Source organism: Muntiacus reevesi, chromosome 1 (genome assembly GCF_963930625.1).
Source record: "Muntiacus reevesi chromosome 1, mMunRee1.1, whole genome shotgun sequence".
Lineage (NCBI taxonomy): Eukaryota > Metazoa > Chordata > Mammalia > Artiodactyla > Cervidae > Muntiacus > Muntiacus reevesi.
The window spans coordinates 182204347-182276435 of NC_089249.1; the positions used below are offsets into that span (position 1 = coordinate 182204347).

General features: G+C 41.3%; 3 pseudogenes; all 3 read left to right on the forward strand.

The window, feature by feature from the left end:
• Positions 1-869: 869 nt before the first annotated feature.
• Positions 870-32463, forward strand: LOC136153714 (RNA-binding motif, single-stranded-interacting protein 2 pseudogene; annotated as a pseudogene).
• A 12678-nt stretch (positions 32464-45141) lies between these two features.
• LOC136165235 (tropomyosin alpha-3 chain pseudogene) lies at positions 45142-46685 on the forward strand (annotated as a pseudogene).
• Positions 46686-62836: 16151 nt separating this feature from the next.
• Positions 62837-63224, forward strand: LOC136165242 (small ribosomal subunit protein eS12-like; annotated as a pseudogene).
• Positions 63225-72089: the final 8865 nt, after the last annotated feature.

The following is a 72089-nucleotide window of genomic DNA, read 5'->3' on the forward strand; positions in this document are numbered from 1 at the left end:
AGGGCTTTAAAAGAAATAAGAGAAAAAGAAAAAGAGAAAATAGAAAAGAAGAAAAAAGAAAAGAAAAGAAGAAAAAGAGAAAAAAGAAAGAGGAAAAAATTGTTTTGCCTAATTAAAAAAATCGTAAAAATCTATGAAAATGAAAGTTAAGGAGTAATGGGGGAGTAATAGGGAATTTTTAAAGGAAAATAAAAGAGAACCAAGATAAAAGAGAAAAAAAAAATTTTTTTTTCCTTACTTAAAAAAAAAAGAAAAGAAAAGAAAAAGAAAAAATATATCTAGGAATTTCTCTGGAGCTGTTGTGGTCAGTGTGGGTTCGGCTCAGCTTCAGATAGCTCCTCGTTCCAGCTTACACTTCTCGATATCTACAGGCCCTTCCGGTGTAGTCAGTCGGTGGTTTCTTCAGGGATTTTAATCTGTTGCACCGGTCCCTTCTGAAGCGGTTCCCTTTGTTTATTTGGGTTCTGTTGCCGGTCTCTTCCGCGCCTAATTTTCACCCTGACACAGGGGGCGGAAGTGGATTCTTATTCAGGTAGCTAGTTCCGTCGCACTGCGGGGAGGGGCCGGCGCTGCAGGGAGGGGCTGTGCGGGGAGGGGCCGGCGCTCCAGGGAGAGGCTTGCGCTCTTTTCTCGGTCTGCGCTGCTCAGGCTCCGGGCTGCTCTGTATGAAGCGCGCGCCACGGTGCGCGCGGCTCCAGCCCTCGGGCAATTCACAAAAGCGCGGCACACAAAGCTGGGCCCGCGCTCCGTCCCCTCGCCGCCCGAGCGGCCCAGGCAGCCAGGAGCTTGACGGGCGCTCTCTCCCCGGGTGCGGCGCGTCTTCTGCCCTGCGCAGTCCCAGTCTCAGTTTCTGCCGGCGCTAGTCGGGCATGCGCGCCCTCTGCCCTCTGCCCTCCACGTCCCCGGCCCCAGTTCCCGCCCGCGCTGGTCGGGCGCCCGCGCCCTCCGTCTCGCCACGACCCTCCCGGCGGACTTCGGCCGCCCAGAATCTTGGTCCCTTTGTTCTGCGAACGGCCGGCAGTGTGTTCGGGCCGGTTAATTTTCTCTCTCTTTTGCTCTCCCACAGTTCAAGTTGGCAACTCACAAAAGCTCCCTCCGATTGTCCTCAGGGCACTCAGGCCCGGATCCAGCCCCAAGTAATGCCGCCTGCTCCTCTCCATTCCGCCCCCACTTGCTGGTGGCGGATGCGGGCGTCTGGGGTACTTTTCTGCTGGGAGTTGCTTTTAGGCTCGTAATCTGTGGGTTTTATTTATTGTAGCCCTCCCAGTCAGATTCAAACTCTGAGATTCAAACACTTCCCCCAGGCCCGCCAGTGCGAGGGTTTCCCGGTGTCTGGGAACGTCCTCTATTAAGTCCCTTCCCGGGACGGATCTCCGTCCTTAGCTCTTTTGTCTTGCTTTTTATCTTTTATATTTTGTCCTACCTCCTTTCGAAGACAATGGGCTGCTTTTCTGGGCGCCTGATGACCTCAGCTAGCGATCAGAAGTTGTTTTGTGAAGTTTGCTCTGTGTTCAGTTATTCTTTTGATGAATTTCTAGGAGAGAAAGTGGTCTCTCCGTCCTACTCCTCCGCCATCTTGGCTCCTCTCCTGTGGTTCCTTTTTATTGTGGAGTTTTTACCCGGTGGGTGGGGTTGGACGGTTGGCTTGTCAAGGTTTCCTGGTTAGGGAAGCTTGTGTCAGTGTTCTGGAGCGTGGAACATGATTTCTTCTCTTTGAAGAGCAATGGAGTGCCCAGTAATGAGTTTTGAGATGGGTCTATGTGTTAGGTGTGACTTTGGGCAGTCTGTATATTGACTTTCAGGGCTATGTTCCTGCGTTGCTGGGGAATTTGCGTGGTATGTCTTGCTCTAAAACTTGTTGGCTCTTGGGTGGTGGTTGGTTTCAGTGTAGGTATGGAGGCTTTTGGACGGTCTCTTATTACTTAAAGTTCCCTGTAGTCAGGAGTTTTCTGGTGTTCTCAGGTTTTGGGCTTAAATCTCCTGCCTCTGGATTTCAGTTTTATTCTTCCTGTAGTCTCAGGACTTCTCCAACTATACAGCACAGATAATAAAACTTCTAGGTTAATGGTGAAAAGATTCTTCCCTGTTAGGGACTCCCAGAGATGTTCACAGAGTTACATGAAGAAGAGGACAGGGAGCAGGGAAATAGAGATGAGCAGGAGGAGAAAAAGGGGGACTCAAGAGGAGAGAGACAGATCTACGCAGTCGTCTGTTCCTAGAGTGTTCTCCGTAGCCCAGCCACCCACAAAGATTCACAGAATTGGATTGGGAAGAGAAGGGGAAAGGAGGAAATAGAGGTGTTCTGAGGTAGAAAACAGAGAGTCAAGATTGGGGGAGAATAATCAACACACTCCTGAATAAAAATGGAAACTGAATATTGGATTCTTAAATGTTCACAGTTTATATCATATACTGAAGAACAAAAATTAAAAATCTAGAGTAGAGGTTAGATTCTTAAAAATACTATATTAAAAACAAAAACAAAAACACCCCCCCAAAAATTTTTAGAAATATATATGAGGTTCGGTTTAAAAATAGGGCTTCTCTTCTTTTTTTTCCTTTCCTCTTTGTAAGGTTATAGTGTATTGAAAATGAATAATTAAGGAGTAGTAGAGGAGTACTAGAGGACTTTAAAAGAAATAAGAGAAAAAGAAAAATAGAAAATAGAAGAGAAGAAGGGGGAAAAAAAAGAAAAACAAACAAAAAAAAAAAAAAAGAAGAGGAAAAAAAGAGGAAAAAAAAAATTTTCCCTAACTAAAAAAATTGTAAGAATTTATGAAAATGAAAGTTAAGGAGTAATGGGGGAGTAATAGGGAATTTTAAAGGAAAATAAAAGAGAAAAAAAAATAAAAAAGAAAAAATAAAATAAAAATTTTTTTTTTATTTTTTTTTTCTTACTTAAAAAAAAAAAAAAGAAAAATATATCTAGGAATTTCTCTGGAGCTGTTGCGGTCAGTGTGGGCTCGGCTCGGTTTCAGATAGCTCCTCTTCCACCTTACACTTCTCGATATCTACAGGCCCCTTGCGGTGTGGTCATGTGGTCAGTGTTTCCTACAGGGATTTTAATCTGTTGCACCAGTTCCTTCTGAAGCGGTTCCCTTTGTTTAATTGGCTTCTGTTTGCCGGTCTCTTCAGGGCCTCATTTCTGCCCTGACATAGGCGGGCGGAGGTGGACTCTTATTCAGGTAACTAGTTCCGTCGCGCTGCAGGGCGGGGCTGGAGCTGCAGGGCGTGGCGCTGCTCAGGTTCCGGCTGCTGTTTATGGAGTGCACCCGGCGCTGCACACGGTTCCAGCCCTCGGGTGTTCCGCCAAAGGTCGGGACAGAAAGCTGCGCCTGCTCTTTGTGCCTTCCCCGTCAGAACGGTCCAGGCAGCCAGGGACTTGGCGGTCGCACTCACCCCGGGTGCGGCGCGCCCACTCCCTTCCGCGGTCCCAGTCTCAGTTTCCGCAGGCGCCAGTCCTGTGCGTGCGCCTTCTGCCCTCCGCGTCCCCAGCCCCAGTCCCCGCCCGCGCCGGTCGGGTGCCTGCGCCCTGTGTCTCGCTGCGATCCTCCCGGCGGATGTCGACCATCCAGAATGTCGGTCCCTTTGTTCTGCGAACAGCCGGCACTGTGTTTGGGCCGGTTAATTTTCTCTCTCTTTTGCTCTCCCACAGTTCAAGCTGGGAACTCACAAAAGCTCCCTCCGATTGTCCTCAGGGCACTCAGGTTCAGACCCTACCCCAAGTAATGCCGCCTGCTCCTCTCCGTTCCGCCCCCACTTGCTGGTGGCGGATGCGGGCGTCTGGGGTACTTTTCTGCTGGGAGTTGCTTTTAGGCTCGTAATCTGTGGGTTTTATTTATTGTTTCTCTCCCAGTCAGGTTGCCCTCTGAGATTCAAACACTTCCCCCAGGCCCGCCAGTGTGAGGGTTTCCCGGTGTCTGGGAACGTCCTCTATTAAGACCCTTCCCGGGACGGATCTCCGTCCTTAGCTCTTTTGTCTCACTTTTTATCCTTTATATTTTGTCCTACCTCCTTTCGAAGACAATGGACTGCTTTTCTGGGTGCCTGGTGACCTCAGCTAGCGATCAGAAGTTGTTTTGTGAAGTTTGCTCTGTGTTCAATTATTCTTTTGATGAATGTCTAGGGGAGAAAGTGGTCTCCCCGTCCTACTCCTCCGCCATCTTGGCTCCTCCCTCTCCTTGCTTTAGTTTTGTTTTCCAGTTTGTGCTTTAGTTAGTTTTGTTCTGGTAGATATAATTTTTGGTTTCCTTTGTTCACTGGGTCAATCTATCATATTTTATTGTTGTTGGACTGTTTCAATTTTGTTTATGGGTGTGTATGCACATGTGTATATTCAGTCACACTTTTTATTGTTATAAACCTCTGCCTCTACATTGGGCTTTTGCACTTCGGTGGAGTTTCCCCCCACCCCCCTACCCCCACCCCGCCTTCTTCAGTTTTTTTTCTTTTCTCTTTTTTATAATTTTAATTTTTTTTTAACATATTATATTTTTCATGTATTCATTTGTTTGTCTTTCTTATTGCTATTTTCCCCTTGTAGTTAACCTTTAATGTATATAAATCTTCGTCTACCTCTATTTAACTTTGTATATCTATTCTTTCTTTTCTTTTTTTCCTCTCCTCTCAAAATATTTGTTAGTTTTGTTTTCATTGCTTTATTCCCCATTTGGCATCTTGCTTTAGTTTTGTTTTCCAGTTTGTGCTTTAGTTAGTTTTGTTCTTAACTGGTAAATATGATTTTTTTATTTCCTTTCTTTACCAGGTCAATCTCTTGTACTTTATTTTTTTTTAACTATTTTGACTTTGGGTGTATATGAATATGTGTGTATTCCATTATTTTAATTATTATTTGCCTTATTTGGTAACTGCCATTTGTCTGGGGTTCATCTTTGGTTTCTCGTTTTTGCATATTTGTTTTAATCTCACTTAACGCTTTAACAAACCACTTGTGGAATCTTCATTCATGACCAGAGATCAAGACCTGAACCTTTGGAGTGGAAGCACTGACTCCAAGCCCTAGACTACCAGAGAACTACCTCAGTTCAGTTCAGTTGCTCAGTCGTGTCTGACTCGTTGCGACCCCATGAATCGCAGGACGCCAGGCCTCCCTGTCCATCACCAACTCCTGGAGTTTACTCAAACTCATGCCCATCGAGTCGGTGATGCCATCCAGCCATCTCATCCTCTGTCATCCCCTTCTCCTCCTGCCCCCAATCTTTCCCAGCATCAGGGTCTTTTCCAATGAGTCAGCTCTTCGCATAAGGTGGCCAGGTACTGGAGTTTCAGATTCAGCATCAGTATCAGTCCTTCCAATGAACACCCAGGACTGATCTCCTTTAGGATGGACTGGTTGGATCTCCTCACTGTCCAAGGGACTCTCAAGAGTCTTCTCCAACACCACAGTTCAAAAGCATCAATTCTTCGGCGCTCAACTTTCTTTATAGTTCAACTCTCACATCCATACATGACCACTGGAAAAACCATAGCCTTGACTAGATGGACATTTGTTGACAAAGTAATGTCTCTGCTTTTTAATATGCTATCTAGGTTGGTCATAACTTTCCTTCCAAGGGGTAAGCATCTTTTAATTGTATGACTGCAATCACCATCTGCAGTGATTTTGGAGCCCAGAAAAATAAAGTCTTTCACTGTTTCCACTGTTTCCCTATCTATTTGCCATGAAGTGATGGGACTGGATGCCATAATCTTAGTTTTCTGATGTTTAACTTTAAGCCAACTTTTTCACTCTCTTCTTTCACTTTCATCAAGAGGCTCTTTAGTTCTTCTTCACTTTCTGCCATAAGGATGGTGTCATCTGCATATCCGAGGTTATTGATATTTCTCCCAGCAATCTTGTTTCCAGCTTGTGCTTCTTCCAACCTAGTGTTTCTCATGATGTCCTCTGCATATTAAGTTAAATAAGCAGGGTGACAATATACAGCCTTGATGTACTCCTTTTCCTAGTTGGAACCAGTCTGTTGTTTCATGTCCAGTTCTAACTGTTGCTTCCTGACCTGCATACAAGTTTCTCAAGAGGCAGGTCAGATGGTCTGGTATTCTCATCTCTTTCAGAATTTTCCACAGTTTATTGTGATCCACACAGTCAAAGGCTTTGGCATAGTCAATAAAGCAGAAATAGATGTTTTTCTGGAACTCTCTTCCTTTTTTGATGATACCGCGGATGTTGGCAATTTGATCTCTGGTTCCTCTGCCTTTTCTAAATCCAGCTTGAACATCTGGAAGTTCATGGTTCATGCATTGCTGAAGCCTGGCTTGGAGAATTTTGAGCATTACTTTACTAGCATGTGAGATGAGTGCAATTGTGCAGTAGTTTGAGAATTCTTTCATATTGCTTTTCTTTGGGATTGGAATGAAAACTGACCTTTTCCAGTACTGTGGCCACTGCTGAGTTTTCCAAATTTGCTGACATGTTGAGTCAGCCCTTTCACAGCATCATCTTTTAGGATTTGAAATAGCTCAACTGGAATTCCATCACTTCCACTAGCTTTGTTCCTAGTGATGCTTCCTAAGGCCCACTTGACTTCACACTCCAGGATGTCTGGCTCTAGGTGAGTGATCACACCATCATGATTATCTGGGTCTTGGAGATTTTTTGCACAGTTTTTCTGTGTATTCTTGCCAACTCTTCTTAATATCTTCTGCTTCTGTTAGGTCCATACCATTTCTGTCCTTTACTGAGCCCATCTTTGCATGAAATGTTCCCTTGTTATCTCTAGTTTTCTTGAAGAATCTATAATCTTTCCCATTCTATTGCTTTCCTCTATTTCTTTGCATTGATTGCTGAGGAAACCTTTCTTATCTCTCCTTACTATTCTTTGGAACTCTGCATTCAGATGGGTATATCTTTCCTTTTCTCCTTTGCTTTTCACTTCTCTTCTTTTCTCAGCTATTTGTAAGTCCTCCTCAGACAGCCATTTTGCCCCTTTGCATTTCTTTTTCTTGGGGATGGTCTTTTTTTTTTTTTTTTTAGTTGGAGGCTAATTACGTCACAACATTTCAGTGGGTTTTGTCATACATTGACATGAATCAGTCATAGAGTTACACGTATTCCCCATCCCAATCCCCCCTCCCACCTCCCTCTCCACCCGACTTCTCTGGGTCCTCCCAGTGCACCAGACCCAAGCACTTGTCTCATGCATCCCACCCGGGCTGGTGATCTGTTTCACCATAGATAATATACATGCTGTTCTCTCGAAACATCCCACCCTCACCTTCTCCCACAGAGTTCAAAAGTCTGTTTGGAACTTCTGTGTCTCTTTTTCTGTTTTGTATTTAGGGTTATTGTTACCATCTTTCTAAATTCCATATATATGTGTTAGTATGCTGTAATGTTCTTTATCTTTCTGGCTTACTTCACTCTGTATAATGGGCTCCAGTTTCGTCCATCTCATTAGAACTGATTCAAATGCATTCTTTTTAATGGCTGAGTAATATTCCATGGTGTATATGTACCACAGCTTCCTTATCCATTCATCTGCTGATGGGCATCTAGGTTGCTTCCATGTCCTGGCTATTATAAACAGTGCTGCGATGAACATTGGGGTTCACGTGTCTCTTTCAGATCTGGTTTCCTCAGTGTGTATGCCCAGAAGTGGTATTGCTGGGTCATATGGCAGTTCTATTTCCAGTTTTTTAAGAAATCTCCACACTGTTTTCCATAGTGGCTGTACTAGTTTGCATTCCCACCAAAAGTGTAAGAGGGTTCCCTTCTACACACCCTCTCCAGCATTTATTGCTTGTAGACTTTTGGATAGCAGTCATCCTGACTGGCGTGTAATGGTACCTCATTGTGGTTTTGATTTGCATTTCTCTAATAATGAGTGATGTTGAGCATCTTTTCATGTGTTTGTTAGCCATCTGTATGTCTTCTTTGGAGAAATGTCCGTTTAGTTCTTTGGTCCATTTTTTGATTGGGTCATTTATTTTTCTGGAATTGAGCTGCAGGAGCTGCTTGTATATTTTTGAGATTAATCCTTTGTCTGTTTCTTCATTTGCTATTATTTTCTCCCAATCTGAGGGCTGTCTTTTCACCTTACTTATAGTTTCCTTTGTAGTGCAGAAGCTTTTAAGTTTCATTAGGTCCCATCTGTTTAGTTTTGCTTTTATTTCCAATATTCTGGGAGGTGGGTCATAGAGGACCCTGCTGAGATTTATGTCAGAGAGTGTTTTGCCTATGTTCTCCTCTAGGAGTTTTATAGTTTCTGGTCTTACATTTAGATATTTAACCCATTTTGAGTTTATTTTTGTGTATGGTGTTAGAAAGTGTTCTAGTTTCATTCTTTTACAAGTGGTTGACCAGTTTTCCCAGCACCACTTGTTAAAGAGGTTGTCTTTTTTCCATTGTATATCCGTGCCTCCTTTGTCAAAGAAAAGGTGTCCATAGGTTCGTGGATTTATCTCTGGGCTTTCTATTCTGTTCCATTGATCTCTATTTCTGTCTTTGTGCCAGTCCCATACTGTCTTGATGACTGTGATCTTATAGTAGAGTCTGAAGTCAGGCAGGTTGATTCCTCCAGTTCCATTATTCTTTCTCAAGATTACTTCCTCAATTACAGGAAAAAAATTGTTTAAAATGCCAACATATGGAGGCTAAATAACACGCTTCTGAATAACCAACAAATCATAGAAGAAATCAAAAAAGAAATCAAAATATGTATAGAAATGAATGAAAATGAAAACACAACAACCCAAAACCTATGGGACACTGTAAAAGCAGTGCTAACGGGAAGGTTCATAGCATTACAGGCTTACATCAAGAAACAAGAAAAAAGCCAAATAAATAACCTAACTCGACACCTAAAGCAATTAGAGAAGGAAGAAATGAAGAACTCCAGGGTTAGCAGAAGGAAAGAAATCTTAAAAATTAGGGCAGAAATAAATGCAAAAGGAACTAAAGAGACCATAGCAAAAATCAACAAAGTTAAAAGCTGGTTTTTTTTGAAAAAATAAACAAAATTAACAAACCATTAGCAAGACTCATTAAGAAACAAAGAGAGAAGGACCAAATTAACAAAATTAGAAATGAAAATGGTGAGATCACAACAGACAACCCTGAAATACAAAGGATCATAAGAGACTACTACCAGCAGCTCTATGCCAATAAAATGGACAACTTGGATGAAATGGACAAATTCTTAGAAACGTATAACTTTCCAAAACTGAACCAGGAAGAAATAGAAGATCTTAACAGAACCATCACAAGCAAGGAAATCGAAACTGTAATCAAAAATCTTCCAGGAAACAAAAGCCCAGGACCAGATGGCTTCACAGCTGAATTCTACCAAAAATTTAGAGAAGAGCTAACACCTATCTTACTCAAACTCTTCCAGAAAATTGCAGAGGAAGGTAAACTTCCAAACTCATTCTATGAGGCCACCATCACCCTAATTCCAAAACCAGACAAAGATGCCACAAAAAAAGAAAACTACAGGCCAATATCACTGATGAACATAGATGCAAAAATCCTTAACACAATTCTAGCAAACAGAATCCAACAACGTATTAAAAAAATCATACACCATGACCAAGTGGGCTTTATCCCAGGAATGCAAGGATTCTTAATATCCACAAATCAATCAATGTAATACACCACATTAACAAATTGAAAGATAAAAACCATATGATTATCTCAATAGATGCAGAGAAAGCCTTTGACAACATTCAACACTCATTTATGATTTAAATTCTCCAGAAAGCAGGAATAGAAGGATCATACCTCAACATAATAAAAGCTATATATGACAAACCCACAGCAAACATCACCCTCAATGGTGAAAAATTGAAATCATTTCCCCTGAAATCAGGAACAAGACAAGGGTGCCCACTCTCACCACTACTATTCAACATAGTCTTGGAAGTGTTGGCCACAGCAATCAGAGCAGAAAAAGACGTAAAAGGAATCCAGATAGGAAAAGAAGAAGTGAAACTCTCGCTGTTTGCAGATGACATGATCCTCTACATAGAAAACCCTAAAGACTCTTCCAGAAAATTACTAGAGCTAATCAATGAAAATAGTAAAGTCGCAGGATATAAAATTAACACACAGAAATCCCTTGCATTCCTATATACTAACAATGAAAAAACAGAAAGAGAAATTAAGGAAACAATATCATTCACCATTGCAACAAAAAGAATAAAATACTTAGGAGTATATCTACCTAAAGAAACAAAAGACCTATACATAGAAAACTATAAAACACTGATGAAAGAAATGAAAGAGGACACAAACAGATGGAGAAACATACCGTGTTCATGGATTGGAAGAATCAATATTGTCAAAATGGCTATACTACCCAAAGCAATCTATAGATTCAATGCAATCCCTATCATGCTACCAACGGTATTTTTCACAGAACTAGAACAAATAATTTCACAATTTGTATGGAAAAACAAAAAACCTCGAATAGCCAAAGTAATCTTGAGTAAGAAGATTGGGGATGGTCTTGATCCCTGTCTCCTGTACAATGTCACGAATCTGCATCCATAGTTCATTGAACAACCCAATTACAAACACTGAAATTGAAGCTGTGATGAAACAAAAAAATCTCCCCCAAAACAACAGCCCAGGACCAGATGACTTTACAGGAGAATTATATCAAACATTTAGAGAAGAGCTAATGCCTATCCTTCTAAAACTGCTTCAAAAAATTGCAGAGGAACACTTCCAAATTCATTCTATGAGGCCACCATCACCCTGATACCAAAACTAGACAAAGAAAACACAAGAAAAGAAAACTACAGGCCAATATCACTGTTGAACATAGATGCAAAAATCCTCAACAAAATTTTAGCAAAGAGAGTTCAGCAACACATCAAAAAGCTCATAGACCATGATGAAGTTGGGTTTTTTCCAGGAATGCAAGGATTCTTCAATGTATGCAAATCAATCAATGTGATACACCATATTAACAAATTGAAAGATAAAAACCATATGATCATCTCCATAGAGGCAGAAAAAGGCTTTGACAAAATTCAGCACCCATTTATGATTAAAACTCTTCAAAAAATGGGCGTAGAAGGAACCTACCTCAACATAGTAAAGGCCATATATGATAAGCCTACAGCAAACATTATTATCAATGGTGAAAAACTGAAAGAATTCCCCATAAGATCAGGAATAAGACAAGGGTGTCCACTTTCACCACTATTAGTCAACATAGTTCTAGAAGTCCTAGCTACAGCAATCAGAGAAGAAAAAGAAAAAAGAAATCCAGAGTAGAAAAGAAAAAGTACAGGTCTCACTGTTTGCAGATGACATGATACTATACATAGAAAACCCTAAAGATGGTATCAGGAAATTACTAGAGCTAATCAGTGAATTTAGCAAGGTTGCAGGATACAAAATCAATACACAGAAATCACTTGCGTTTCTATGTACTAACAATGAAAAATCAGAAAGAGAAATTAAGGAATCAATCTCATTCACCATTGCAACAAAAAGAATTAAATATCTAGGAACAAACTTACCTAAGGAGAAAAAAGAACTCTACACAGAAAATTATAAGACACTGATGAAAGAAATCCAAGATGACATAAACAGATGGAGAGATAGTCCATGTTCCCGGGTAGGAAGAATCAATATTGTGAAAATGACTATACTACCAAATGCAATCTACAGATTCAATGCAATCCCTATCAAATTACCAATGGCATTTTTCACAGAACTAGAACAAAAAAATTCACAATTCATATAGAAACACAAAAGACCCCAAATAACCAAAGCAGTCTTGAAAAAGAAGAATGGAGCTGGAGGAATCAACCTTCCTGACTTCAGATTATACTACAAAGCTACAATCATCAAGACAGTATGGTACTGGCACAAAAACAGAAGTATAGACTAATGGAACAAGATTGAAAGCTCACAAATAAACCCATGCACTTATGGGTGCCTTACTTTTGACAAAGTAGGCAAGAATATACAATGGGGCAAAGACAGCCTCTTCAATAAATGGTGCTGGGAAAACTGGACAGCTTCATGTAAAAGAATGAAATTAGAACACTTCCTAACACCATATACAAAAATAAACTCAAAATGGATTAAAGACCTAAATGTAAGACCAGAACTATAAAACTCTTAGAGGAAAACATAGGCAGAACACTCAATGACATAAATCAAAGCAAGATCCTCTATGACCCACCTCCTAGAGTAATGGAAATAAAAGCAAAAGTAAACAAGTGGGACCTGATTAAACTTAAAAGCTCTTTCACAGCAAAGGAAACTATAAGCAAGGTGAAAAGACAACCCTCAGAATGGGAGAAAATAATAGCAAATGAAACAACTGACAAAGGGTTAATTTCCAAAATATATAAGCATCTCATACAATTCAATGCTAGGAAAACAAATAACCCAATCAAAAAGTGGGAAGAAGACCTAAACAGACATTTCTCCAAAGAAGACATACAGATGGCTAACAAACACATGAAAAGATGCTCAACATCGCTCATTATTCAGTTCAGTTCAGTCGCTCAGTCGTGTCTGACTCTTTGCGACCCCATGAATCACAGCACTCCAGGCCTCCCTGTCCATCACCAACTCCCGGAGCTTACTCAAACTCATGTCCATCGAGTCGGTGATGCCATTCAGCCATCTCATCCTCTGTCGTCCCCTTCTCCTCCTGCCCCCAATCCCTCCCAGCATCAGGGTCTTTTCCAATCAGTCAACACTTCGCATGAAGTGGCCAAAGTATTGGAGTTTCAGCTTCAGCATCAGTCTTTCCAATGTAGGATGGACTGGTTGGATCTCCTCGCTCGTCATTAGAGAAATGCAAATCAAAACCACAATGAGATATCACCGCACAGCAGTCAGAATGGCCATCATCAAAAAGTCTACAAACAATAAATGCTGGAGAGGGTGTGGAGAAAATGGAATGCTTTTGCACTGTTGGTGGGAATGTAAATTGGTACAGTCACTGTGGAAAGTGATATGGAGATTCCTTAAAAAACTAGAAATAAAACCACCATATGACCCAGCAATCCCACTCCTAGGAATATACTCTGAGGAAACCAAAATTGAAAAAGACACATGGATCCCATTGTTCAATGCAGCACTATTTACAATAGCTAGAACATGGAAGCAACCTAGATGTCCACTGACAGATGAATGGATAAAGAAGTTGTGGTACTTATACACAATGGAATATTACTCAGCCATAAAAAGGAACGCATTTGAGTCGGTTCTAATGAGGTGGATGAACCTAGAACCTACTATACGAATGAAGTGAGTCAGAAAGAGAAAGATAAATACCATATTCCTACACGTATATACGGAATCTAGGGAAATGGCACTGAAGAATTTATTTACAGGGCAACAAAAGAGAAACAGATATAGAGAATAGACTTATGGACATGGGGAGAGGGGAGGAGAGGATAAGATATATGAAAAGAGTAACATGGAAACTTACATTACCATATGTAAAATAGATAGCCAATGGGAATTTGCTGTATGGCTCAGGATCTCTATCAACAGGGTCTCTATCAACCTAGACGGGTGGGATGGGGAGGGAGGTGAGAGGGAATTACAAAAGGGAGGGGATATATGTATGCCTATGGCTGATTCATGTTGAGGTTGCACAGAAAACAGTAAAATTCTGTAAAGCAATTATCCTTCAATAAAAAATAAATTAATTTTGAAAAAGGAACACATTTGAGTCAGTTCTGTTGAGGTGGATGAACCTAGAACCTATTATACAGAGTGAAGTGAGTCAGAAAGAGAAAGATAAATATCATATTCTAATGCACATATACAGAATCTAGAAAAATATTACTGAAGAATTTATTTACAGGGCTGAAATGGAGAAACAGACATAGAGAATAGATTTATGGACATGGGGAGAGGGGAGGAAAGGGTGAGATGTATGGAAAGAGTAACATGGAAACTTATAATACCATATGAAAATACAGAGCCAATGGGAATTTTCTGTATGTCTCAGGAAACTCAAACAGGGGCTCTGTATCAGCCTAGAGGGGTGGGAAGGGAAAGGAGATGGGAGGGAGGTTCAAAAGGGAGGGGATATATGTATAACTATGGCTGATTCATGTTGAGGTTTTACAGAAAACCACAAAATTCTGTAAAGCAATTATCCTTCAATTTAAAAAAATAAATTAAAAAAATTGTTCAGTTCATTTACGTTATGTCATTTGTTAGTGTATTTGTTCTTCATTTCCCTTATAATACTTTTTATTTCTTTAGGGTTGCTAGTGATGACTCTGCTTTCATTCCTAAATTTAGTAATTTATGTTTTCTTCCTTTATTTTTCTTGGTCAGTCTCACTAAATCACATTGATTCTTTAGAGTTTGTTTCTATATTTAAACTATCAATAAGAATTTAAAGTCATTCTTTCCCAAGTCCTCAGGTTATTTTCTACTGTCTGATGTTGGACTAATAATTTCATAACAGATTATTCAGTGGATTAGTTGCTTTATGGGTGACTTTCCTGGTGGCTCAGATGGTAAAGTGATGAGGAATACATCTGGGATTTTCCCTTAAGAATATGATAAATATTATGCATCCATAAATTTTTAAGTGTTTTAATGAGAAATACATTGTACATTTAATGTAGTATGATCATTATCCTTATTTCTGTAGTGATGCAATTTCAGTTTTTCTTTCATCATTTCAAGAAGAGAAAATGCATCTTTGGTTCCCCCTTTTAAGTTGGGAGGTAAGTCAGTGCTGTCATTCCAACACACTTGTGGTGTCATTTAAAAGATTTGCTGCACAGAGCTCCTCTTTTCATTTCAAGATGCATTACTTAGTTCTCACAAAGTTCCAGTGGCTACATATATGGATCCCACTCGTGTATATGTAAAGGCATCATGGAGTCTTGATGGCACAAAGTCAAATGCAGAAATCCTAGGGACTATAATTTCATAAGCCTTTAAGGAATCTATCAATACCATAGGGGTAATTATCATTCAGAAAAGACTATTCTTTCTCACATCCAATCCCTGGAAATCTTGCATTCCGTCAGTGTGCTTCAAGGACCACCACCCTTCAAGGCTTGGGAAGGGCATGTTTCTCTATGCCTGACCTTCAGGGGTGTCTGAAATCCTGAACTCTCTCCTTCAGTCCCTCACCTGACCCCCAGGCTGGAGCACCCACTCCTATGGAGAGCCCTGACTCTTTGGACAGTCCATGAGGTTGACAGAAATCAAACAGCAATTTGAAGAAGAAAACCCACCCTATTCAAAAAGGCAAGGGCAGCAGAGTGATGCGGAAGCAGCTTGGGAAGGAAGGTCTTCAGAAAGGTGGATGAGCCCTTCACATCATGCTAAAGAGACAAGCATTGTCACCAGGTGCTGAATTTGCCCACAGGACCAATGCCTATATTTTGAGTGGGTTGGGTGGAACAGATGGATAGTGAAACATCTCTTGCAGGCATAGGAACCCATTCAATATGGCTGGCAGCATTAATGAAATATAAGAATATGGCATGTTTCCATTTATCCTTGAGAAATTTAGGCCAGATCTTCATTCCAATTTGTAGCTGGTTTTATTTGTTTTTTGTTGTTGTTGTTTGTTTTTTTTGTTTTTTTGTTTTTTGTTTTTTGTTTTTTTGTAAGCACAGCACCCTGGGAAAAAAGAAAGATTTTGCTTTGAGCTGGAAAAGAGTGAGCTTACCTGTCTCCCACCCCCACATCTCAGTTCCAAGGAATTCATGGCCAAGTGCCCAGTGTGGCTATGCTGGAAACCAAGCAAGGTCTGTATCTGGTCAGCTTACAAGTTGTCTCTTTCCATAATGTTCCTGCCCTAGAGACATATCTCACCTCTCCTCCTAACTGGGCTGCAGAGCCCAGGGGTTATGTTTCTCTGGGCGCAGAGTTAACCAATACCATCCTGCAGAGCTGTAAGTCCCACAGGACAAAGGAAAGCTGAGAAAGAGAGGATACTTGTCCTCAGACTAGCCGACCAGGGATGCCCATGGCTGCAGTTCCCACAACCTTGGGTCATTGTGCTCTAATAAGTTCTTGTGGCCCTAGGCTGTTGTCACTAGCTTTAGGTCTCAGGATTCTGGTCTTTTCTGCTTTTGCTTCTTTGCCCCAGGTAAACTCTTACAGAGGCTTTCCCATAATCAAGATCAGAGTGTGCAGTCATATTTCTGGGGTCAATGACTAGTGTCCCATACTTAGACACAAAGGCAAGTTTCTATTTAGTGAAAGTAGTACCTTAAAGAGCTAGAACATTTACACTATTAGCTTTCAACTCTCATTTCTCTCACAACCATCCACAACCCTTGATGGCACTCATAGAAGAAGAAACCTTTGTTCTGTCATCTTGGCACATATAATTGTTACCTTGGATTCTTCCTAGGTAAAGACTCTAAAAACTGCGAAAAAGAGCAACAGGATACAGGTGCATTTCAATTTCCTGGAGAAACTCTGAACTTATGCCTGCTGGAAGAAGGGCTAAGAGCTGCTGAACTAGAGGAACACTTTCTTTGATTTCTTCAAGCTCCAGTGGAAAACATGAAGCATAACCAGCAAACCAGAAACACTCATCACTGAGCATGAATGGACGTAAATCACACTAGAGCAACATGCGCTCATGTACCAAGTCTTATCCATGCACCTATGCTTCACGGTGGAAACAAAAGTGCTTACATTTTCACTTCTTGAAAATGAAAGTACCAGCAAGTATAGGAACAGTCATAGCTGAAATAGACAAGGGTCAGTGCTGAGGCAGAAAGTCAGGTGAGTAGATCCAAAGCAATGCAAAATAGAATGGTGATAGCACTTTTCCTTACTCCCAACTTGAGATGAAATGCCCGAAGTTTTCCCCAGTGTCAAATAGAATGACAATAGCATCTTTTCTTATTCTCAGTCTTTGAATGAATTCTTCTAACTTCTCCCCAACGTCAAACTGAATGGTGATAGCATCTTTTCCTATCCTTACTTCATAATAAATGCACAAAACTCTTTCTCAGTTATAATGATGTTTGAGGCAGGCTTTGTTGGTGGTGGTGGGGTTTCTTTTTTTTTTTTTTTTTTCATCAAGTTAGGAAATTTCCCTTCTGTTACTACTTTACTAAGATTTTTAATAATGTGTTTATAATGGTGATTATCAAATGTCTTTTCTATTGAAATAAGCTCTCTTATTCTATTAATAGAATTGTTGCTCTAATAATAATTTTATTATTTCTATCATTACATTCCTGCAACAAAGAAACTGAGAAAAGAAGTGTAAGAGAGGAAATAAGTGTGTCGTCATATATATATGATCTGGTTTTCTATATCGAGAAGTCAGAAGACTTTAAAGACAAATTATTCTTGTAGTAGAAAAATTTAGCAGGGAAAACTGGAGAAGGGGAGGGTGGGACAAACTGAGAAAATAGCATTAACATATATACAACTATCACGTGTAAAAATAGATAGCTAGTGAGAAGCAGCTACATAACACAGGGAGTACAGCCTGGTACTCTGTGACACCCTAAAGGGTGGGATGGGGAAAGGGGAAGAAGGCTTGCAAGGGAGGGAATATATATATAATTATGACTGATTCGCATTGTTGTATGGCAGAAAACAAAACATTGTAAAGCAATTTTATTTCAATTAAAACAAGAGAAAGAAAAATTTAGCAAATTGGCTAGACTGAAGATCAAATATAAACTATCATATGTGTATACATAAGCAAAAAAATCTGGGACACAAATTTTAAAAGATGACAATGTTAACCTAACAACAGAAATATTCAAGTATTTAGGATAAACCAACACGGGATGAGATAAATTAAAAATGGTGAGATACCCAATGTTCATGGGTATAAATATAATTATCTTTAAATTAATCTATATAATGAAACTCCAATCAAAATCCTGACATAATTGTAAATGTACATTAAAAACTTGTTTTAAAGTTTATAATTCATGTGGAAGGGTAAAGTCTAAGAAGAATATGGCAGATAAATTTACCCTCAAGATACAAAATCTCATTATGATGTTATAGTAATTGAAATTCAGTAGTGCATATGCTGAGACCAAAAAAAAAATGGATTGGTAATGGATAATTGATAATGGAATAGAGCTCAAGATTAAATCTTTATGTATATATGGACCTTTGATACTTACTGCAGTGGCATGGGAAATCAACAGGAAGAGGAGTTTTTCAATAAAAGATACTTGGAAAAGAGGCTATCCATAAGAAGAAAAATAAAACAAGAACTCTACCTCACACTTCATACTTTAAATTTTTAGTTTAAATATGGATATTTCCAATAATTGTAAACAAGGTAATATGGTCCTCTCAATGAAAAAATTAAAAATTTACAACAAAACATTTTTAGAAAGGCAGAGGAACCAGAGATCAAATTGCCAACATTCACTGAATCATGGAGAAAGCAAGGGAGTTCCAGAAAAACATCTACTTCTGCTTCATTGACTATGGTAAAGCCTTTGACTGTGTGGATCACAACAAACTATGAGAAATTCTTAAAGAGTTGGGAGTACCAGACCACCTTACCTGTCTCCTGAGAAACCTATATGCAGGGTCAAGAAGCAACAGCTAGAACTGGACATGGAACAACAGACTGGTTCCAAATTGGGAAAGGAGTACATCAAGGCTATATATTGTCACTCTGCTTATTTAACTTCTATGCAGAGTACATCAAGCGAAATGCTGGGGTGAATGAAACACAAGCTGGAATCAAGATTGCTGGGAGATAACCTCAGATATGCAGATGACACAACCCTTATGGCAAAAAGCAAAGAGGAACTAAACAGGCTCTCGATGAAGGTGAAAGAGGAGAGTGAAAAATCTGGCTTAAAACTCAACATTCAAAAAACAAAGATCATGGCATCTGGTCCCATCAGTTCTTGGCAAATAGATAGGGAAACAATGGAAACAGTGACAGACTTTATTTTCTTGGGCTCCAAAATCACTGCAGATGGTGACTGCAGCCCTGAAATTAAAAGATGCTTGCTCCTTGGAACGAAAGTTATAACAAACCTAGACAGTGTATGAAAAAGCAGAGACACCACTTTGTCAACAAAGGTCCATGTAGTCAAACCTATGATTTTTCAAGTAGTCATGTACAAATCTGAGAGTTGAACTATAAAGAAGACTGAGTGCTGAAGAATTGTTGCTTTCAAATTGTGGGGCTGGAGAAGACTCTTGAGAGTCCCTTGGACAGCAAGGAGATCAAACCAGTCAATCCTAAAGGAACAGTCAATCCTAAAGAAAATCAAGCCTGAGTGTTCATTGGAAAGACTGATGCTAAAGCTTCAGGGTCAATACTTTGGCCACCTGATCCAAAGAGCTGACTCATTGGAAAAGATCTCAACGTGAGAAAAGATTGAAGGCAGGAGGAGAAGAGGGTGACAGAGGATAAAATGGTTAGATAGCATCACCCAATCAATAGACATGAATTTGAGCAAACTCTGGGAGATAATGGAGGACAGAAGAGCCTGGTGTGCTGCAGTTCATGAGGTCACAAAGAGTGGGACATGACTCAGTGACTGAACACCAATGTATTGGTATAACTGAATCACTTAGCTGTACACTTGAAACTAACACGTTATAAATCAACTATATTCTAGGATAAAATAAAAATTAAATTAAAAAATAAAATGGATGTATGACAAAACCCACTGAAATGTTGTGAAGTAATTAGCCTCCAACTAATAAAAAAAAATTTCAAAAATTAAAAAATTAAAAAATAAAATAAAAAATAAAATGGAGATAAATTGTTTTCTTAAATATCTGGAAATTGGTGATATGTTACAAATTTTAAAAATGCAAAATGAAATGTGAAATAAGTCATTAATAATGGAATAATCTGTTATTTGTCATCAGAATTAATAGTAAAAGCTATTTCATGTTCCTATAAATATAAAAATCAATATTAAAATCAGTTCCTGTTCAAGATGGCACAGTAGAAGGATGTGAACTCATCTCTTCCTGTGAGAGCACCAAAATTGCAACTAGCTGTTGAACAACCATCTACAGGAGGTTGTTCAGAGGACGCCAGAACCCACCCAAAAAAGATACCCCATGTCCAAAGACAAAGAAGAAGTCACAGCAAGATGGTAGGAGGGGCACAATCACAGTAAAATCAAATCCCATACCCGCCAGGTGGATGACCCACAAACTGGAGAACAATAATACCAAAGAACTTCTTGCACTGTTGTGAAGGTTCTGAACCCCACATCAGGCTTCCCAGCCTGGTGATCTGACAAAAGGATTGGGAATCCCCAGGAAATCTGGCCTTGAGGGCCAGTGGGATTTGATTATAGGACTTCTAGAGGACTGGGGGGAAACACAGACTCCAGTCTTAGAGGGCACAAACCAAATTTTGCGCACAAAAAAACCCAGAAGAAATGATCAATGACCCTATAGGAGGCTGAACCAAAACTACCTGAGTGTTGGAGGGCCTCCTATGGAGGCATGGGTCAGCAGGGGCTCAACACAGGGATGGGGGCACTGGCAACATCAGGCCAGGAAGGTCCCCCTTGGCATAAACTCTCTTGGGGGTCACATTAACCTTACTATAGAGCCCATAGGCCCCACGGCTGGGTCACCTCAGGCCAAACAACTACCAGGGAGGGAGTGCAACCCCACCCATCAGCAGATCTGAAAGTGTTAGTCACTTAGTCATGTCCGACTCTTTGTTATCCCATGGACTGTAGCCCACCAGGCTCCTCTGTCCGTGGGATTCCCCAGGAAGAATACTAGAATGGGTTGCCATTCCTTTCTCAAAGGGGATCTTCCTGACCCAGGGGATAGAACCCAGGTCTCCCATATTGCAGGCAGATTCTTTACCACCTGAGCCACCAGGGAAGCCCTCATCAGCAGATAATTGGATTAAATCTTTACTGAGCAAGGCCCTGCCCACCAGAAAGACCCAGTTTTTCTCATCACCAGTCCCTCCCATCAACAAGCTTACACAGGCCTCTTGGCCTCATCCATCAGAGGGCAGATAGAAGAATCATAGTCTCACAATGGCTAAAACAAAAACCATATTACAGAAAGTTAATCATGATGAAAAAGCAGATAGTTATGCCCCAGATGAAGGGACAAGATTAAAACCCCAGAGGAACAACTAAATGAAGTGGATATAGGCAATCTTCCAGAAAAACAATTCAGAATAATGACAGTGAAGATGATTCAGGATCTCAGAAAAAAGAGTGGAGGCAAAGATTGAGAAGATACAAGAAATGTTTACCAAAGACCTAGAAGAACTAAAGGACAAACAAACAGACGAATAATACACTAGAAGGCATCAATAGAAAAATAACTAAAGCAGAAAAACAGATAAATGGCCTAGAGGACAGAATGGTGGAAATCACTGTCGCAGAACAGAATATAGAAAGAAAAAAAAAAAAGAATGAAAAGAAATGAAGACAGTCTAAGAGACCTCTGGGACAGCATTAAACGCACCAACATTCACATTATATAGGGGTCCCAGAAGGAGAAGAGAGAAAGGACCTGAGAGAATATCTGAAGAGATAATAGCTGAAAACTTCCCAAACATGGGAAAAGAAATAACCCAAGTCCAGGAAGCACAGAGTCACAGGCAGGATAAACCCAAGGAGGAATACACCAAGACACATAGTAATCAAACTGACAAAAATTAAGACAGAGATAAAATAGTAAAAGCAACAAGGGGAAAGCAACAAATAACATTCAAGGGAACTCCCATCAGGCTATCAGCTGATTTCTCAACAGAAACTCTACAAGCCAGAAGGGAATGGCATGATGTATTTAAAGTGATGAAAGAAAAGAAATTGCAACCACGAATACTCTACCCAGCAAGACTCTCCTTCAGATTTGATGAAGAAATCAAAAGCTTTCCAGACAAGCTAAAGTTAAGAGGATTCAGCACCACTAAACCAGCTTTACAACAAATGCTAAAGGAGCACAAGAGAAGAAAACACCTTCAGAAAATAACCGAAAACAAGAAAACAATAATAGGATCATCAGTTCAGTTCAGTCGCTCAGCCATGTCCAACTCTTTGTGACCCCATGGACTGCAGCACACCAGGCCTCCCTGTCCATCACCAACTCCCAGAGCTTACTCAGACTCATGTCCATCGACTCGGTGACACCATCCAACCATCTCATCTTCTGTCGTCCCCTTCTCCTCCCTTCAATACCAATAATTACCTTAAATGTAAATGGATTAATTGCACAAACCAAAAGACATAGACTGGCTGGGTGGATGAAAACATGTGCACTTCCACGTACCACATCTTTCTGCTTGGCCCCCCAAATTGTACGTAATTATTTTACATTGTTAAGTTAATCCTGTTCCCATTATGGATTGTAATTGGGGTTTTTTTTTGGTTTTTTTTTTTTTGTCTATTGATTGTGAAAACTGACAAACATCTTTTACTATTGTAATTATGTAACTATAACTCACTTAATAGCATGGTATCATGATTGGACAACAGAAAAATTATAGAACTCTCTATCACCAAAAGTATGATTTAGTAGAAAAACTTGTATTCACTTTTTAAAATCTATATGCATATCAGAATTATCTTGAAATTTTTTGAAAAATACAAATGCCCAGGTACTGCTTTTTTTCTCCAGAGCTCTAGATATGTTTCTAATAAGCAGTCATGTTTAAAAACAACTGGACTATATGATAATCTTTTACTTTTATCTAGTTTGTTTCACATTTTCTGTTTCATATTCAGTGTTCCCATTTCATTTAGTTTATGTTTTCCAATTTCTCCATCTCTTCTTTTTTTGATGTTCTTTCTCAAGCCTTTATGAAGTGTAATAGAAAAGCTTTTGTATACATATATATAAATATGTATAATAGATATATTTTAGAAAACATGAACTTTTGCCTAACTAAAAAATTGTGACATTTTGATTCTACTTCTTTGACTTAGGATGAAGAGAATGCTAGATTTCTTTTTATTTTTTAGATTTCTAATTAAAATAGTTATGCAACCAACAAAGGTTTACTGAATAGCACAGGGAACTCTATTCAATATCTTGTAATAACCTATGATGGAAAATGATTTCAAAAATAATATGTGTATTTGTATAACTGAATCACCTTGCTGTGCACCTGAAACATTGTAAGTCAACTATACTATATTATACAACTATATTATATATATATACAACTATATACAACTACAACTACATATATACAACTACATTATATATATAATATATATATAAATATATATATTAAGAAAAAGAAGCAAATCCAGCAATATATAAAAAAAATTGTATATCATGATCAAGTGGGATTTATTCCAGGGTTGCAAGGATGATTCAATATTCACAATGTGAATTCAATTAATATGATACATCACATTAACAAAAGGAAGGATGAAAATCACATGATTATCTCAATAGGTGCAAAAAACACACTTGACAAAATTCTACATTCATTCATGATAACAAGTCCCATCAAAGCTGGTGTAGAGGGAATGTGTCTGAATATAATAAAGGGCATTTAAGACAAATTCTTAGCTAACATCATTCTCAAATGTGAAAAAGTGAAACTCTTTCCTCTAAGTTCAGAAACAACACAAAGATGCCATGAAATTAAAAGACACTTGCTCCTTGGAAGGAAAGCTATGACGAACCTACACAGTGTATTAAAAAGCAGAGACATCACTTTGTCAACAAAGGTACATATAGTCAAAACTATGGTTTTTCCAATAGTCATGGAAAAACCATTCCAGCAGTCATGGAAAAACCATAGTGTTTTGAGTTGGAAGAATTAATATTAGTAAAATGTCCATACTACCAAAGCAATTTACATATATAATGCAATCTCTATCAAAATATCCATGACATTTTCCACAGAAGTAGCACATGTAATCCTAAAATGTATATCAAACCACAGAAATAGCCTGAATTGCCAATGCAATCTTGAGAAAAAAGAACAAAGCTGGAGGTATTACAGTGTCTGGCTTCAGTGTATATTACAAAGCAACAATAATCAAAACAGCATGGTACTGGCACAAAAACAGGCACACAGATTAATATAATAGAGAGCCTAGAAATAAACTCACACACTTATGGTCAATTTATGATAAAGAAGGCAAGAATATACAATGGAGAAAAGACTGTCTCTTCAACAAGTGGGGCTGTGAAAACTGGACAGCTACATGTAAAAAAATGAATTGGAACATTTCTTCACCTCATATACAAAAATAAATTCAAAGTGGATTAAAGACCAAAATGTAAGACCCTGAAACCATAAAACTCCTAGAAGAGAACATAGGCAGAACATTCTTTGACATAAATAGTAGCAATATTTATTTTGAAATCTGTCTCCTAAGGCAAAAGTTAAACAATAAATGGGACCTAATTAAACTTAAAATCTTTTGCAGAACAAAAGAAACCATCAGCAAAACAAAAACACAACGTACTGAATGAGAGAAAATATATGAAAATGACATAACCTTTAAGAGTTAATATCCAACATATATAAAGAGCTCATGTAACTCAATATCAAGAAAGCAAAGAATTTAATTAAAAAATTTGGCAGAAGATCTGAACAGAAAATTTTCCAAAGAAGATATACAGATGGCCAACAGGTATATGGGGTTCTCAAGGCAAGAATACTGAAGTGGTTTGCCATTCCCTTCTCCAGTGGACCACGTTTGATCAGAACTCTCCACCATGACCTGGCCATCTTGGGTGGCCCTACATGGCATGGCTCATAGTTTCATTGAGTTAGACAAGGCTGTGGTCCATGCAATCAGATTGGTTTGTTTTCTGTGATTATGGTTTTCATTCTATCTGCCCTCTGATGGATAAGGATAAGAGGCTTATTGGGAGAGACTGACTGAGGGGAAACTGGGTCTTGTTCTGATGGGCGGGGCCATGTTCAGTAAATCTTCAATCCAATTTTCTGTTGATGGGCTGGGCTGTGTTCCTTCCCTGTTGCTTGACCTGAGGCCAAAATATGGTGGGGGTAAAGAAGATAATGGGGAGCTCCTTCAAAAGGCCCCATGCGCACACTGCTGCACTCAGTGCTTCCAACCCCGCAGCAGGCCACCGCTGACCCACACCTCCACCAGAGACTCCTGGGCACCCACGGGCAAGTCTGGGTGTCTCTCGTGGCATTACTGCTCCTTTCTCCCAGGTCCTGCTGTGCACAGGGTTTTGTTTGTGCCCTCCAAGAGTCTGCTTCCCCAACCCTGTGTAAGTTCTAGTGGCTCTATGGTGGGGATAATGGCGACCTCCTCCAGGAGGGCTTATGCCATGCTGCACCCAGAGCCCCTGCCCCTGCTGACCCACACCTCTGCAGGGAACACTCACGCACAGTTCTGTCTCAGTCTCTGTGGGGTCTCTGGGTCCTGGTGCGCACAAGGTTTGTTTGAGCCCTCTGAGCATCTCTGGCCAGAATGGGGTTTGATTCTAAACACGATTTTGCCCCTCTTACTGTCTTGCTGGGGCTTCTCCTTTGCCCTTGGACATGGGATATCTTCTTGAAATCGCTCTAGCACCAGCTCAGCCACCACTCCAGTGCTGCAGAGCCACTGCTCCAGGGCCTACCTTCTCACTGGGGCATCTCTGTCCTTGGACAAGGGGTATCTCCTTAAAGTCATTACAGCACCGTGCTGGACCCAGATAACCATGATGATGTGGTCACTCACCTAGAACCAGACATCCTGGAATGCAAAGTCAAGTGGGCCCTAGGAAGCATCACTATGAACAAAGCTAGTGGAGGTGATAGAATTTCAGTTGAGCTATTTAAAATTCTAAAATATGATGCTGTGAAAGTGCTGCACTCAATATGCCAGCAAATTTGGAAAACTCAGCAGTGGCCACAGGACTGGAAAAGGTCAGTTTTCATTCCAAACCCAAAGAAAGGCAATGCCAAGGAATGCTCAAACTACCACACAATTGCACTCATCTCACATGCTAGTAAAGTAATGCTCAAAATTCTCCAAGCCAGGCTTCAACAATACATGATCTATGAACTTCCAGATGTTCAAGCTGGTTTTAGAAAAGACAGGGGAACGAGAGATCAAATTGCCAGCATCTGCTGGATCATCAAAAAAGCAAGAGAGTTCCAGAAAAACATCTACTTCTGCTTTATTGACTATGCCAATAGTCAATTGACTGTGTGGATAACAATAAACTGTGGAAAATTTTTCAAGAGATGGGAATACTAGATCACCTGACCTGCCTCTTGAGAAATCTGCATGCAGGTCAAGAAGCAACAGTTAGAACTGACATGAAATAACAGACTGGTCCCAAATCTGGAAGGGACCATCAAGGCTGTGTCTTGTCATCGTGCTCATTTAACTTATATGCAAAGTATCTCATGAGAAATGCCAGTCTGGATGAAGCACAAGCTGGAATCAAGTTGCTGGGAGAAATATCAATAACCTCAGATGTGCCGATGACACCACCCTTATGACAGAAAGAGAAGAACTAAAGAGCCTCTTGATGAAAGTGAAAGAGAAGAGTGAAAAAGTTGGCTTAAAACTCAACATTCAGAAAACCAAGATCATGGCATCCAGTCCCATCACTTCATGGCAAATAGATGGGGAAACAATGGAAACAGTGACAGACTTTATTTGGGGGGACTCCAAAATCACTGCAGATGGTGACTGTAGCCATGAAATTAAAAGACGCTTGCTCCTTGTAAGAAAAGTTATGACCAAACTAGACAGCATATTAAAAAGCAGAGAGATTACTTTGCCAACAAAAATCCACCTAGTCAAAGTTATGGTATTTTCAGTAGTCATGTATGGATATGAGAGTAGGACTATAAAGAAAGCTGAGCACTGAAGAACTGATGCTTTTGAACTGTGGTGTTGGAGAAGACTCTTGAGAGTCCCTTGGACTGCAGGGAGATCCAACTGGTCAAACCTAAAGGAAATCAGTCCTGAATATTCACTGGAAGGACTGATGCTGAAGTCGAAACTCCAATACTTTGACCACCTGATGGGAAGAACTGACTCATTGGAAAAGACCCTGATGCTGGGAAAGATTGAAGGCGGGAGAAGAAGGGGACAACAGAGGGTGAGATGGTTGGATGGCATCACCGACTCAATGGACATGAGTTTGCACAAACTCTGGGAGTTGGTGATGGACAGGGAAGCCTGGCGTGCTTCAGTCCATGGGGTCACAGAATCAGACACGATTGAGCGACTCAACTGAACTGAATAGGTATATGAAAAAAAAAAAAAAAAAAAAGCTTAACATTCCTAATCATCTTAGAAATGTAAAGCAAAACCGCAATGAGGTATCACCTCTCATCAGTCAAAATGCCTATTATCAGAAGTCTATAAATAACAAACATTAGCAAGGATGTGGAGACAAGGAAACTTCAGTACATGTGGTGGAATTGTAAATTGGTGCATCCACTATGGAAAACAATATGGAAGTTCCTCAAAAGACTAAATGTAGAACTACCTATGATCCAGTAAAAACACTGATTTGGAAAGATTCATGAACACCAGTGTTCATAGAATTATTTTCATTATCCTAGATAGGTAAGCCATCTAAGTATCCATCAACAGATGAATGGATAAAGAAAATATGTTTTATACACACACACACATACACACACACACACACGCATACATGCACACAATAGACTATTGCTCAGTCATAAAAAAGAATGAAATTCTGCTATTTGGAACAACATGGATGGACCTAGAGAATATAATGTTTAGTGAAATAAGTCAGAGAAAGACAAATACTCTATGTTATCACTTATATGTGAAATCTAAAATATAGAGAGCAAGCTAGTGATTATTAGTGGTGAGAGGGGAGGGGGACAGCGGAGACAGTTGTATGAGATAAAGTGACACAAACTACTATGTATAGAATAAATGAGTAACAAGGATATTTTGTAAAGCACAGAAAATAAAGCCATTAATCTGTAAATACCTTAATTGGGGTGTCATCTTTAAAAATATTGAATCACTATGTTGTACACCAGAAATTAATATATTGGGCTAGCCAAAAAGGTTTGTGAAGGTTTTTTAGTAACATCTTACAGGAAAACCTGAATGAAGCATTTGGCCAATCCAATAATATTGTATTTCAACCATACTTCTCTCAAAATTGAAAAATTCGGAAAAGGAAGTACTCAGACCTCCACAGTTGGTAAAGTACAGTGGCCAACAATCCTTTAAAGAAGGAGTCTCCAAACTTTTTCTGTGAAGGGTCAGATAAAAGATATTTTACAATTTGTGTGTCATGCAGTCTCTGTTACAACTACCCAATTCTGCCACTGTAGGCAAAAATAGCCTAAAGCAATATCTGAATAAAGAAATTAGCATAGCTGTGTTTCAACAAAACCTTAAAGTAGAAAGTGAAATGCTAGATGAGACCCACAGGTCATGTTATATTTGCCTCTGTTCGAAGGCAGTGAAATGGTAATAATTAGGCAAAAGTTTTTGAATTGTAAAGTTTTCAAAGATTGTAAATAAGCTACACTATACTAGATATAAACTATTTTAGAGAGATAAAGGAGAATAACATAGGAATAGAATAGACAGTATTCTTTAGTAGGTAATGAAGATATTAATGTCCTCAAAGGGTGCAGATGCTTTGGAATAGAAGATAATAATGTTATTTTCATTATATATAAACATTATTTTTTTCTAAATGTTTGGATTCTAAAGCAATGCTGATAAAATAGCAAAAGTTTCATGCAGAAAATTATAAAACATCAAAAGTATATTTGAAACAAAAGAACAGTTATTGAATATCTCGTTCTAAGGGTTTCTTTTCTTCCTTCCTCCCTCTTTCCCTTTCTTCCTCTCTCCCTTCTTTCTTTCCTTTCTTCCTTTCTCTATTTCTGTCTTTTTCCTTGTTTTAATTAATTTAGTCTGTCAGTCCTTCCAAAAAGAATTCATCTGGTATAGATAAGCTAACTTGAATCTCATTCCAGACTTTCAAAATACTTTCATGATATTAAAAGTTATAGCAGGGAAAGGTATAGAATTCCAAATAATTAGCAACCGAAAGCTATTATTCCTGCCAAAAGATTTTAAACACTAAAATTTTTTTTAATAAAAAAGAAAAACAGACCTGAAAAAATCCAAATACGTGGATCTTCAGTAAAACAAATGTAAACTGTAAAACAAATATCCTTATTATGTTCAAGAGGGTAAAACCAAGCTTGTAAATTTCTGCAACAACTGGAAACTATAAATTTGACATAGATTAAAAAAGAAACAAATAAAACTTCCAAAAATGAAAAACACAAAAATCAAAATTCAGATTTCGTTGAAAGTCTTTAACAACAGTTTAGACCCAATCTTAAAAATGAATGAAATTTTGATACATTCTGCTCCAATACTTTGGCCACCTGATGTGAAAAGCTGACTCATTGGGAAAATCTCTGAGATTGAGGGCATGAGGAGAAGGGGGTGACAGAGGATGAGATGGTTGGATGGCATCACCAAGTCAATGAGCATGAGTTTGAGCAAGCTCCGGGAGATAGTGAAGGACAGAGAAGCCTGGCATGCTGCAGTCCATGGGGTCACAGAGTCAGACATGACTGAGTGACTGAACAACAACAAAAATATTGATGAGCCTTGAAAACATTTTGCTGAGTGAAGTAAGCAAGATACAAAAGAACAAATACTGTATGATTCCACTTATATGAGATCCCTACAATAGGCAAATTCTTAGGGACAGTAAATGGAACAGTGGTTACTTAGGGCAAGGGGAGGTAGGAAATGGGGAGTTAGTTTAATGTGGACAGAGTTTCAGTATCTTTGGGAAGATAAAAAGTTCTGGAGATGGATGGTGGTGATGGTTGCACAACACTATGAGTGTATTTAATGCCACTGAACTGTACGCTTTAAATGGTTTAAAATGTTAGATTTTAAACTATGTCTATTTCATTATAATAAAAAATTTAATCTAATCTTTATGAAGGTAACAAAACTGTATTTTCACCAAATGTTTATATGTCTAATATAAAAATCTATTTTCTTTCAAAATTAAAATAATTCTATCCCCTTCTACCTTTCAAGTATAAAAAGATGGTCTGAACTTGAGGAGCACATGACTGAGGGAAAACAAGAGAGAGATACATCTCAAAACAGCTCTCAAAAGGGCTCTGTGCCTTGTTGCTGTGAGAAGCCAGCCCCCCACAAAAGTGTTGTACATGAGAGCTACATGGAAATACACTCCCTTTTCTAGAATAAGTAGGCATAAAGTATCAAAACCAGTTTCCCAATAGGTACTAGCAAGTGTACTGGTGTTGAGCATATTGATGGTGTGCTTGAGGGCAACTTGAATTCCCCAGGAGAATATCTCTGAGAAACTGAGTGGAGCCCAGAGATCAGTGGAAGTGAATGACCAGCATACAATTAAAGTAAGAATGTATCCATGCACATCTGCAAGATGAAAGATGACCAAAGATGAAACGTTCCCAAGTCAACGCCTTTGCATAACCAAAGTCATCATCCTTCCCAGCATGGGATAACTCCTGAACTAAATGAGATCTAGTTTTACAAAACAAGAGGTTTGGGCTTGCAAAGCAGAAATAAAGCTCATTTACAAACCAATAAAGAAAAGTGCTGTTATTGTAATGTTGAATTAAAATTTGTAACTGTGAACTCTGGGGAGAGAATACACATTCTTTTAAAACATAGGTAGAATATCTTTAAAATAAATCCTATAATAGGCTACGAGAAATATCTCAACAAGTTTCAAGTTTTTTATATAATACAGGTCATATCCACTGACTATAATGGCTTAAAGATCAAAATCAGTAATAAAAAGCGGGGCTTCTCCAAAACATCTTCAAAGCTAGGAAAAAACCTCACAACTTCTAGAGGATTCTTGGGTGAAAGAGAAAGTCACTTACCACTCACATCACAGTTAATACTTTCCTCTTAAGATCAGAAAGACAGGGACATCCGTTCTCACCACTCCTATTCAGTATTGTCCAGGAGTTCCTGGACAGTGTAACAAAAGAAGAAAAAGAAATAAAAAGAGTTTTCTAAAAGTAGAAAGTAAGCAGTAAATTCTTTTCTATTTATATGATTTTCTATGTAGAAAATTCTCAATAATTTTTCAAAATGCTACTAGGGGCTGAGGGCAGGAAAGCTGAGGTGGGGCAGTTGCAAAGGCCCAGGATATGGCAGCATCAGAATGATAGAATTCCTAGAGAAGGGGAGAGCAGTACTTCTCTATGGTCAGATAAGAGTGAGCCCTGTACTAGAGGCCTCTTAGTGACCTTTGACATTCTAAGGCCAGAACTAACCTTCAGTACCCCACCTCACATGCAGCTTGGTGGTTGAACAAACACAGAAGTCTGCAGCACGTGGTGTTGCTCAGAGACAGCTGAAGCAAACATCCCAACCGTGTGAACTTCAGCTTGGGCATAAATTTCAGGTTGGTCATATGTGTCATTGTCTCAGCAAATGGCACCACCAAGCAACAGTACCCCCAACAGCAGCAGTGAGTGAGAGCATTTGTTAATGACCAACAGAGTAAAATCAATCTCTGTGCCTGGCGATAACAGCCAAGAACCAAGGACCAGGACCTAGTCCATGTGTGCCATATGCAAGATTGTCTCCCCTAAGGCCATACTGGGCAAGACCACAACAAATGCAAAGGCTAAAGCTTTTTGACAGTCCTTCCACAGCACAGAAAGCTGTAACAGCACTGAGAGCCAGTAGTGTGCAGGCATAGACGGCAACGCAACAGGAGCAGGACCCCACAAATGTATACATCTCAGACTTCCCATTGTCAATGGGTGAGCAGAACCTGGAGGGAGTGCTGAAGCCTTCTGGTCAGTTTATCTCTATGTGACTCATTTGAGACACCAGTGGGACCAGCAGAGGGGTTGGCTTTGTAAGGATGGAATCCACAGAGAAGTGTAGAACCTCTTGGCCACTAGTTTTCATGCATCCATCATCACCCACTTTAATAGAAAATATATTAAGACAGCTTCTGGAGTACCAGCCCCATCTGATCCTTTGATGTACAGATTTGCTGATAGGGATCTAAAAAATGACAGAACAAAGGAAAATTGCAAAATGGATGGGCCTGGCCAAGGAATGGAAATGTGGGTGGTGTGGCTTTGACCTGTGACCCCACCACAGCTCCTCATATTGGGTCTTACATCACCCCCAACAGAAGTCTTGCTTAATCTGCACTGTCCCCATATCTTCCATCTCCTGTGTCTTCATATCAGAGAGTAACTCAGACATCTCCTCCACAAGTACCTAACCTGTCTTGAAAGCACCATCAGTCATACCTCATGTAGCCTTCAGGTTCAGTTCTGACACCAGGAATAGATCATCTCATTTCTCTACAGCCTGCCTCCATGATGGGACCTCTTACCCAGCAACTGGACTGCCTCTACCTCAGCAGCATGGCCACACATATGCCAATAGCTGTAGTTATACAAGGAACTTACATCTTCAGGTACACCCCTCTGCCTTCTAATCTTTCAATCAAGAGCAGCCAGCACAATTGAGTGACAGATGGATGCTCCCTCAGACCATAGGGTCTACTTTTTCCAGCTTAACAAGTAACAGTGGATTTCCTGCCCCATCTTTGTTGACTATAAATGAATTCTTGGAGATGTTAAGGCTCCAGACTCCAGAGAACTGACTAGGAACACAGCCACTTGGTGTGTGGGCCTTACTAAGGATGAACACTTGGCCATCAGTTTTCACAAGCCTGGGCCTGGTTAAAGAAACACTGGAGCAATTAGATATTCCAGTGGTCATGTATGGATGTGAGAGTTGGACTATAAAGAAAGCTGAGCACTGAAGATTTGATGCTTTTGAACTGTGGTGTTGGAGAAGACTCTTGAAACTCCCTTGGACTGTAAGGAGATCTAACCAATCCGTCCTAAAGGAAATCAGTCCTGAATATTCATTAGAAGGACTGATGCTGAAGCTAAAACTCCAATACTTTGGCCACCTGATGCGAAGAGCAGACTCATTGGAAAAGACCCTGATACTCGGAAAGAATGAAGGCAGGAGGAGAAGGGGGTGACAGAGGACAACATGGTTGGATGGCATCACTGACTCAATGGACATGAGTTTGAGCAAGCTCCGGGAGTTGGTGATGGACAGGGAAGCCTGGATGGCTGCAGTTCATGGGATCTCAAAGATTCAGACACGACTGAGCAACTGAACTGACTGACTGACTGAAGGTAAAAAAGGGGAAAACAGACCCTAAATTTCATTTAAAAAAATTATCTCAAAACTGACCATGGGTTTATATACAAATTTTAAAACCTATAAAAATTTTAGAAGAAAATTTAAGAGAAAAATTTCCAGGGCCTAAAGTTAGGTGAACAGTTCTTAGATGAAATGCTAGAAGTATGATCCATAAAAGGGAAAATTAGTAAATTATACACAATCATAATTAAAAGCTTTTGCTCTATGATAGACCGTGCCAAGGGAATAAGGAGACAAGATAAAGACTTGTAGAAAACATCTACAAGTCATATATCTGACATAAGACTCACATCTAGAATATATAAAGAACTCTCAAAACTCAGCGCTAAATAATCTGATTGTAATTGGGCAGAAGACATGAATATATTATCAAAGGGATGGTAAAATTGATGGTAAATAATCAAATGAAAAGATGTTCAACATAATTAACTATTAGAGGAATAAGATATCACTACACAATAATATAACAGTTAAAGTAAAAAATAGTAGCAATACCAAATATTGTTGACCATATTGAGAAACTAGGCCTCTCAGAGAGTGCTGGTGAGAATATAAAATGGCATAGCCTCTCTGGCAAATTAAACATGCACTTACCATACAAATCAGCAATTGCATCCTTGCACATATATTCCAGAGAAATGAGCATTTTTGTTCACACAAAAATCTATATGTGAATATCCATAGCATCCTTACTCAAAATAGCAAAAAAAGAATAATAATAATAATAATGGAAATAATCTAAATGTACCTCAATGAGTGAATGATTATAAAAATTCTAGTGTTGATGCATCCATACAAAAGAATACTACTCAGCAATAAAAAGAATGTGTTAAGATTTCCAGAATGGTGGTATGAGGAACTTAAGAAAACCTCTCCCCTAGACAGACATCTATTAGTGTGGCCAAAATTTGCAGTTGTCACCACTTAAAGACTAGATATTTATCAAAGAGTTTACAACAAATTGAGAAATAATTATCTTTTAAAATTATGGAAACTCAGTAAGTGGGAGACTGTGGTATTTGAACTGGGGACTGCATCCATTCCCTCACATCTCTGTCTTGTGTTTCAGTTGGGTAGGCAACCAAGCAGCATTTCCTTTCTCTCCCAGTTCCATGGTATGGAAGAGCTCTTCAGGGTGGATCTGGCAGTCAGTGGACATCAGCAGATTATCTACCATCGCTCAGTGACACAGAAGGCCTAACTTGAATGGGTGGTGGCAAGTCAGGCAACAATCCATCTTCCACCTTACCTTACCTTCCACCTTCTACACTCAACCTCAACTTCCACCACGTAGAGAAGATCTACGTGGGTGGTTAGTGAAGAGTGCACAAGCACTTTACAAAACAGCTCTATGTACTGGGGAAGCTACTTTGGTGGCCTCAGCAACAGAGTTGCAACTTCCAGCTCCACCATCTTCCTGGGGCATAAATATTCTGTGTAGATTCAATAGCCAGTGAACATATACAGATGCCATCCTTCCTGGCTCTGAGCTGTGGAAGATCCATAGTGAGCAGTGTCAGGAACTGGGAGGCAATACCTGTTCCTGCCCACCTTCCTTACACACAACTCCTATTCCATAGCACAAAAGTTCTTCCTAGAGAGGAGTGGAGCAAGCCTCAAAGCCTAGCAACACCTTGCCCCGACCAAGGAGCTTGACTTGACTTCAACTGGATCAGACTGTGAGGCAATCTATGTCACATGGCTGTTGTAAACACTGGAGTAGTCAGCTAGTAGTTAGTAGAAGCTAAAAGCTGGGTGTTATACCAATAGAAGCAGACCAGCCAAAAACTTGATGGGGACATTGGAGAAAGAGACAAAGAGAGCCAGCTAAAATCAGTCATCTTGGTGGATGGGGAGACTTCACACATTCCCAAGACTGTTAACTCTGTGGAGCAACACCAAAGGCTACACTGAAGGGAAAGTAGACCTCACTGAACCGGTCCAACCAGGTCTGTAAACAAATGAACAAGCAAACAATACAACAAGCCCATTTCTGGGGAACCGGGAAATATCCAAAGTTACTACAACATATTATCTGAAATGTCAAGTTTTAAGAAAATATATATAAATAAACAGCAAAATTGATTGATACACAAGAAAAAAGCAGGTGGTAGGAACCATCTGCAAAAGTGCACTAACATCTTGGTAAACAAAGATACAAAGTCGCTGTGTTCAAAGAACTGATGACAGTGTCTGCCCAAACAGATAATATCAATAGAGATAAAAATCACAAAAAATCAAATAACGTTACAGAGTTAAAAAGAACATAATCAAAAGGAAAATTTTACTAGAGAAATCAACAGTAGATTTAATGTAGAAGAGTAATTAGCATACTTGAAGAGAGATGTGCACTCTGAAGGAATAAATAAAAAATAATGAAGAAAAACTGACAGAGCTGCCAAGAAATGGTGTACACCGTTAAGGGCACCAACATATGCATAACAGGAATACCAGAAGGTAAGGAGAAAGGAGTAGAACAGATGTTAGCTGAAATCATTGTTGAACATTTTCCGTGTTAAATGAAAAATAGTACCTAACACATCTGTTGTAAGCTGAAGATTGGCCTCCCCAAATGCATCTTCACCCTCATTTTCAGAGAACATTACCTTGTATGGCAAAAGAGACTTTGCAGAAAAGATTAAGTTAAGGATCTTAAGAAAGGGAGATTTATACTGGATTATTTGGATGGGCCCAATGTAATCACAAGGATCTTTATTAGAGGGAGGCAGGAAGGCCAGAGTAGGAGATATGACAGTAACAAGAGATTGGATTAATGTGGCCTAAATCAGGGAATATCAGCAGTCTCTAGATATTGGAGGAGACAGGGAATAGGTTCTTCCCAGGAACCTCCAGAAGGAACTATCCTTAATAGTGTCTTGAGTTTAGTCCCCTAAGACTCATTTCAGACTTCTGACTTCCAGAACAATAAGAGAATAAATTTATGTAGATTTAAGCCTTAAATCTGTGGTAATTTGTTATAACAGTACTAGGAAGCTAACACAACATTCAAAACGCTCAAGAACTTCAAGTAGAATAAATACAAAGAGATTCACACCCAGACACATCATATCAAAGAAATATTGAAAGACAAAGAGAAAAACCTTGAACCCAGAAAAAAGAAAAATGAATCCTCAAAAGGGAACCCCAAAATATTAAGTTAACTTCTCATCAAAAACAATGGTAACCAGAAGGCAGTGGAAAACATATTCAGAGGGCTGAAAGAAAAAGAAAAAAAGCCATCAACCAAGAATCTTATACTAAGTAAAACTATCTTTAAAAAATGAAGGCATTAAAAAAATAGAAAAATCCAAGATAAGAGAATTTGCTGCTTGCAGATCTGCTTCACAACATTTTTTAAAGAAATTCCTTGGGCTAAAAGTAAATGACCACAGATGAAAATTTGAATCCACATGAAGAAATGAAACGCTCTGGCAAAGGTAGTTACAAAAGACACTACAGTGCACTACAATGCACACATCCCTTTTCTCCCTTTAACCTACTTTAAAAGCAATTTCATAAAGCTATATGTATGTATGTATGATGTATAAAGCTAATTTTATTTTGGGGTTATTAACATAGAAGCATAATACCTTTGATAATAACAGCATAAAAGTGGTGGGTGGGTAAGTAAATAACACTATATGGGAACACGAATTCATAGGAAGAGATGAACATAGAGATGGTAAATGAGAAAGTTAAGCTGCGGGGGCAGGGGCCCTGGGTGCAGCAGACCTGGGTATGGCATAAGCCCTCTTGGAGGAGGTTGCCATTAACCCCACCACAAAAACGCCAAAACATAATCAGGACTGAGGAAACAGACTCTTGGAGAGCACAAACAAAACCTTGTGTGCACCAGGATCCAGGAGAAAGGAACAGTGGCCCCACAAGAGACTGACCCAGACATGCCCATGAGTGTCCAGGAGTCTCTGGTGGAGGCACGGGTCAGCGGTGGCCCGCTCCAGAGTCAGGGGCACTGAGTGCAACAGTGGGGCCTTTTGAAGGAGGTATCCATTATCTTCTTTACCTCCGCCATAGTTCGGCCTCAGGTCAAGCAACAGGGAGGGAACACAGCCTAGCCCATCAACAGAAAATTGGATTAAAGATGGATTAAAATTGGATTAAAGCCCATCAACAGAAAATTGGATTACTGAACATGGCCCCAACCATCAGAACAAGACCCAGTTTCCCCTCAGTCAGTCTCTCCCATCAGGAAGCTTCCATGAGCCTCTTATCCTTATCCATCAGAGGGCAGATAGAATGAAAACCACAATCACAGAAAACTAACCAATGTGATCACATGGACCACAGCCTTGTCCAACTCAATGAAACTATGAGCCATGCCATGTAGGGCCACCCAAGATGGATAGGTCATGGTGGAGAGTTCTGACAAAACGTGGTCCACTGGAGAAGGGAATGACAAACCACTTCAATGATCTTGCCTTGAGAACCCCATGAAGAGTATGAAAAGGCAAAAAGGTGACACTGAAAGATGAACTCCCCAGGTTGGTAGGTGCCCAATATGCTACTGGAGAAGAGTGGAGAAATAACTCCAGAAAGAATGAAGAGATGGAGCCAAAGCAAAAACAACACCCAGTTGTGGATGTGACGGGTGATGGAAGTAAAATCTGATGCTGTAAAGAGCAATATTGCATAGGAACCTGGAATGTTAGGTCCATGAATCAAGGCAAATTGGAGTGGTCAAACAGGAGATGGCAAGAGTGAATGTCGGCATTTTAGGAATCAGTAAACTAAAATGGACTGGAATCATGAATTTAACTCAGATGACCATTATATCTACTACTGTGGGCAAGAATTCCTTAGAAGAAATGGGATAGAAATCATAGTCTACAAAAGAGCGCAAAATGCAGTACTTGGATACAATCTCAAAAATGACAGAATAATCTCTGTTTGTTTCCAAGGCAAATCATTCAATATCACAGTAATCCAAGTCTATACCCCAACCAGGAATGCTGAAGAAGCTGATGTTGAATGGTTCTATCAAGACGTACAAGACCTTCTAGAACTAACACCCAAAAAAGATGCTCTCTTCATTATATGGGACTGGAATGCAAAAGTAGGAAGTCAAGAGATACCTGGAGTAACAGGCAATTTATTCCAAATAGAAATTTGGCCTGGGAGTACAAAACAAAGCAGGTCAAAGGCTAACAGAGTTTTGCCAAGAGAATGTGCTGGTCATAGCAAACCCCCTCTTCCAACAACACAGGAGAAGACTCTACACATGGACATCAACAGATGGTCAATACCAAAATCAGACTGATTATATTCTTTGCAGCCAAAGATACAGAAGCTCTTAATATACAATCAGCTCTATACCAGGGCTTCCCTGGTGGCTCAGACAGTAAAGCGTCTGCCTGCAATGTGGGAGACCTGGGTTCAATCCCCAGGTTGGGAAGATTCCCTGGAGAAGGCAATGGCAACCCACTCCAGTACTCTTGCCTGGAAAATTCCATGGATGGAGGAGTCTGGTAGGCTACAGTCCATGGAATTGCAAAGAGTCGGACACGACTGAGCAACTTCACTGGTTCATACAATCAGCAAAAACTAGACCAGGAGCTGACTGTGGCTCAGCTCATGAACCCCTTATTGCCAAATTCAGACTTAAACTGAAGAAAGTAAGGGAAACCACTAGACTATTCAGGTATGACCTAAATCAAATCCCTAATGATTATACAGTGGAAGTGACAAATAGTTTCAAGGGATTAGATCTGATAGACAAAGTACCTGAAGAACTATGGATGGAGGTTCGTGACATTGTATAGGAGGCAGTGATCAAGACAATCCTCAAGAAAAAGAAATGCAAAAAGGCAAAATGGTTGTCTGAGGAGGCCTTACAAATTAGCTGAGAAAAGAAGGAAGCAAAAAGCAAAGGAGAAAAGGAAAGATATACCCATTTGAATGCAGAGTTCCAAAGAACAGCAAAGAGAGATAAGAAAGCCTTCCTTAGTGATCAGTGCAAAGAAATAGAGGGAAACAATAGAATGGGAAAGACTAGAGATCACTTCAAGAAAATTAGAGATACCAAGGGAACATTCTATGCAAAGATGAGCACAATAAAGGACAGAAATGGTATGGATCTAACAGAAGCAGAAGATATTAAGAAGAGGTGGCAAGAATACACAGAAGAACTATACAAAAAAGATCTTCACGACCCAAATAATCACGATGGTATGATAACTCACCTAGAGCCAGACATCCTGGAATGTGAAGTCAAGTGGGCCTTAGGAAGCATCAGTATGAACAAAGCTAGTGGAGGTGATGGAATTTCAGTTGGGCTATTTCAAATCCTAAAAGATGATGCTGTGAAAGTGCTGCACTCAATATGCCAGCAAGTTTGGAAAAGTCGGCAGTGGCCACAGGACTGGAAAAGGTCAGTTTTCATTCCAATCCCCACGAAAGGCAATGCCAAAGAATGTTCAAACTACTGCACAGCTGCACTCATCTCACATGCTAGCAAAGTAATGCTCAAAATTCTCCAAGCCAGGCTTCAACAGTACATGAAACAGTACACATGAAATTCCAAGCCAGGCTTCAACAGTACACATGAAATTCCAGGTGTTCAAGCTGGTTTTAGAAAAGGCAGAGGAACAGAGATCAAATTGCCAACATCCATTGGATCATCTTAAAAGCAAGAGAGTTCCAGAGAAACATCTATTTCTGCTTTATTGACTATGCCAAAGCCTTTGACTGTGTAGATCACAATAAACTGTGGAAAATTCTTCAAGAGATGGCAAAGCAGACCACCTGACCTGCCTCCTGAGAAATCTGTATGCAGGTCAAGAAGCCACAGTTAGAACTGGACGTGCAACAACAGACTGGTTCCAAATCGGGAAAGGAAAACGTCAAGGCTGTATATTGTCACCCTGTTTATTTAACTTATACACAGAGTACATCATGTGAAATGCTGGCCTGGATGAAGCACAAACTGGAATCAAGTTGCTGAGTGAAATATCAATAACCTCAGATAAGCAGATGACATCACCCTTATGGTAGAATATGAAGAACTAAAGAGCCTCTTGATGAAAGTCAAAGAGGAGAGTGAAAAAGTTGGCTTAAAACTCAACATTCAGAAAACTAAGATCATGGCATCTGGTCCCATCACTTCATGGCAAATAGATGGGGAAACAGTGACAGGCTGTACTTTGGGGGGCTCCAAAATCACTGCAGATGGTGATTTCAGACATGAAGTTAAAAGACGCTTGCTCCTTGGAGGAAAAGCTATGACCAACCTAGACAGCATATTAAAAAGCATAGTGATTACTTTGACAACAAAGGTCCATCTAATCAAAGCTATGGTTTTTCCAGTAGTCATGTATGGATGTGAGCTGCTGCTGCTGCTAAGTCACTTCAGTCATGTCCGACTCCGTGTGAACCCATAGATGGCAGCCCACCAGGCTTCCCCATCCCTGGGATTCTCCAGGCAAGAACACTGGAGTGGGTTGCCATTTCCTTCTCCAATGCAGGAAAGTGAAAAGTGAAAGTGAAGTTGCTCAGTTGTGTCTGACTCTTCATGACCCCCTGGACTGCAGCCTATAAGGCTCCTCTGTCCACAGGAGTTTCCAGGCAAGAGTATTGGAGTGGGTTGCCATTGCCTTCTCCCATGGATGTGAGAGTTGGACTATAAAGAAAGCTGAATGCAGAAGTGATCCTTTTGAACTGTGGTGTTGGAGAAGACTCTTGAGAGTCATTTGGACTGCAAGGAAATCCAACTAGTCAATCCTAAAGAAATTAGTCCTGAATATCCATTGGAAGGACTGATGCTGAAGCTGAAACTCCAATACTTTGGCCACCTGATGCAAAGAACTGACTCACTGGAAAAGATCCTGATACTGGGAAAGATTCGTGGTGGGAGGAGAAGGGGACAACAGAGGAAGAGATGGTTGGATGGCATCACTGATGCAATGGACATGAATTTGACTAAGGTCTGGGAGTTGGTGATGGACAGGGAAGTCTGGCATGCTGCAGTCCATGGGGTCACGAAAAATCAGACACAACTGAGTGACTGGACTGAACTGACTGAACTATAACTGTATGCTTGCTCTTCTTTCTTCCCTAAGATTCTTTAAAGGACATCAATTATGTAAATTAATAATTATAGCAATGTGTTATTGGGTTTGTAACACACACACACACACACACACACACACACACACACACACACACACACGCAGGCTTCCTAACTAGCACTAGTGGTAAAGAATCCGCCCGCCAATGTAGGAGACATAAGAGGCTCAAGTTTAATCCCTGGGTCTGGAAGATCCTCTTGAGGAGGGCAGAGCAACCCACTTCAGTATTCTTGCCTGGAGAATCCCATGGACAGAGGAACCTGGTGGGTCACATCCATAGGGTCACAAAGAGTCAGACACAACTGAAGCAACTTAGGACACAGGCAGTATGTACAGCAATAATACAACAAAAGGGGGGAGAAAAGAGAACTGTAAAGGAGTAAAGTTTCTATAGATTCTTGATTTAAGTTAATTTAAATCTGGAGTCCATTTTGATAAGATTTATACAGGCATATCTCATTTTACTGTGCCTCACTTCATTATGTTTTGCAGGTTTTGCTTTTTTTTTTAAAAACAAATTGAAGGTTTGTGGCAATCCAGTGCCAAGAAAGTCTTATTGGTACCATTTTTCCAACAGCGTTTGCTCATTTTATGTCTCTGTGTCACAGTAATTTTTGCAGTATCATAACCCCTTCACCAACAGAAAGATTATGAATGGTTAAAACGTAATTAAAATGCAGACATTATCAGACTAGATAAAACAAAACAAAGATCCTACTACTTACTGTCCCCAAGTGACACACTTTAAATTCAAAGATACAAACAGTAAAAGAATGTCGAAAAAAAATACCAAGAAAACCACAGAAGAACTGGAGTAGCTATACCAGTACCAGGCAAAATGCATGTTAAAACAAAAATATTACTAGAGACAAAGGACATTCAAAAATTATAAAGAGGCAATTCATTATGAACATATATCCATCAAAAACATAGTCTAAAATTCATGCAGCAAGAATTGACAGAATTGAAGAGGAGAAATAGACAATAACAATGGCAAGAAGAATACTTTAATAATCCGTTTCAGTAATAGATATAGTTGAAGGTAAACAATGACAAACAAGACTGGCACAATACCATAAACCAATTAGACCTCGGATCTATGGAATGCTCCATCCAACAACAGCAGAATACACATTTTCCTCTAGAACACATGGGATGTTCTCTAGAACAGACCACATGTGATGTCAAAAAATAACCTCAATAAATTTAAAGAATTGAAATCATATCACTGATACCCTTTAGCCAAAATGGAATTGTCTGAAACGAATAATAGAATAAAATCTCAGAAATTTACAAATATATGGGGAGTAAATAACAAATTGGTGAATTTATAAATATATGCAAAGCAAATAACCAGTGGGTCAAAGAAAATATGACAAGGTAAATTAGAAAATACTTTGAGATAAATGAAAACATCATAAAACATCATAACACATCAAAACATGATCTGTTAAAACAAGTGTTAAAAGTAACTTTATAACTTCAAATACCTACATGAAGAAATAGAAAATTTTTGGATCAACAATGACCTTTAATAATAAGAAAGAAAAGAAATTAAACCCAAAATAAACAAAAGGAAGGAGTTGATAAAGATTATAGTGAATCAATAAAATAAAAGAATAGGATACAAAATAGAGAAAATAACCAAAAGTTAATTCTTTGAAAATACCAACAAAATTGACAAATCTTTAACTAGACTGACAGTGGGGGAAAAAAGAATCTGGAATGATTTACAAAAAAAAAAAAAAAAAGTTTATGAGGGAATACTATGAACAATGGCATGTCAACAAATAAGATAATATAAATGAAATGGACAGACTCTGAGAAAGGCACAGAGAACCCAGACTCAAGGGGAAAGAGAGTGTTTGATTAGATCCATTACAAAAGATTAGAGTAGTGATTTTTAAGACTTTCCACAAAGAAAAGCCTAGGACTAGATGACTTCCCAGGTGGCGCTAGTGGTAAAGAACCTGCCTGCCAATGCAGGAGACAAGAGATGCAGGTTTAATCCCTGGGTCAGGAAAATCCCCTGGAGAAAGGCGTGGCAACCCACTCCAGTATTCTTGCCTGGAGAACCCCATGGACAGAGGAGCCTAGGAGCTACAGTCCACGGGGTTCCAAAGAATCAGACACTAATGAGGTGACTCAGCACAACACAGATGACTTCAATGGTAAATTCCACCAGAAATTTAAAGAAGAATTAGTATTATTCACAAATTCCTCCAGAAATAGAAGAGGAGGGGATACTTCTCAATTCATTCTTTGAGGTATTTCCCTGATACCAAAGACAGACAATATCATCACAATAAAACTACAGATTATTGTCTCATAAAATATATACATAAAAATTCTCAGTAAATGGACTTCCCTGGTGGTTCAGTGGTTAAGACTCTGTGCTTCCAATGCAGGGGGCATGGGTTCAACCCCTGCTTGGGGAACTAAGGTCCCCATCCACTATGTAGCTATATATATATATATATTTATACACGTTCTCAGTAAAATACTATCAAACTGAATCTAGCAACAAAGGAAAAGGGTTATACTCCATGACCAAGTGGGATTTATGCCAGAAATGCAAGGTCAAATTAGTACTCCAAAATCAATTAATTTTATAAATCATATTAATAGATTAATAACAAAGTCTACATTATAATCTCAATAGAAACAGAAAACCATTTGAAAAAATTCAATACCTTTTCATAATAAAATATTCAACAAACTAGCAGAATATAGAAGACTTCCTATAGAAGCCTACTAGAATATAAAAGATTTCCTCAATGTGATCAAGACTGTGTGCAAAACCCCCACAGTGAACATCCTACTTAATGATGAATGACTTACTGGATGCTTTCTCCATAAGATGAGGAACAAGACAAAGATGGCTGCTCTCACCACTTCTTTTTTTTTTTTTTTTTTTCAATTAATCTATTTTAATTGGAGGATAATTACTTTACAATAATGTGATGGTTTTTGCCATACATCAAACATGAATCGGCCACAGGTATACATGTGTCCCCACCATCCTGAACCCCCCTCCCATCTCCCTCCCTACTGCATCCATCTGGGTTGTTCCAGAGCACCAGCTTTGGGTGCCCTGCTCCATGAATAGAACTTGCACAGGTCACATATCTTACATATGGTAATGTACACATTTCAATGCTATTCTCTCAACTCATTCCACCCTAGCCTTCTCCCACCGAGTCCAAAAGTCTGTTCTTTATATCTGTGTCTCTTTGCTGCACTGCATGTAGGATTGTCAGTACTGTCACTTCTATTCAGCATTTTGCTGGATGCTCCAGCCAAGGAAATTAGGCAAGAAAAGAAATAAAAGGTATCCAGACTGGAAAACATGAAGTACTGAACAACTGAAGTGAAATTAATAAAATGATTCCATTTACACTAGCATCAAAAGAATAAAACTCTTAAATAGAACTGGAAGCTTTGTACACTGAAAACCATAAAGCCTTCCAGAAAGAGTTTAAAGAATTTCTAAATAAAGGTTAATATAAAAACATTCAATGTTCATGGATCAGAAGACAATACTGTTAAGATGGCAATCTCTCCATATTGATCTATAGAATCAATGAAATTTCTATCAAAATTCTAGCTGCTTGTTTTTTCATAATTCAAGATGCAGATCCTAAAATCTATACGAAAATTTAAGGATTCAGAACTGAAAAAATAATTTTTTCAAAAACCCAAGATTGGAGGACTCATATTTCTTGATTTGATTTTAAAACTACAAAATTATACAAAGACGGTGTGGTGCTGACATAAAGATACCACACACAAACATTAGCTCAAAATGGTTATAAAAACCTAACTGTAGAGTTCCGGTATTTCAGGGCGGAGCAGGCGGAAGTAGGGGTGAGAAGCGACTGCAACGCCGAGCGGAGGAGGCAGGAACCCGAAGGCAAGCAGGAGCTGGGTGGGGACCATGGCCGGGATCACCACCATCGAGGCAGTGAAGCGCAAAGATCCAGGTTCTGCAGCAGCAGGCCGGTGATGCAGAGGAGAGGGCCGAGCGCCTCCAGCGGGAAGTGGAGGGGCAAAGGCGGGCCCGAGAGCAGGCTGAGGCTGAGATGGCCTCCTTGAACCCTAGGATCCAACCGGTTGAAGAGGAGCTGCACCAAGCTCAAGAGCTCCTGGCCACTGCCCTGCAAAAGCTGGAGGAAGCTGAGAAAGCTGCTGATGAGAGCTAGAGAGGTATGAAGGTTATTGAAAACCGAGCCTTAAAAGATGAAGAAAAAATGGAACTCCAGGAAATCCAACTCAAAGAAGCTAAGCGCATTGCAGAAGAGGCAGAGAGGAAATATGAAGAGGTGACTCGTAAGTTGGTGATTATTGAGGGAGACTTGGAACGCACAGAGGAGCGAGCCGAGCTGGCAGAGTCCCATTGCCGAGAGATGGATGAGCAAATCAGACTGATGGACCAGAACCTGAAGTGTCTGAGTGCTGCTGCAGAAAAGTACTCTCAAAAAGAAGACAAATATGAGGAAGAGATAAAGATTCTTACCGATAAACTCAAGGAGGCAGAGACACGTGCTGAGCTTGCTGAGAGATCGGTAGCCAAGCTAGAAAAGACAATTGATGATTTGGAAGATAAACTAAAATGCACCAAAGAGGAGCACCTCTGTACACAAAGGATGCTGGACCAGGCTCTGCTTGACCTGAATGAGATGTAGAACACTCCAGTCCCGCCCTGCCGCTGCTCCTCCCTCTCACCCCGACTCCGCTGAGGCCAGCCTGCCCGAAGCTGACCTTTAAACTGAGGGCTGATCTTTCACTGGAAGGCTGCTTTCTCCTTTCGCCACCTCTCCCATCCCCTTACTCCTGTGTCCTTTTCACCAAACTGTCTCTGCCTCTCCCCAGAGATTCCAGTTGGGCTAGAGGTTGAGCACCTTTGGGAGCAACGTTTAAGGGAATGTGAGCACAATGCAAAGTGTCTTTAAAAGCATGTTGTGATGTACACATTTTGTAATTACCTTTTTTGTTGTTGATGTAACAACCATTTGTAAAAAAACATTCCAGATAATTCCGGAGTTCTGAAGCAGCAGTCTAATACCTTTCTCACTTTTGGAAGGTAACGTTTCAGCTTAATGCATATTGCCTTCTCCAGAGAGAAAAGGAAAAGGTTTGGGCCTGCCTTACTGAGAGCCTAGCAGCCCAGAGAAAGGCTCCATTTGGGGAAACCTCATTGCTCTGTAAAAAGTACCCGCCAAACCAGAAAGATGATTCCAGGAGGAGTTAGCCAAAGAAAAGAAAAAAAAAAGTGCTGTTCAGGTTTTCAGCTTTACGGTATCTGGACAACTTTTTTTTTTTTTTCTTTTTTCATCAGAAGTGACCAAACAATTAAGATGGTGAAACCTCTGAGACCAAATCCTTGTCCCAGCTCTACCCTGTCCCCAACTGCTCACAGAGTGGATCATGTGCCCTTCATGTTGAAGTGACCACTTATGTGCTCTCCTGCCTCCTTGAAAGGAAAGAAAATTATGTTTTGCCACTGATTTAGCCGTATGAAATTCATCTCATCACCCTTTTCTGAGTGTGAAGCTGCTGTCTCTAAAAGTGCCATCTCATTGTGCTTTCTATCAGTGCTGGAGAAATCTTGAAAAGCTTATGTGCAAAACTTTTAAAATTTTCTATTATTTTGGAACTTTGCTTCTTTGGGGTTGATAACTCTGGTCACCCCTCTGCCTGTGAGAGCTCTCTACAGTCTGTGGGCTAGCAGTGTGCTGATCTTTTGAAGTTTCTTTCCCTACCCAGTCCCCCTTTTTTGATGAGGTTTCAGTGAGGTCTGTTAGGTGTGCATCCTCCAGCTTAACTGGCTTAAAATGTTCTCTCCTTTGGTGTGGTCTCTTTGGGGACCAACTGGGAGGAAAAAAAATGAATAGTGTAACTGTTTTGATACTGAAAATTGATAAATGTCTTTTTGAAATAAAGAACCAGTCCCTCCAAAAGAAAACCTAACTGTAAAAGCTAAAAGTCTAGATTTTAGATGAAAACATAAGATTAAATCTTCATGATTTGGAGTTTGTCAATGTTTTCTTAAATGTGATATAAATCACACCTCATCACAGTATATAATTCTTTTTACATATTTTTCTTTATTAAATCATCCATGGGTGGTGGCATATTTTTTATTAGCTTTTAGAGTACTGACAAAGTTGATTTTGACAACGTTTGATGCTGCTTTATGGAGAAGAGGATTTTCGGGGAGGTGTGAGTCTCAGTTCAGTTCAGTTGCTCAGTCGTATCTGACTCTTTGCAACACCATGGACTGCAGCATGCCAGGCCTCTCAGTCCATCACAAATTCCCAGAGTTTACTCAAACTCACGTCCATTGAGTCAGTGATGCCATCCAATCATCTCATCCTCTGTCATCCCTTTCTCCTCCTGCCTTCAATCTTTCCCAGCATCAGGGTCTTTTCCAATGAGTCAGTTCTTTCCATCAGGTGGCCAAAGTATTGGACTTTCAGCTTCAGCATCAGTCCTTCAAATGAACATTCAGGACTGATTTCCCTTAGGATGGACTGATTGGATCTCCTTGCAGTCCAAGGGACTCTCAAGAGTCTTCTCCAACACTACAGTTCCAAATCATCAGTTCTTTACCACCCAGCTTTCTTTATGGTCCAACTCTCACATCCATACATGACTACTGGAAAAACCATAGCCTTGACTAAATGGAATTTTATTGACAAAGTAATGTCTCTGCTTTGTAATATGGTTGTCTAGGTTGATCATAATTTTTCTTACAAGAAGCAAGTGTCTTTTATTTCATGGCTGAAGTCAACATCTGCAGTGATTTTGGAGCTCAAAAAAAAAAGGTCTCTCATTGTTTCCACTGTTTCCCCATCTACTTGTCATGACATGATGGAACTGGATGCCATGATCTTAGTTTTCTGAATGTTGAGTTTTAAGTCAATTTTTTCACTCTCCTCTCATTTTCATCAAGAGGCTCTTTAGTTCTTCAATTTCTGCCATAAGGGTGGTGTCATCTGCATATCTGAGGTTATTGATATTTCTCCCGGCAATCTTGATTCTACCTTGTGCTTCATCCAGCCTGGAATTTCTCATGATGTACTCTGCATATAAGTTAAAAAAGCAGGGTGACAACATACAGCCTTTACGTTCTCCTTTCCCGATTTGGAACCAGTCTGTTGTTCCATGTCCAGTTCTAACTGTGGCTTCCTGACTTGCATGCAGATTTCTCAAGAGGCAGGTCAGCTGGCTTGGTATTCCGATCTCGTTCAGGATTTTCCAAAGTTTATTGTGATCCACACAGTCAAAGACTTTGGCATAGTTAATAAAGCAGAAATTGATGTTTTTCTGGAACTCTCTCGCTTTTTCAGTAGTCCAATGGATGTTGGCAATTTGATCTCTAGTTCCTCTGCCTTTTCTAAATCCAGCTTGAACATCTGAAAGTTCACGGTTCACCTACTGTTGAAACCTGGCTTGGAGAATTTTGAACTTTACTTGGCTAGCATGTGAGATGAGTGCAGCTGTGCAGTAGTTTGAACATTCTTTGGGATTGTCTTTCTTTGGGATTGGAATGAAAACTGACCTTTTCCAGTCCTGTGGCCACTGCTGACTTTTCCAAATTTGCTGGCATATTGAGTGCAGCACTTTCACAGCATCATCTTTTAAGATTTGAAATAGCTCAACTGAAATTCCATCACCTCCACTAGCTTTGTTCATACTGATGCTTCCTAAGGCCCACTTGACTTCACATTCCAGGATGTCTAGCTCTAGGTGAGTTGTCATACCATCGTGATTATCTGAATCGTGAAGATCTTTTTTGTATAGTTCTTCTGTGTATACTTGCCACCTCTTCTTAATATCTTCTGCTCATGTTAGGTCCATACCAATTCTTTCCTTTATTGTGCTCATCTTTACATGAAATATTCCCTTGGTATCTCTAATTTTCTTGAAGTGATCTCTAGTCTTTCCCATTCTATTGTTTTCCTCTATTTCTTTGCACTGATCACTAAGGAAGGCTTTCTTTGCTCTCCTTGCTGTTCTTTGGAACTTTGCATTCCAATGGATATATCTTTCCTTTACTCCTTTGCTTTTTGCTTCCCTTCTTTTCTCAGCTATTTTTAAGGCCTCCTCAGACAGCCATTTTGCTTTTTTGCATTTCTTTTTATTGGGGATGGACTTGATCCCTGTCTCCTGTACAATGTCATGAACAATGTCATCCATAGTTCTTCAGGCACTTTGTCTATCAGATCTAATCCCTTGAATTAGTTTGTCACTTCCACTGCATAATCATAAGAGATTTGATTTGGGTCATACCTCAATGGTCTAGTGGTTTTCCCTACTTTCTTCAATTTAAGTCTGAATTTGGCAATAAGGGGTTCATGATCTGAGCCACAGTCAGCTCCCGGTCTTATTTTTGCTGATTGTATAGAGCTTCTCTGTCTTTGGCTGCAAAGAATATAATCAACATGATTTAAGTATTGACCAGCTGGTGATGTCCATGTGTAGAGTCTTCTCCTGTGTTGTTGGAAGAGGGTGTTTGCTATGACCAGTGTGTTCTCTTGGCAAAACTCTATTAGCCTTTGCACTGCTCCCTTCTGTACTCCAAGGCCAAATTTGCCTGTTACTCCAGGTGTTTTTTGACTTCCTACTTTTGCATTCCAGTTCCTTATAATAAAAAGGACATCTTTTTTGGGTGTTAGTTCTAGAAGGTCTTGTAGGTCTTCATAGAACCGTTCAACTTTGGCTTCTTCAGCATTACTAGTCAGGGCACAGACTTGGATTACCATAGTATTGAAATCTAAAGGGACAGTATTAGAGGTCCTTAGTGGCAACGAAGCAGTTCTGTGTCCTGATGGTTGTTGTGAGTCTATTAATGACATCCAATTGCAAAGAACTAGATGCATGCACATGTGAACCATACTCACACAAATGTAGGGTTTTAAAAAGGTCAAGATTGATTAAAGTTTGTAGTCTAGTTCTCTGTGTTGTATCAATATCAATTTTCTGGTTTTGATATTATAATAGTAAAAGATGTCAGTCTTTGATGAAATGTACCTGGGTCACTTTAACTGCACAATAAAAAGTAAGAGGGGACATAGGTACACTTGTGACTAATTCATGTTGATGTATGGCAGAAATCAAATTAATATTGTAAAGCAATTATTCTTCAATTAAAAAATAATTTAAAAAAAAAAGTAAAAGAAAAAAATGTCTTTCCCAAAGAAGTACTTTTAAAATGCTTATATAGATATCAGTTAGGTCTAACTGGTCCATTGTATCATTTAAAGTTTGTGTTTCCTTGCTAATTTCTGTTTAGTTGACCTATGCATAGGTGTGAGTACCACAGCAATCAAAGAAGAAAAAGAAATAAAAGGAATCCAGATTGGAAAAGAAGAAGTAAAACTCTCATTGTTTGCAGATGACATGATCCTCTACATAGAAAACCCTAAAGATTCCACCAGAAAATTACTAGAGCTAATCAATGAAAATAGTAAAGTTGCAGGATATAAAATTAACACACAGAAATCCCTTGCATTCCTATACACTAACAATGAGAAAACAGAAAAAGAAATTAAGGAAACAATACCATTCACCATTGCAACGAAAAGAATAAAATACTTTGGAATAAATCAACCTAAAGAAACAAAAGACCTATATATAGAAAACCATAAAATACAGATGAAAGAAATCAAAGATGACACAAATAGATGAAGAAACATACCATGTCCCTGGATCGGAAGAATCAATATAGTGAAAATGAGTATACTACCCAAAGCAATCTATAGATCCAATGCAATCCCTATCAATCTACCAATGGTATTTTTCAGAGAACTAGAACAAGTAATTTCACAATTTGTATGGAAAAAAAAAACTTCAAATAGCCAAAGCCATCTTGAGAAAGAAGAATGAAACTGGAGGAATCAACCTGCCTGACTTCAGACTATACTACAAAACTACAGTCATTAAAACAGTATGGTACTGGCACAAAGACAGGAACATAGATCAATGAAAAAACATAGAAAGCCCAGAGATAAATCCATGCACCTATGGACATGACTGAGCAACTGAACTGAACTGATGGACACCTTATCTTTGACAAAGGAGGCAAGAATATACAATGGAGAAAAGACAATCTCTTTAATAAGTGGTGCTGGGAAAACTGGTCAATCACTTGTAAAAGAATGAAACTAGAGCACTTTCTAACACTATACACAAAAATAAACTCGAAATGGATTAAAGATCTAAATGTAAGATCAGAAACCATAAAACTCCTAGAGGAAAACATAGGCAAAACACTCTCTGACATAAATCACAGCAGGATCCTCTATGACCCACCTCCCAGAGTAATGGAAATAAAAGGAAAAATAAACAAATAGGACCTAATGAAACTTAAAAGCTTTTGCATAATGAAGGAAACTATAAGCAAGGTGAAAAGACAGCCTTCAGATTGGGAGAAAATAATAGCAAATGAAGCAACTGACACAGGATTAATCTCAAAAAAGCACAAGCAGCTCATGCAGCTCAATTCCAGGGAAATAAACAACCCAATCAAAAACTGGGCCAAAGAACTAAACAGACATTTCTCCAAAGAAGATATACAGATGGCTAACAAACACATGAAAAGATGCTCAACATCACTCATTATCAGAGAAATGCAAATCAAAACCACAATGAAGTACCATCTCACGCCAGTCAGGATGGCTGCTATCAAAAAGTCTACAAACAATAAATGCTGGAGAGGGTGCAGAGAAAAAGGAACCCTCTTACACTGTTGGTGGGAATGCAAACTAGTACAGCCATTATGGAGAACAGTGTGGACATTCCTTAAAAAACTGGAAATAGAACCTCCATATGACCCAGCAATCCCACTGCTGGGCATACACACTGAGGAAACCAGATCTGAAAGAGACATGTGCATCCCAATGTTCATTGCAGCATTGTTTACAATTGCCAGGACATGGAAGCAACCTAGATGCCCATTGGCAGACGAATGGATAAGAAAGCTGTGGTACATATACACCATGGAATATTACTCAGCCATTAAAAAGAATCCATTTGAATCCATTCTAATGAGGTAGATGAAACTGGAGCCTATTATACAGAGTGAAGTAAGTCAGGGGTAAAAAATCAATACAGTATACTAATACATATATATGGAATTTAGAAAAATGTTAACAATGACCCTATATGAGAGACAGTGAAAGAGACACAGATGTAAAGAACAGTCTTTTGGACTCTGTGGGAGAAGGTGAGAGTGGGATGATTTGAGAAGGTAGCATTGAAACATGTATATTATCATATGTGAAGTGAATCGCTGGTCCAGGTTTGATGTATGAGAGAGGGTGCTCAGGGCTGGTGCACTGGGATGACCCTGGGGGATGGGATGGGGAGGGAGGGTCAGGAGGGGAACACATGTGTACCCGTGGCTGATTCATGCCGATGTTTGGCAAAAACCACTACAATATTGTGAAGTAATTAGCCTCCAATTAAAATAAATAAATTAATTTAAAAAACAAACCTAAAATATTTAAATAAATAGAATGCCTATATTATCAGAAAATAAGAAAACAAAAAAGTAAGCAAAAAGATCAACTTTTAAATTTTCAAAATAATTAAAGGTCATAAAGCGGCATAAGTTAAAGCTCATACTATTCATGGGATTAAAATTAATCCCATAAAATTAGAAAAAATTATTATTAGCAATGAAATGCCGGTAAAAACAGATATCATGAAATGTTGGGGTATAAAGAATGTTGAGCCATTAGAGATGGAAAATGTTTTTAGCTTTCCTTCCTCTTTAATGCATGGTCTTCCATAGTTTATTGATTGATATACATTTATTTTAATATATCACCACTACAAATAATGTTTTAGTGAATTTTCTTATCATATGTCTTATTAGAGTAAGATATACATAATTTTTAAAATCATTTTTAACAATTTAAAAGTATACAATTAAGTGGCATTAAGTACATTCACAATGCTGTGCAGCCATCACCACCATTTATTTCCAAAACTTTTTCATCACACCAACTAGAAACTGTGTATCCATTAAATTATCTGTCACCCTCCTCCCAATCCCTAGTAACCTCTATTCTACTTTCATGTCTATGAATTTGCCTCTTCTAGGAACTCCGTATAAGTGGGATAATATAATATTTGCCCTTTTGTGTCTGAATTCTTTCAGTTAACATAATGTTTTCAAGGTTTATCAACACTGTAGCTTGTATCAGAATTTTATCTCTATTTAAGGCTGAATATAATATTCCATCATATGGATATACCACATTCTATCTATCCACCCATCAACTGATGAACACTTGGGTTGTTTTCACTTTTTGACCTGAGGCAGAGAGTTCTAGGATAGCTTGGGTGAGGCAGGTAGTTTTGAGGCCTGAGGGTTGCAGGGAGCTCTGAACTTTCCTGGGAGGCAACCAGGGCTTTTGTTTGGTTCAAACTTAGAGTTAAAATAAGAGTTGGGGGGAAAGGCGGGCCACTCAAGCTCCCAGCATGGTAGGTCCACCTAGCACCTGCCTTGTGGGGACACCACGTAAATATCCTTTTATTGGTGAGGTGGCCATGGGTAAGTGGCACTGTGGAGGCCTGAACCCTGAATTTTAGGTGAGCATGGAGGTTATGGGAGGATCTGCTGAGAAGATCTGAAAGCTCAGAGGCCCTAAATGTGGGTCAGCCAGGAACTGAGTCAGTACAGAGAACCATGTGTTGGCGTCCAGCTGAGCCAGAGCTGCTCCAACCAGCTCAGAACCTGCATCAAGTCTGCTGCTAGGACCCTGGTCAAAGGGCTCCTGCAGCACCTTCATGGGTCAGAGTCCTTCAATCAGAGCAGAGCAATGGACAGCACAGAGAAGAGACCCTGCCTCACAGGCCAGTGACCAAGACCTGGGAGCCAGGGGCAGCAGGGGCAGACACACGCAGATCAGCCATCTGCCTTTGAACTTGGAAAAGTAGGGGGCAGACATCTGCAATCAAAACGGTGTCTGATGATGCGATACTGAGGGCCAGTAGCTGGCTATGCTGACTTCTTCCTGGTGCTTTCATTCCTGTTTTCCACTGAGCCTCCATGAGTCCTGGGAATTGGGATTGGAGCGGCAGTGATGACAAAATGCAGCGTCATTGCAAAGACATCTGCTACTCTGGGGCTGGCAGAGGGACTTGCCAGGGCTGCAAGGGTTCTGTGCACTGCGCTGGCCTGTGCCCTCACCCAGGACGCCAGGCAGCTATTCACGGAGCAGTCAGAGACTCCTGTCCCTAGGGGCAGCACAGACAGGCAGTCCAGGCCTCCTCTTCCCTCCTCCGACCCCTCACCTGGCAGAGTTCCCTCCCCAAAGGCGTTCAGAGATGAGCATCGCATTGTGAGGTGGGGCCCAGCCAGGTGCTTGCTGACGGGAACTCCTGGCTGCCTTCCGAGGAGGAGCCAGGAGCCGGGTCAGCCAGAGGCCTCAAAAGGCTGCCGCCAGGCAGGCTAGGAAGGCCGGGCAGCGGCATTCGCGGAATGTTCTCTAATCCGCCTCCTGGGTTAGCTAGCCACGGGTGAGGCCCCCTCCCCTCCGCTGCTCCAGCTCCACCATCTCCCAACTAAGACTGTCCCAGTTCCTCCACGACCAGGGAGAGGCCCCAACCCTCATGCCCATCACCAGGGGGATAATGTGTAGATACAGGTGGAAGTGGATGTGGACCCACTTAACATACAGAAGTATGCTCCACATAACCAACGCATCCTTTCACAGATATTATCTCAACTCCCTAATAAAATCACAGTTTTCTACTTTTACAAACGATGCCACATTCTTGCACTCACAACACATATTCCTGTGGGATGGATTTTTTGAAAATGGCAGTTGCTGGTTGGAAGGACAACATATTTAAAAGTTGGTGGGCACTGTCAAATTCCCCTAAAATGACTGTTCTCGCTCAAACTCCCACCAATACCCTGCCAAGGACTTTCCTAGAAGAATCTGGGCTGCTTGACAGCATTTACCAGCAGTGCACACAGTTGCACATCTCCATGGCCAGCTGAGTATCACATATTGTTACATTTGCATGTTATTACTTTTAAAATCTTTACTATTCTAGCTCAAGTGAACACTCTGGTTTACACCCGCTTTGGGATTTCTTGCCATCTAAGAGTGATTTTATGTTTTTAGGTGAATGAAAAAAACATATCATGATGTGAACATTACATGAAATTCAAATTTCAGTCTGCATGAATAAGGTTTTATTGAACCAAGTCATGCTCAATCACTTATGCTTTTCTGAGACAGCCACGAAGTTGTGATTGTAGGGCCCAGGTCTCTGGCCCTTCATAGAAAAGATTTGCTGATCCCTGACACAGCTCATGAAAACCGTAAGAATTCACTGCTGTTTGTGAGACTGGGTCCTCATGTGAAGGCTGCTCCTTCCATCCCCCATTTCCCCTACTGAACCCCTAACTCTTTCCCACAGGCCTGTTCCTTCCACCCCGTGTGTCTCCTTCCCTTCCCACTAACTTCCCTGTAGGCCCACCCCCTGCCACCCCAAGCCCCTCCTACATATTTCATGTCTCCTTCCATCCTTGTGGGGAGGTCCTACGCATTCAACCCTAATGTGCCCTTCTAACCTCTGACTTTTACCCACAGGCCTACTTCTTCCATCCTCCGTGTTCCCTCCTCTTCCCTTCACTTGTCCCCGTAGACCTGCTCCTTCCACCCCGGGCTATCCCCTACTAGTACTTCCCACCCCTGAATTATGACTCTTCCTCTGTCCACCTTGGCCTGGGAGTCCACTGTGGACTCTCCGAAAATGGAGCCCACTGTGTCCATAGACTCTTCTGACTGCTCTTTCTACTTCATTTGCCTATTTCTGCAGAGCCACCCTGGCCTCCAGCTAGTACAGATGGTGCCCCGGGATAGGAAGACTCAGGTCATCCACAGGAACCTGTCCTGTGGAGGCTCTCTGCTAGGCGACCTCTCCCAGGATCAATATTGAGGATAAGGCTGGGCCTCATGGGCTTTTGTCAGGGTGGATGGGGTGTATGAGCAGCAAGGTAGGCTCAGATCAGGCTGACTCTGATCCCCCGAAGTCACTGTCTGAGGCCAGCATAGCAGGAAAATGTCGTAAACAGTACTGGGCTCCTGCGCAGGGACCAAGGCCCACCAAGGGTTTCGCCCTGTGTCCTCTGCCCACCCTTGCCCCCATGAACTCCATGCCAGACAGACCCAGGACACACCTAGAGGCCAGGAAGGAGAGGCCTGATACTGCAATAGGTCCTGCATGACTGTGAGTGGCCGGAGTGTCTCAGGTCCAGGCATGAGCACCAGGAGTGGTCATCATTGCTTCTCAGGCCTGATGCAGGTCTGATCCATGCCCCTCTACTCAGAGCCTGGACACAGACTGGGCACGTCAGCTCCCCGCTGCCCCCTGCTGGGAAGCCCCTGCATCACGGCTGCCAACCTTCCCAGAAACAACCCTACACAGACAGACCTGTGAATTGTTCCTGAGTGCCCTAACATGAGGGGAAGCTGCGACTATACTAAAAGGAAGTGAAGCAAACAGAAACAAGCGGAACATCCAGGTCTCACCCTGGGGAGCACGCACGGAAACCAGAGGGGCACGGAGAGCCAGGTGGGAGGTACTCAGACCAGGAGCCAGGTCAGCCCTGTTGAAGAGCTTTGCTGGGGTCTGAGGACAGTCCCCCTGGGCAGTGACCTCAAAGAGAAGCCACCTGGAGGCCTGGCCGAAGGATCCCCAGCTACAGTCTGTGTGGAGGAGCCCTGGACATGAATCTCTTGTGGCTCACCTCCCTGGACCTCAGTTTCCCCAGCTGTAAAAGGAGGGCTAACAAGTCTTCCCCGGGAGATGACTTGAGCAGAGAGTACGTGGCCTGTGCTCCTTCCAGACACAGCTTCCCCCTCCCACAGCTGGTTCCCATTAGAACAAGGCTTGGATCCCACTGGTTAAGCGAACTTGTCAGGCAAATGAGGAAACCTGATCCTTCACTCATTCCACATTCCAGCCTTGGGAGCAGGCAGGAGCAGCATGCTCCTGTCTCCTCAACCCTGCCCTTCTGGACCTTGACTCTCAGCCGGCTCCAGAGGGCAGGCAGGGACTCTTCTCAGGAAAAAGAGCCCTGGATCTGGCCCATTCCAGTAAGAGAGCTATTTGGAGACCCCCTTCTTATAGCCTCCTCCTCTAAATGCCAACCCACCCCAGCTTAATCCCGTGGAGAGGAGCCTGGTGGACTGGAGCTCCATGGGGTCGTAAGGAGTCAGACATGACCGAGCAGGACACAGCACACAGCACGGCTTTTTGTAGCCTAGCTTCTGGGGCCACTGGCTTTTGACTGGAGTCCTGTTGACCTAAAACAAATAGACTGCCAGCTATTTCTCCAGCAAAGATGAGTTTATTTGGGATCAACAGAGAATTGAAATTCAGGGTCTGCAACCATGACAGGCCATGTGCAAGTTCTTGCTCAGCGAGGGGAGGAGAACTGTTTTATAGAGGGCAAAAGAAAGTCTGGAGGGTTACACTAAACAATGAGTCTATGACTTTTCATTGGCTGAGTCCTGGCCAGAAATAAAGAGGAGTTTTTCTTCTTCCTCTTGGGCTGTATTGTTGTTACAGAGAGGGAGAGCTCCTCTTTCTGGTGGCCCAACTCTATTTAAGTGAGGTTTCTGTTCATTAGTTTTTCACATTTCTCCACTTTTGAACTTTGAAAGTATCACAGATCAAGAGTCAGCTTTTCCAGTTTCAGCAGCTTTTTGTCCCTCAGTGCCAAGAAGAACCTTTCCTGGGTTGAGTGCCCCATGTTGGAGGATAAGTATACAGGTTGGAAACCTATTGAGGTTACACTTGAGTAACAAGGAAGGGTAAGAGGGAGAATTCTCAGGCCTTTTTTTATCCAAAGTCCACATGTTATCAAGAGTATATCAAGGAGATTCAGATTGACATATATACACTACTATGTGTAAAACAGATAACTAATAAGAACCTTCTGTATAACCCAGGGAACTCTACTCCATGCTAAGCTTGTGACAAAGAGGGGATATATGTATACATATAGCTGATTCGCTTTGCCGTGTAGCGGAAACAACACGACACTGTAAAGCAACTAAACTCCAGCAACAACAACAACAACAACAAGAGATCAGATCAAGGCCTAGTCTGAATATCTTAGGAAGGTTGTCTGTTCAGGTGTCATTGGCTTCAATTCCAGGGAATACTTTCAGGTCACCAGATGATGTGCAGGTCCAGTCAGTTGCTTTCTTTACGTGTGTCATGTGAATCCAAGGATCTATTTCTTGGAGGTTTTTGGCGCAAGAGTTGGTTAGAAATATTTAGTGGGGCCTTTTTAGTGAGGTTGAAAAGAGTCCTTCGGGAGGTATCTTTTCCAAGAGAAAAAGTCTCCAGGTTTGATGGTATGATGCTTAAAGTCTTCATCTCTTGAAAATGCACTGTGAAAAGATTGTTCTATCAAAACATGGCAACTTAAAATGGAAACAATTAGGTCTTTGGCATACTGGAGTATCTCCCCTTTTATCAGTAGTGGGTAAAAAGTGATAGGAGGTAAGTACACTGGGCAGGCATCCTGTGACTATCTCTATGGGTAATAGTTCATGAGTTTCAAAATGCTTTTGACATTTAGAGAATTTCTATGAATGTTACCAGTTGAGTCTTAATAGCGCCACTAGTGCATCCAACTAACCAGAATACTGAGGCTGGTAAGTGCAGTAAAGTGGATGCTTCAATGGCTCAGCGGGTAAAGAATCCTTCCACAATGAAAGAGACGCTCGTTTGATCCCTGGGTCAGGAAGAGTCCCTGAAGGAGGAATGGCCACCCACTCCAGTATTCTTGCCTGGAAAAAACCCCGCATGGACAGGGAAGCCTGGCAGGCTACAGTTCTAAGGATAGCAAAGAGTCAGACATGACTGAGCACACACAGGCATGCAAGTCCAGTAAAAGTGTCATAAAACCAGCCAACCTGCTAGAGACCTGTTGAAGGACCTGACCCATAAAATGGGTGCCTTGATCACTATGATTCAAGAGGAATTCCTCATGTAGGATAATTTTTTCCAAAAGAGTTTTAACCACAAGAGGTAGTAGCCTGTCTGCATGGGAAAGCTTCAGTCCAAAGTGAAAACTGACCATGATTAAAACATACTTATATCCACTCGACTGTTGCTGTTGTTCAGTTGCTGAATTGGAAACATATCTATTTGCAACCCCAGGGACTGCAGCATGCCAGCCTTCCCTGTCCTCCACTATCTCCTGGAGTGTACTCAGATTCATGTCCACTGAGTCAGTGATGCTATCTAATCATCTCATCCTTTTGCCGCCCTCTTCTCCTTTTGCCTTCAATCTTTCCCAGCATCAGGGTCTTTTCCAATGAGTCAGCTCTTTGAATCAGGTGGCTAAAGTTTTGAAGCTTCAGCTTCAGCATCAGGCCTTCTGATGAATATTCAGGGTTGGTTTCCTTTAGCATTGACTGTTTTGATCTTCTCGCTGTCCAAGGACCTCTCAAGAGTCTTCTTCAGCACCACAGTTTGAAGGCGTTAGTTCTTCGGCACTCAACCTTCCTTATGGTCCAACTCTCACTTCCATATGTGACTGCTTTGCCAGAACTCAAATGGTCCATTAGGCAGTTTAAAACGCCCAGGAGCAGTATGAACAGGCTTCCTTGGACTGTGTTTTGGACAAGCAGGGCAAGTGAGGTTGGTGCTTTTTGCAGCCTTGTTAATGCTTCCCCACCAATATGGATTCATGATTCTTTTTTCAGTAGATCAATGGATTACTGCAATGTACAGTGGTGAGGAGTGGGAATTTTAGTCTCTAGTAGGATTGGGCTGTTATTTGGATTGAACCAGAGCTTTCCCTTTTTATTGAACCAACAGTTTTTGGATTTCCAATCTCATTTTTTCCTTTCTGAGGCCAATTATTGGGCTTCTCTAGCCAGTTTTTCTAAGTTTTCCTTTGGGGGAAATATTCCTTTGGACCATGACAGAGGTTTGGCTGCTGTTGGTTCCTTTAAGGACAACATTCCTTGCAGAAATGTCAGCAAGGTGATTCCCCTTAGCTTCCAGAAGCCAATTTTAGGATGCCCCAGAATCTTAATAATAGCTAAAACATCAGGTACAATGTTTTATACAGTAATTCCTGGACCTATGGGCCATTTTAAATTTTATTTCTGCTGGAAGTAAGGAAGTCACGTTGCTTCCACAATATCCCCGAATCATGGGCTACTCTGAAAGCATATCTACTATCACCACAGATATTGGCAGTTGGTCCTTGGCTAAAGTGCAAGCCCATGTAAGAATGTATCAGGCTGAGGTAGCCATAGGTAAAGATGCTGCCTCAGCAACATCAAAAGGAGTTGCAATAGCATACCCAGCACAATACTTACCACTGTTACCTTTAACTTTAAAAAAAAAAAAAAAAAATCTTTTTTAAATAAAATGCTGCTACTTTTTTTTTTTTTGACACTGTGTGCAGACCTTTCTTTAGTGGCAGCAAGCAGGGGATATTCTCTACCTGCGGTGCATGAGCTTCTTCTCATTGCAGTGGCTTCTCTGGTTGCAGAACATGGGCTGCAGGGAGTGTGGGCTCAGCAGTTGTGGCCCGCAGGCTCTGGAATGTGGGCTTCAGTGTGGCACACGGGTTTAGCTGCCTTATAACATGTGTGCCATCTTCCTGGATCAGGGATCAAACCCACGTTCACTGTATTGGCAGGAAGATTCTCAACCCCTGGTTCACCAGGGAAGTCCCAAGTCTGCTACATTTTAATCCTGAATTATGTGATTATCCCCAGAAAGGTAAAAGAAAAATGTATAAACGGATGACTATCTGGCATTATAATATAATGATATTATTTCTAAGATGATATTAAACCTCATTTTAAAATTTGCTTTTTATTAATTTTTATTGGCACTTTATGGGCTTCCAAGGTGGCACTAGTGGTAAAGAACCCCCCTGCCCAGCAACACGAATGAACCTAGAGATGATCAAACTAAGCAAAGTCAGTCAGTAAGAGAAGACAAGTTCCATGTGATCTTACTTCTATGTGGTATCTAAAATAGGACACAAATGAACTTATCTATGAAAGAGACATAGAGAACAGATTTGTGGTTGCCAAGCAGGAGAGGGGATAGGGGAAGGAGGGTTGGGAGTTTGGGATTAGCAGATGCAAACTATGGTATATAGGACAGATAAAAAAGAAGGCCCTATTGTATAGTGTAGGAAGCTATATTCAATACCCTGTGATAGACCATAATGGAAAAGAATATGAAAAAGAATATAGACCTGAGTCACTTCACTGTACAACATAAATTAACACAACATTGTAAATCAACAGTACTTCAATACAATTTTTTTAAAAAGAAAGGAAAAAAAAACATAAAGAACCCCTCTGCCAATGCAGGAGACATAAGAGGCCTGAGTTTGATCCCTGGGTTGGGAGGATCCCCTGGAGGAGGAAATGGCAACCCACTGCAGTATTCTTGCCTAGAGAATCCCATGGACAGAGGAGCTACAGGCAGCTACATGGCAGGCTACAGGCCACTGGGTCACAAAGCGTCAGCCACGACTGAGGTGGCTTAGCTTGCTTGCATAGCTGCTCACCAGTGCTGTGTTAGTTTCTACTGATGGCAGAATGAATCAGCTGCACATATACTTATATCCCCTCTTTTCTGGACTTCCTTCAATCCCATTCCTGAGCATATACCCAAAGAAAACAGTAATTCAAAAAGACATACGCACCCGAATATTCACTGCGGCACTATTTGCAATTGCCAGGACATGGAAGCACCCTAAATGCCCATCCAAAGAGAAAAGGATGAAGATGAGGAACAGGTACACAATGGAATGTTACTTAGCCATAAAAGGAACAAAATCATGCCATTTGTTGTGGATGGACCTGGAGACTGTCATACACAGTGAAGTAAGTCAGAAAGAGAAAAAAAATATTGTATGATAGCACTTATATATGGAATCTAGGAAAATGATACAGATGACTTTATTTGCAAAGCAGAAATGGAGACACAGATGCAGAGAACAAACATGGATACCAAGAGGGGGAGGAAGGGTGGGATGAATGGGGAGATTAAGACTGTCTGTCATAAACTCACTACTATGTGTTATAAAACAGATCACTAATGAGAACCTACTGTAAAGCACAGGGAACTCTCCTCAGCGCTCTGTGGTGACCTTTGTTACCTTTTAAATGAGAACTCTGAACCCTGAGACTCAGCATTACCCCGTGGAGCTCCATCACAGGGGTCAGGAGGTGACCTGTCAGCATTCAGCAACTGAAGAAGAGGAACAGGGTTAAAGTCATCTCAGCATAAGAGCAGTACAAGAGGAGCAGTTAGCAAAAGGACTTCACAGGATGTGAGGCAGCTGGCTGAGAAACGGGAAGTATGATGAAAATCCAGGAGGGCTTCTACTGGTTGAGGTACAAAATTGGTTAAAGAAGATCCCACAATGATTTTCTCGGTGGCCTTAATCAAAAAAGCAATGGCAGTAATGGCCATAAGGCAAAGTGGGTTATCCCCATGTGGCCAGGTCCAGCTTCTGGCTATAATACTCTATGGGTTGCTCTTTCCCTGGAGGCGGAGGCTTCGGTGCATTCAAGATTCGGCTCTGCCCGTAATCCACTGCCATGGCCAAGGAAGGCATTGCTGCTGGAGGTGTCATGGACGTTCATACTGCCCTGCAAGAGGTGCTGGAGACCGCCCTCATCCACTATGGCCTAGCACATGAAATTCGCGAAGCTGCCAAAGCCTTAGATAAGCGCCAAGCCCATCTCTGTGTGTTTGCATCCAACTGTGATGTCAAGTTGGTGGAGGCCCTTTGTGTTGAGCACCAAATCAACCTGATTAAGGTTGATGACAACAAGAAACTAAGGGAATGGGTAGGCCTCTGTAAAACTGACAGAGAGAGAAAACCCCCGTAAAGTGGTTGGTTGCAGTTGCGTGGTGGTTAAGGACCATGGCAAAGAGTCTTGGGCCAAGGATATCATCGAAGAGTACTTCAAATGTAAGAAATGATGAAATTAAAAAACTGGGTTCTTGTTTAAAAGAAAAAATGCTCTTCGGGTTGATGATGATTCCTTTGCTTTTGGGTGAGTACCTCAAGGGCATTCCCTTTCTTTTCACATACAAAAAAGAAAAATGGAATCTGATAATTACTATGCCCAAGAGTAGGTTGGTTCATCAAACTCTTCTTTAAGGCCCTAAAGGTTATATTATTCAGTTGTTCCCATAAAATTGGGTAGGGGTTATTTTTCTTCAGTTAAAAAAAAAAATACAGAGGTTTGGCCATAAAACAGAAATTTGGAATCCAATTTCACTAATAACTGACTAAGCCCAAGAAAACCTTACAGTTGGGGTTTTGGGAAACTTAGGATACCATGAAGCCTCTCTGGATCAAGGTGTAGCCCTTCTTCTGATATCAGATGCCCTAAATATCAAACCTGGCTTTGGTCAAATTGCAATTTTCCTTTGGTGATCTTATATCCCTTTAAGCTAAAAATTTTAGCAAGTGCAGAGTGTCTTCCTGTGAGGAGGCTTGAGAAAGAGAGCAAAGATGCAAATCATGCACATATTGCAATTGAATAGAACCTCTTGGAAACCTAAGTCATACAGCCTTTAGGATTTGTGAGACTCCCAGTAAAACCCCAAGGCATTCCTGTTCCAGGTGAATTAATTTTCTTCCCAAGTGAAGGCAAAAGGTATCAGCTAGCTCTACCAACTGAAGTATAGAAGAACTGAAGCACAGCACGAATCAATTAAAGAATTGGCTTCCGGGGGGAATGGACGTTAGGACGAGGGTTAGGAACAACAGGGTGTCAAGGGATAACAATGACAATGTTGTTTATTGCTCAGAGGTTTGGACATACCTCCACCCTTGGCCCTTAGGTTTTATCACTGGTAAAACAGGAGTGCTACAGGGGCTAGTCCAGGAGATAACAAGGCCTTGAATTTGTAAGCTTCTATAATGGGCTTTATGCCTTTAAGGGCTTCTTATAGTGCTATATATATATATACATTCTGGGAAGAGGTTTTGAAGGATATATTTGAATCTTGGTGAGAGGTACGTGTGAATTTTTCCAAAATCAGTTGGACATTTTGCCCAAAGGAAGATGGTACCTAATCCAATATGGGCACATTATCAGTGTTTCCAGAATCAGCTCTGCCATCAGAGACAGAGCAAATAAAAGGTGTCAAAAGGTCATTTAATTTACCTGATTGACCACTTTGATGACTGCTGCCAAATTCTGGAATTATTTCCTCTTTTTCTGAGAAAATTCCAGCATGATACTTCTTTAAGAAGTCTCAGCCTATTGCTGTCCACCTGGAACTATCAAAACATTGTTAACCGTCTGTACTCCAGTGCAAAATAAAAAGTAAAAAAAAAGTCTTGACCGAATAAGTAGATAGGGGCAGAGAAACTAAAGAGAAAAGGGTGTGGATCTTTCATAGTGCTTAAGCAAAAGGGGCTGGGTTCACTAGCAGGAACCTGTAGTGGTTCGTGAGAGAGCCCCTCTATTTAAGCTGCTTTGGGACTCCAGGGCAAGGACCGCTTTATTGTAGGAGGTGGAGCACTGAGCGTGCGGTTCTCTCATCAGGTAGGACTGGAAGAGACACATTCCTAATCTGAACAAGTATTTCTGCAAGTTGATTAAGAGGATACATCAGGAAGTGCCTTTGTAGCTCCTTCAATCTTGTCGTTGAAAACTGGAGGGACGTTGGAAAGATTTGCTAAAGGGCTGCAGGAGCCTGAAGCACCTAAATTTGTAACAATCTCTTTTCCAATATCATGCGTGTGTGCTGTCACTTTAGTCATGTCTGACGCTTTGCAACCCAGTGGACAACTGTCCACGGGCTTATCCCAGCAAGAATACTGGAGTTGTTGCCATTTCCTCCTCCAGGGGATCTTCCCAACCCAGGGATCAAACCTGTGTCCTCCTGAGGCTCCTGCATTGGCAGGCAGATTCTTTACCACTAGCACCAGCTGGGAAGCTTTTAAGTGACTCATTTAGAGTGTGATAAAGTTTGTTTTCCAGATTAACTAAATGTGGATAGGCATAGTTTCCCATTCTGTCCTGGTTCATTTTTACTAGAAAAGAAAGAGTTGATTCAGTCCATGAATAAACATAGAATTAAAAGCTACCCTGGTGGAATCAACATCTGAAGGAAGACCAGAATTTTCTTTAAAAATAATCCGAAGTAAATTATAATAGTCATGAAGATGTTCTTCAGATATTTGTGTTCAAGCCTGACTTTTATTCCAATCAAAAGGCTTTGAAAAAGCCCTAGGAATTATTTGATGAAGCTTCCTAGTGATTGTTAGCAGGCCGATCTCCTGGTTGTAATATAGAGCCCTTTCAAGGTTTTCCCAGTTAGCAGTTCTCATCCATTGCTGGATCTGACCCTCAACGACAAGCACATGAATTAGCCAACGTAAGTCAGAGAAACCAGGCTGGTTAAGTTTGAATGACTATATCAAATTCCTCAGAAAATTTCTGAGGATTTTTGGTTACTTTGGGAAATTCCTTAACTATGATTCACAGTTAGGCTTTAGTCTAGGGAATAAAAGAAATTAAGAATTTAGCCTCTGGGTCCTCAGAAGGCTTAGTTTTAAAGGAACAGATTCTAACAACTTCAAAGGAAAGGGGAGTGGAGGGAGTTTCAGAGAAAAAGGAAATTTGGTGAAAGAATTATGATAGGAGAATTGAGAGGATGGCCTCAAAGTACCAATCGAAATAGGCATCCCATTCAGTTTGGAAAGTTTTAGAGCTTTGATAGTCTAACTTGGTTTTAAGAAAATTAATTTTGGAGATTTCAAATTTTCCCATAATGGCTATTAATGTTCTAAATTGTCTTGGTTAGGTTGGTCCATTTAGTTAGAATTGTGCATAAGGAAGGACTGTGGTTTTTAAACATATAATTACCCCAAGTCCCTGTTTCAGGGGGACAAACTCAAAATATATAGGTAACTAGCATCCCATTTATTAGGATTTCTTCTCTAGAGTGGAAGAATGATTTTCAAATGACCAAATAGCCTACGGCTCAAACAGCTTACAGTTCAAACAGTTTAAACATTTCAGATAGCTCAGGCAGCTTGCAACTCAAATTGCCTGCAGGCCTAATACCAGCCAGTTCTAAGGAAACAGCTTTGTCCTGAAGAAGCCAAGCTGAAGGTTTAGCCCAGTTCCCATTGGCCAACCCCTACCACAAATGAATAGGCCAAGGACTGAACTGGCACAGCTCCAATGAATTAGCCTTCCACTCTCCTCCCCACCCCCATCCCATTCCCAAAGGAATGTGAAGACTAGCCAGTTCCAGGGGAAACAACCCCTGTTCCAAAGGGAATTTGTTGAAGGCGAGCATATGATGCCAAAAATGAGTACTCATGTACAGAACAGGCCTTAACCAGAAAGGATAAAACTTTCAATTGATCTCAAATAAAAACTGGAGAGCTTCAAAATACAAAGAGAGCATGAATTTGAATCCAGGAGAAAGATGTATCTTCAAGCCCCAAGGTCAGCAAGAAAAGCCATGAGTGACAGTAGGACCCTACACCTGTTTGCTTCCCAGCTCTGGAGCCTTCTCTACCCCCTTATGGGCTACCAAAATGTTGACCACCAGTTATTTCTCCAGAAAAAATGTGCTTACTTGGAATCAGCGGAGAATTGAATTTTGCGGTCTGAAACCATGTCGTGCAAGTCCCTGTATAGCTAGTGTAGGAGAACACTTTTATAGAGGGGGAAAGGACCTTGGGAGGGCCATAGTAAACAGTGTCTGTGATCTTTCCTTGGCTGAGTCCTTGCCAGGAAAGAAGAGTTGCAGGGTACAAGAGCTCCCCCTTCTGGTCTCTTGACTATTTAATTAAGGTTTCTGTTTTACTTTTTTTTACAGCCCTAAGAGAGGTTGGGATGCTTGCCCCTCTTCCAGGAACCAAACACCACCCTGTCCCCTTACTCTGAGAGGGCCCACCCTGTGAGAAGGAAGAGCAGAAGCTGACCCAGGACCCCTGGAAGCCCACCCTTCTTGTGCAACTCAGCACTGCACACACCTCTCCACCTGCCCCAGACTGTCTTCTTTCCCCATTCTGCCTAGCCGGCCTGTGTCTGCCCCCAGACTGGCCAAGCCATGGGGCAGTCTCTTGTCCAGGACACCCAAACTGGAATGACCAGGACCCGGTGTCCTTGCTTGCTGCAGAGCTCCCTGCCCCACCTGCCTGGAGGCTGCTACATCTTTCCCATACCACTGTGGGGGCTCTTTGGCATTGTACAGGTGAAGGTTAAAGGGGCAGAGAAGAACTGACCCCAGGGAAGCTGGTCCTCAGGACCTGCCACGCTTGCACAGCAGGGATTGTGGTCATGCTTTGCACACACATGTGAACTGCGTGTGGGTATCACGTGTGGGTACAGGGGTTGGACCTTGTGTGCTTTTCTTGGGGGCACCATGAAGGGGCACTTAGTGCCTTGACCCTGGCTCTTAGCCCCTAGATTGACCTGGTAATGGGGAGGTTCACACTGGCACATCCCTCCAGAGAGCAGAGGCCTCGGTCACTCCCTCTGAGGCCCATGAGGGAAACTGCCATAAGTATTCATTCTCTAGAACAGGAAATGAAGCTTCCACCTGGCCAAACATGCTGCTCCTCCTGGGGCACAAGCCCAGGGCTTTCTGACCCCATGGCCTCCTAGTGTTGCACTAGGTCTCACGGGAGAGAGAGCTGAAGACTGTTTTAGGTCCTAGGACCTTTTGTCTTCAGGCACCGGGGCTCTCGCAGCTGTAGGGGAGGACCTGAGACAGCACAGGTTGGGTGACTGGTGATCCTGGGAGGTCGTGGGGCTCAGGACTCTGGAGACAAGAGCCATCCGGGCTGTGTTGAAGGCTGACGCCACCAGGGACTCAGGAGGTGGGGTTGGCCGTGGCCCAATGCGCCGCACAATGGGAGCCAGGCAGGACCCCTCCTTGAGTGGGACTCTTCAGGCCCAGGTCCACCCTACTCATGGCATTCTGCGATCCCAGATTACTTAGGACCTGGCAGGGCAGGGTCTCTAGTGCCAAGTCCTGAGACCTCTTGACTTTCAACTAAGGATCACCATTTCCCTCGAGTACCCACCTATCTGTCCATTTCACTTGTGCTCCAGTTCAACTCAGGATCACCATTTCCCTCGGGTACCCACCTACCTGTCCATTTCACTTGTGCCCTGGGCATGTGCCTCTTACTGTTTGGACCATGGCTCTAGGCCTCCACCTGACCCTGGTCCCCACCCCCTGACTCCTAGGAGTCTGTCTGCACCAATCCATAGTGATTCTGCTCCACACACTAGGAGGCCTGACTGAGGTTGCAGGATGTCCACCTCGAGGGTTTTGCTGGAGTCCCTACCCTTTATCAACCATCTAGAGCATTGGTCCATACTGGACACACAGGCAGGCACTTGGGAATGCACACTCATGCTCGTGTGTATGCACTGTGCACACATGTTCACACCCTTGCACTCACACAAGTGCAAACAAATGAACACTTGCATATGCACACACATGCACTTGTATATGCACTCATACAACACACTCACAACCTTGCACTCACACAAGCCTTTGCTCACACTAACACACTTGCACGTGTGGGCACAGTGGTACACATGCAGTAACGTGCACACAATACATAGCACACACACATGAGGATGTTCATGGATGCATTCACCTGCATACACACATATTCACTGCACACTCTGGCATGCTTGCACACATGCAATCACATGTATACATTACACCCACATACATGCTATCACACACAAACACCTGCAGATATGCACACTTGCACACATATGCATGCATTTGTACATGCACAGGCCCACCTACACACATGTGATGACACGCACAAGATCTCATAAAAGTTCAGGTTCACTTGTGCTCTGGCAACACCAACTGTGCCCGCCTTCTCCCACACAAGCCATCCTCTTTCCTTCTCTGGATTTTGAGTTTCAGTTGCCTTCCATACCCTACCTGTCCCCTCTATCTGGTCAGCTTGTGGTAAGCCCATAGCGTCCAGTTCCTAAGAGCTTCCACTGTGCAATGCCAAGCTTCTCAGGTGAACCCCTATAGCAGTGGTTATCTGTCCCCATATGCCTCTTGAGGACAGGACTGCTCCAGACATATAACGCTACCCAGAAAATACCTGCCTAGCTTAATCAGTAGTGACTTACCCTGACTGCCCTCTGCCAGGGGCTCAGGCCCAGACGGGAGTAGAGATGATGGGCTCAGCCCCTCATGGCACTAAGTCACCCTCCGCTACAGGGTGAGCAGCCGGGGTCAGACCACAGAAGTGGTCGGGTTGGGAGCCGAGCCCGTGGGTGTGGCTGTCAGAACTGAGCCTTTATGTATGCACACTCGGGCTCACCAGCAAGTGCTGCATTCCCAGAGCTGGGGCTTCCCCATAGCCCCAGGGCTGCGATGGGGCCACACTTCCAACCAAGATGGCCATGGGTGAGGGCGGCTGGACCTGTGCTCTGGGCCTTGCGCATGGAGCAGGGACCCAGGCCCAGGAAAGGGCCAGCTGCATGAGGTGGGGGGAGAGGGGGAGGGGGAGAAGAACTCGAACTCGGGGCCCTCATTAGTGGGGCACTACTCGGGATGGACACAGGTAACCGTGGCAGAGAAGAGCCAGCACAGATACCCTTAGGCCACAGCTGGAATGGACTCAGAGTGAAGCAAGTCTAACCCCTCTTCTTGCAGATAGAAGACTGAGGTCCAGGCAGGGACAGTAAAGCAGAGGTAAAGCTGAGCAGAAGCTCAGGACCCAGACACCCAGGAAGAATGGGGGTCCTGGTGAGGCTGAGGGGACAGCGGTGATTCAAACGCAGGGCAGGTCATCGCATGGGGGCAGACATAGGACCAAGGGATGGCGCTGGGAGTCCAGGGACACACGAGCCTCTATGGCCAACGGATTTCACCAGGAATACAAAGATCATTTGGGGTAAAGAAGAATCTCATCAGCAAATGATGCAGAAACAACTGGATGGCCACACACAGAGGATGGAGTTGGACCCCAATCTCAATTAACCACCCACCCAGTTAACCGAAATGGATCATGGATGTAAAGCTATAAAACTCCTAGGAGAAAACACAGGGATAAATCTTCATGATCTGGGATTTGGAGGTGAATTCTTAGGTATGATGTGTAAGTAATAAAAGAAAAATAAGATTTCATCAAAATAAACTTTTGTGTATCAGAGGATATTATTAATAAAGTCGAAGACAATGCATAGAATGGAAAAAGTTTTGCAAATCATACATCTGAAAAGAGTCTAGTATGCAGAATTTAAAAGGATGTCTTTCAATTCACAAACAAAAGGACAAACAACCCAGTTAAAAGCGGGCAAAAGACTTCAACAGACACTTTAAGGAAGATATAACAAATGGTCAGCAAGTACATGATAAGAAGTTCATTATTATCAGTCATTAGGATCATACAAATTAAAACTGTGACAAAATACTACTTTACACCTGCTGAGATACAAAAAAAGGAGGAAAGTAACAAGTGTCAGCAAGAATGTGTAGGAATTGGAATCTGTGTAACTGCTAGTGAGAATGTAAAGTGGTGCATCCACTGTGGAAACCAGCATGGTGGTTTCTCTAAACGTTAGAGAATAACCATATGGTCTAGCATATGGTTATGGAATCTTAGGATTCCTAGGTAATGGAATCTTAGGACTGAAAGCAGCGACCTGAGCAAATACATATACACCCTTGTTCACAGCAGCGCTATTCACAATAGCCAAAAATGCAAACAGCCTAATATCCACCAGTGGATAAGACATACAATGGAATATCACTCAGCCATAAAAGGACTTCCCTGATGGCTCAGATGGTAAAGAATCAGCCTGAAATGCAGGAGACCCAGGTTCAATCCCTGGGTAAGGAAGGTCCCCTGGAGAAGGGAATGGCAATCCACTTCAGTATTCTTGTCTGGAAAATTCCAGAGGAGCCTGGCAGGCTACAGTCCATGGGGACGCAAAGAATCAGACACAACTGAGCAACTAACACTCACCCACCAACCCACACACACACACCCCACACACACACACCCCCACACACACACACAGGAATGAAATATGACACATGCCATAACATGGATGGATCTCAAGAACATTGTACTAAATGAAAGACGCCAGGTGCAAAAGGCCACATATTATTTGATTCCATTTATAAGAAATGTCCAGAGTAGGCAAATCCACAAAGACAGAAAACAAGTTGGTGGCTGCCAGAGACCAGGGGGAAAGGAATAGAGAGAAACTGCTTACTGGTGTTTTATTAGGGGTTAACAAAATGTCCTGAAACTAGATAAAGATGGGACTTCACAAGACTGTGAATGCACCAAATACCACTGAACTTGAAATGGTTACCTAAAAATAGTTACTTTCATTTTATACAAATTGGACTGCAAGGAGATCCAACCAGTCCATCCTAAAGGAGATCATTCCTAAACATTCATTGGAAGGACTGATGCTGAAGCTGAAACTCCAATACTTTGGCCACCTGATGCGACTAACTGACTCATTGGAAAAGACCCTGATGCTGGGAAAGAGAGAAGGCAGGAGGAGAAGGGGACGACAGAGGATGAGATGGTTGGATGGCGTCACTGACTGTATGGATATGAGTTTGAGCAAGCTCCAGGAGTTGGTGGTGGACAGGGAAGCCTGGCATCCTGCAGTCCATGGGGTCGCAAAGAGTCTGACACAACTAAGCAACTGAACTGAACTGATCACCTCAATAAAAAGTGTAAGGCCATATGGGATAGTTGGGGGTGACCAAGACAGGGTACACAGAGAGAGTGCAGGAGAACAGGGACAGAAACTCTACCGTAGGAATGAGGGGACCACCAGGGGGTCCCCTCAG